At 46.1% G+C, this 72,089-nt stretch overlaps 1 protein-coding gene across 1 annotated transcript; it reads right to left on the reverse strand.

Moving 5' to 3' along the window:
- Positions 1–1,833: 1,833 nt before the first annotated feature.
- LOC311121611 (dynamin-1) lies at positions 1,834–47,445 on the reverse strand (the record flags this gene model as incomplete). Its single annotated transcript, XM_084196074.1, has 14 exons — positions 1,834–1,848; positions 2,389–2,440; positions 2,601–2,671; positions 4,038–4,124; positions 14,517–14,655; positions 16,105–16,172; positions 16,695–16,830; positions 17,059–17,201; positions 17,518–17,678; positions 18,616–18,714; positions 18,889–19,092; positions 20,371–20,520; positions 26,874–26,947; positions 47,285–47,445. Coding segments are annotated over 14 exons (1,560 nt in total), but the record flags the coding sequence as incomplete, so codon positions are not given.
- Positions 47,446–72,089: the final 24,644 nt, after the last annotated feature.

Here is a 72,089-nt window from a genome sequence, read left to right on the forward strand (position 1 = left end):
AGAGTAGAGTAGAGTAGTGTAGAGTAGAGTAGAGTAGAGTAGAGTAGAGTACAATAGAGTAGAGTATAGTAGAGTATAGTAGAGTATAGAGTAGTGTAGATTAGAGTAGAATAGTGTAGAGTAGAGTAGAGTAGTGTAGAGTAGAATGGAGTGGAATAGTGTAGAGTAGAGTAGAGTAGAGTAGAATAGTGTAGAGTAGAGTAGTGTAGAGTAGAGTAGAGTAGAGTAGAGTAGAGTAGAGTAGAGTAGAGTAGAGTAGAGTAGAGTAGAGTAGAATAGTGAGAGTAGAGTGGAATAGTGTAGAGTAGAGTAGAGTAGAGTAGAGTAGAGTAGAGTAGAGTAGAGTAGAGTAGAATGGAGTGGAATATTGTAGAGTAGAGTAGAGTAGAGTAGAGTAGAGTAGAGTAGAATAGTGTAGAGTAGAGTAGTGTAGAGTAGAGTAGAATAGTGTAGAGTAGTGTAGAGTAGAGTAGAATAGTGTAGAGTAGAGTAGTGTAGAGTAGAGTAGAATAGAGTAGAGTGGAATAGTGTAGAGTAGAGTAGAGTAGAATAGAGTAGAGTGGAATAGTGTAGAGTTGAATAGAGTAGAGTATAGTATATTATTGTTATTGTTTTTGTTTGGAGGAAATGAGCATCCAGCATCATGGTTAAAAAAAAGATATTGCCCGTACAATGATGTGCAATGATGTCCGAGGGGAAAAAAACATTGTTCGTTGTTTGAAGTAACGTCTTTGTTGTTGTAATATCGCAAACAGATAGTTTCACTGATATGGATTCCAGCTTTGAGATGAGAAACCAACAGCCTGCACCCCACTCTAAAGCTAAAGTCTCTATCTCTCTGAGAGCTGTTGTTATTGGAGAACACATGGTTGCCTTCTTTATCTGGTTCAAGCTAAGGCTAGGGGTTGACTGGCTACCCAAACTCCTTGCTCCGGCCAAACACTACGCCACGCCCACGGACCTAAGTTTCTTCTCCGCAGTGAGTCTGGATATGAGTACCTTCCCGACGATTTCTAGAACGCAAACACATTCTAGCCATTCTGATTGGTCCCAGAAACCGATGGGTTGGGCCAGAGCCAGAACACATCTCTAACCAATTTGATAATCTGATTGGTTAGAGATGATCTAACCGCTGATGGCTTTGTTTTGTACAACATCCCTCATTTTTACGTCACCACAAATGATTTCAAAGATGGCAGTCTCAGACTGAAGTATGTAGCGAACATAGAGAAGCGGAAGAGTTCAGTTTGAGTCGTCAGGCAAGGCTAGGGGGGCAACGAGCAATCACTCAGCCAAGGAAAATTAGGCTTGACTGTTAGGCAAAAGCTGTGAAATGTAACGTCTCCAAATGGTGTTGTTTCTATGGGCGAGAGAGACATCTACACATAAACATAAGGTGTGCATTACGTAACGGGAAGGCCTTTCTGGTCTCAACCCCTCTGTGTTCTGTCTATGTCTGGGGGGGGTGTACTGTGGGGTGTGCTCTTTTTTGTCGCACGCTGGTTTCTAATGGGAGATGAGCAGCGCTAGCTGGGTACTTTTCTATTGTTTTGGATGGGAGCACTGCCTGGAGGAGGGAGGCAGCTAAGGAAAGAAGCCAAGAGAGCTCCCTAGCCACCTGTCCATCTACAGTAATGAGAGGCTCTAACCACTCACACATTCTAACAAACCCACACACAGAATCCCACACACATACGGAAACACACACATTCTAACACGCACACTGTCACACACACATACTAACACACTCCCAAAGAAACACACAAGCACGCACGCGCACTAACACACTAACACGCACACACATACTAACACACACACACACTCTCTACTCACCATAATTTCATCCTGCTAAAGCAGAATAGTTGTAGCAATAGAGGTGAAGAAAAAAGACAACAGAAAGAGAAATCATTCAGAAGAAACAGAGAAAAACTGAAATAGAGTGGGAACACTACACAACTAATACACAGCACTACTAAAGAATAACAACGCCAAAGAACAATATACTGTAGAAGAGAACAAGTGGAGAAGTAGTTCAAACTCACTCAAAACTGTACTCACTTGGAACTATAATCTGGTTTGGGAACAGTTCAACAAAGACCTAGGACTAGGGTTGCAAAATTCGGCGGAACTTTCAATAAATTCCCTGGTTTCCCTGAAATCCTGGTTGGAGAATTCCTGATTTCCTGCTTATTTCCTCATGATTCAGAGAATCATCCAACCAGGATTTTGGGAAAAACAGGGAATTTATTGAACGTTAACCCGGAATGTTGGCACTCTACCTAGGACCTTGCATCTAGGGCCATTACAATGCTTTCTGAACAGCCCATCAGGGCACAAATCATAGTGAATATAAGACTATCTGTAGGTGCTGTCGTGTGCCTATAGTACCTTATTGCCAGTTTGCTTCTTCTGGGCCACCTGGCTGCTCCTCTGCTGAGCACTACAGGGGAAAATCATGGGTTAGATTGGTACACACACCTAAACAAAGGATTAATTAGTAAGAGTCTGTAGGTCAGGGTTCACAGACTGTACTGTGTCTATACTGGGTTATTTGTTCTAATCGACTGTATCAAGAGAGAGGTCAAGAGGGCGACACTCACTTGGCAAAGCCAATGAAGTCCTCATGGTTGGTGTTCATGTAGGCCAGCTCAATGTCAATCAGCAGCATCACCTAGATGGAGGGACACACATATGGAGTTATTAGAGTTAGGATTAGACATAAGAGTTTGGATTGGGAATATAGTCACTGGTGTAGCGGAAACCCCTGCAGGCTCCGGGGGCCCGTCATCTCACACCCATCTCTAAATTGTATTCCTTTTTTAAATAAATCATTTTGACAGCAACTCTCCTTTTTAATTTCCACATGTAGTAAGTGAAGTGTTTGTGTTGTCCATTCTACCTGTTAGTAGGTGAGTCAGACAGACAATATACACTGAGTGTACAAAACATTAAGAACGCCTGCTCTTTCCATGACATAGACTGACCAGGTGAATCCAGGTGAAAGCTATGATCACTTATTAATGTCAATTGTTAAATTCACTTCAATCAGTGTAGATGAAGGGGAGGAGACAGGTTAAAGAAAGATTTCGAAAACTTTAAACATGGATTGTGTATGTGTGCCATTCACAGGGTAAATGGGCAAGACAAAATATTTAAGTGCCTTTAAACGGGGTATGGTAGTAGGTGCCAAGTGCACTGGTTTGTGTCAAGAACTGCAACGCTGCTGGGTTTTTCCCACTCAACAGTTTCCCTTGTGTATCAAGAATGGTCCACCATCAAAGGACATCCAGCCAACTTGACACAACTATGGGAAGCATTGGTCAACATGGGCCAGCATCGCTGTGGAACACTTTCGACACCTTGTTGAGTCCATGCCCCGACAAATTAAGGTTGTTCTGAGGACAAAAGGGGGGGTGCAACTCAATATTAAAAAGGAGTTCCTAATCTTTGTTATACTCGGCTAAGGTAGGATATAGGCCTACAGGACAGTTGTATATTCTAAAATAATATATTGGTTACTGATTAGTTTGCTGTTTTTTACAATCCGCAAAGTTTGAATTTCCAACTTTAATTACTGAAAAGGTAAACGCATTATTGCCGCCAGTCAGTATTCTAAATAGCAGCATTGCGACACCGTAGGCCTATAACTTAGTGAAACATAAACCTTAGGCTTAACATGAGAAGATTATGACCAAATAAAAATAAACATGTATCCATTAAAGCAAAGCTATACTGTAGGCTTCTACAAGCACTAGCACCACATAATCTGATAGCCTATCAATAGGCAGCCACATAGACGTCACAATTTCATAACCAACGACAGCGATTGGTAGTCTATATTTTGTGAGTGGCTGACGCATTAGAATGTATTTATTTTTTGGGAGGGGGGCCGGGAGTCAATCTCCGATTTTGCGGGGATCCAGAGAAACTGCGCTACACCAGTGAAAATAGTGTGTGTGTGCGTGTGTGTGTGTGTGTGTGTGAGAGAGAGTGTACGTGTGCGTGTGCGTGTGTGTGCCTGTGTGTGTGAGTGTCACCTGGTCCTTGGTGCGACTCTCGCGGTCTCGGATGTGCTGGGTGACAATCTTCTCCATCTCCTCCCTCAGCATGGGGTACTGAGCCAGCTGTGGGTAAAGGACAGCACAGGGCACACCGTGTGGGTAGGGAGGCACAGTTCAGACACAGGCCAGACACAAAGCACAGCCAACACAGTCAACACAACCAAACACACACACACTGAAGCACTAATGGCACAAAAACATACAGTACATACACACACACACAACAAGAGTACAGACTCTGCCCTAGTCACAACAATGTAAGTTCATCAGTGTGGTCCAGTGTGGTCCTCTGTAGCTCAATTGGTAGAGCATGGCGCCTGTAACGCCAGGGTAGTGGGTTCGATCCCCGGGACCACCCATACGTAAAAATGTATACACACATGACTGTAAGTCGCTTTGGATAAAAGCGTCTGCTAAATGGCATATTATTATTATATTATATCAGTGTTAATATTGCCTCATCTTAGTGTGTCTATCTTTCCACAAGGGGTTAATCAAATTACAAGTAAATGAATAGTGCAAAGTCTGCATTACTGCCATAAAACACTAAACAGTCTTCTGCCCAACAAATAGTCTTCTCCCCAATAACACATTATTTTCCTGGCACACTACAGCCTTTTTCCATGTGGTTTTTGTAAACACACCAATACAGACATTGGTGTGCTTCCAATACAAAAGACACACAACAGAATCACAGAGTCTGGTGGGTGGGTGGGAGGAAAGCCAACTGAAATCACAGTGAAGGAAAATAAGCTGACGTCTGGCAAGTTACAACGCATCCTTTACCGTGGCTGTTCAAGGTTACGGGATCACGTTGGAATCAATGAGATCCTTCTCTTCTATTGTTTGATTGATCACTTCCTGGCATGGGCCCAAATACATAGTAGGTGACATTGAGCTCTTTAAGGCTTATTCATGTGTATAGACAGATAGCCATGTCATTGACGCCTATTATATGACAGCATTAGTGTCTTCCCTTCTGTACTGTCTTCTAACCACAAGTCCTGGTGACTTATAGTACACTGGTTCTTTGGCTATGATGACACCAACACAGGGCTATTTCACATACTGTCCTATCACGTTATGTCGGGCTATCACTAATACAGATGTAGGATCTTAATTTGATCACCCTGTTGCAACTTGTAGTGTATTTGAGGTTTAAAAAGGCTTCTGAAGTTTGTAATTTCAGACTTGATTTTCAAAAAAAATTATCAACCCCTAAGAAATGTCCATTAAGTATAATCCACATAATAACTCACATTTCCTGTTGCTGCAGGATTATTTTCCTGCTGTAGCACACTGGCTCAAATTAAGATCCTACATCTGTACTACTACTTTATGGCCAGGTGAATTACTAGGGCAGACATTAAATTGACCAATCAAAATAAGACCGATATTTTTTATTTAAGACCAATTAACCAATGTGTCATTGTAAAGAAGCATTGCAACTTTCACGTTCACAACATAGTCGCAGCACAGCCAGTTAGAAACGTTCTGTTTGACAGAGATGCATCGGGGCTCGAACACCCCCAGTAAAAAGTATATTGATATACAATAACTCATACAAACGGGGTATGGGCAGCATGCAGAAAGATGGTTACACACACGCATACACACACACATACACACAATACATGGGGAGCAGGGGGGAGGAAGAGGAGAGAGAGTGGATAAGGGCAGAAAGCCCTCTTGTGGATTTTCTCTCTTTCTTTGCAGACTGTTTTATGGTCTTGAAAAAATCCACAAGAGGGCTCTTTTTTATTTTTTCACACATTTGCTTGATGAATAAACAGGACAGTGAGAGGTTAGACACAACGAGATGTAGAAGACAATAAAGAGAGAAAGAGAGGGAGAGAGAGAAACAGAGAGAGAGATATGTTGTGGGTAGATCTGTTAGTTGAGATGCTGAGACACAACTGCTCCACCTGCAACAGCACTAGTTACTACAACAGATCAAATCATATCGACAGACACGGGGATGGAAGTGAGTAGAATCGACTAGAGGAACTCAATCAGATGACAGAATCTGAGACTGAGAGGAAGTCACAAAGATACAGTATTACTCACTGAGGAGAAAACACTGTTGCATGCTGGTTACGATGGAAACTTGGGACAAATAGTTCAATTGTCTATGTTGGCCAATCAAAAACAAAACAGAACGACAACGAATGTTTGAATAGAAATAGAATGACAGAAATCAAAATGGGAGTTGAAATATCATGATAAGACCATAGTAAGGATAGACCGATAGTCTGCTTGACAAATGTGTTGGATGCCACGTCCGAAAAAAGTGAGCAAAGAATGATCCATAGTCTCAGTCCTACTTTAATCATACTATCAATGTGAAAGAGATTCATATTGTTCACCAACTTTGCCCTGACTATATAACATATTCCTGAGTGGACAAAGAACACAGATAGTGAAGTGTGACAGAATGCTAACAGTATCACACATATAGAGAAGTTGACATTCATCAATGATAGTGTACATAGTTAGGTGTCTCCTACTGAAAATAAACAACATTCTGTGCCTTCAGAAAGTATTCACAACCATTTACTTTTCCCACATTTTGTGGTGTTACAAAGTGGGATTAAAATTGATTTAATTGTCATTTTTTGTCAACGGTCTACACAAAATACTATTTAATGTTAAAGTGGAAGATTATTATTATTGTAATGTACAGTAATTAATGTAAAATAAAAAACGAATATACAGTACATTCGGAAAGTATTCAGACCCCTTGACTTTTTCAAAATGTTGTTACATTACAGCCTTATTCTAAAACACAATACCCCATAATGACAAAGTGAAAACAGGTTTTTAGAAATTTGCTATGAGACTCGAAATTGAGCTCATGTGCATCCTGTTTCCATTGATCATCATTGAGATGTTTCCACAACTTGATTTGAGTCCACCTGTGGTAAATTCAATTGCTTGGACATGATTTGGAAAGGCACACACCTGTCTATATAAGGACCCACAGTTGACAGTGCATGTCAGAGCAAAAACCAAGCCATGAGGTTGAAGGAATTGTCCGTAGAGCTCCGAGACAGGATTGTGTCGAGGCACAGATCTGGGAAAGGGTACCAAAACATTTAGGCAGCATTGAAGGTCCCCAAGAACACAGTGGCCTCTATCATTCTTAAATGGAATAAGTTTGGAACTACCAAACTACCTCTTCCTAGAGCTGGCCGCCCGGCCAAACTGAGCAATCGGGGGAGAAGGGCCTTGGTCAGGGAGGTGACCAAGAACCCGATGGTCTCTCTGACAGAGCTCCAGAGTTTCTCTGTGGAGATGGGAGAACCTTCCAGAAGGACAACCATTTCTGCAGCACTCCACCAATCAGGCCTTTACGGTAGAGTGGCCAGACGGAAGCCACTCCTCAGTAAAAGGCACATGACAGCCTGCTTGGAGTTTGCCAAAAGGCACCTAAAGGACTCCTAGACCATGAGAAACAAGATTATCTGCTCTGATGAAACCAAGATTGAACTCTTTGGCCTGAATGCCAAGCGTCACATCTGGAGGAAACCTGGTACCATCCCTACAGTGAAGCATGGTGGTGGCAGCATCATGCTGTGGGGATGTTACTAACCCTACTAATCTCACTGCAACTCCCCTCCATGTCTCCGACCACTACTTTGCATCCTTTTCTCTCTCGCTCTCCTCCAACACTACTCACTCTGCCCCTACACAGATGGTAACGCGCCGCCGCAACCTTCGCTCTCTCTCTCCCACTACTCTCTCCTCTTCCATCCTATCATCTCTTCCCTCTGCTCAATCCTTCTCCCTCCAATCTCCTGATTCTGCCTCCTCAACCCTCCTCTCCTCCCTTTCTGCATCCTTTGACTCCCTGTGTCCCCTATCCTCCCGGCCGGCTAGGTCATCTCCTCCAGCTCCGTGGCTTGACGACTCATTGCGAGCTCACAGAACAGAGCTCCGGGCAGCTGAGCGGAAATGGAAGAAAACTAAACTCCCTGCCGACCTGGCATCTTTTCACTCTCTCCTCTCTACATTTTCTTCATCTGTTTCTGCTGCTAAGGCCACTTTCTACCACTCTAAATTCCAAGCATCTGCCTCTAACCCTAGGAAGCTCTGTGCCACATTCTCCTCACTGCTGAATCCTCCCCCCTCCTCCCTCTCTGTGGATGACTTCGTCAACCACTTTGAAAAGAAGGTTGACGACATCCGATCCTCGTTTGTTAAGTCTAATGACACTGCTGGTCCTGCTCACACTGCCCTACCCTATGCTTTGACTTCTTTCTCCCCTCTCTCTCCAGATAAAATCTTGCGACTAGTGACTGCAGGCTGCCCAACAACCTGCCCGCTTGACCCCATCCCCTCCTCTCTTCTCCAGACCATCTCCGGTGACCTTCTCCCCTACCTCACCTCGCTGATCAACTCATCCTTGACCGCTGGCCATGTCCCTTCCGTCTTCAAGAGAGCGAGAGTTGCACCCCTTCTCAAAAAACCAACACTCGATCCCACTGATGTCAACAACTACAGACCAGTATCCCTTCTTTCTTTTCTTTCCAAAACTATTGAGCGTGCCGTCTTTAGCCAACTCTCTTGCTATCTCTCTCAGAATGACCTGCTTGATCCAAACCAATCAGGTTTCAGGACTGGTCATTCAACTGAGACTGCTCTTCTCTGTGTCACGGAGGCTCTCCGCACTGCTAAAGCTAACTCTCTCTCCTGTGCTCTTGTCCTTCTAGACCTGTCTGCTGCCTTTGATACTGTGAACCATCAGATCCTCCTCTCCACCCTCTCCAAGCTGGGCATCTCCGGCGCGGCTCACTCCTGGATTGCGTCCTACCTGACCGGTCGCTCCTACCAAGTGGCGTGGCGAGAAGCTGTCTCCGCACCACGTGCTCTCACCACTGGTGTCCCCCAGGGCTCAGTTCTAGGCCCTCTCCTTTTCTCCCTATACACCAAGTCACTTGGCTCTGTCATATCCTCACATGGCCTCTCCTATCATTGCTACGCTGACGATACACAACTAATCTTCTCCTTTCCCCCCTTCTGATAACCAGGTGGCGAATCGCATCTCTGCATGTCTGGCCGACATATCAGTATGGATGACGGATCACCACCTCAAGCTGAACCCTGGCAAGACGGAGCTGCTCTTCCTCCCGGGGAAGGACTGCCCGTTCCATGATCTCGCCATCACGGTTGACAACTCCGTTGTGTCCTCCTCCCAGAGTGCGAAGAGCCTTGGCGTGACCCTGGACAACACCCTGTCGTTCTCCGCTAACATCAAGGCGGTGACCCGATCCTGCAGGTTCATGCTCTACAACATTCGGAGAGTACGACCCTGCCTTACACAGGAAGCGGCACAGGTCCTAATCCAGGCACTTGTCATCTCCCGTCTGGATTACTGCAACTCGCTGTTGGCTGGGCTCCCTGCCTGTGCCATTAAACCCCTACAACTCATCCAGAATGCCGCAGCCCGTCTGGTGTTCAACCTTCCCAAGTTCTCTCACGTCACCCCCCTCCTCCGCACACTCCACTGGCTTCCAGTTGAAGCTCGCATCCGTTACAAGACCATGGTGCTTGCCTATGGAGCAGTGAGGGGAACGGCACCTCCGTACCTTCAGGCTCTGATCAGTCCCTACACCCAAACGAGGGCATTGCGTTCATCCACCTCTCGCCTGCTGGCTCCCCTTCCTCTGCGGAAGCATAGTTCCCGCTCAGCCCAGTCAAAACTGTTCGCTGCTCTGGCACCCCAATGGTGGAACAAGCTCCCTCACGACGCCAGGACAGCGGAGTCACTCACCACCTTCCGGAGACATTTGAAACCCCACCTCTTTAAGGAATACCTGGGATAGGATGAAGTAATCCTTCTAGCCCCCCCCCCCAAAAAAAAAAAAAGATTGTTGTAAAGTGGTTAACCCACTGGCTATAGGGTGAATGCACCAATTTGTAAGTCGCTCTGGATAAGAGCGTCTGCTAAATGACTTAAATGTAAATGTAAATGTAAATGTTTTTCAGTGGCAGGGACTGGGAGACTAGTCAGGATCGAGGGAAAGATGAACGGAGCAAAGTACAGAGAGACCCTTGATGAAAACCTGCTCCAAAGCACTCAGGACCACAGACTGGGGCGAAGGTTCACTTTCCAACAGGACAACGACCCTAAGCACACAGCCAAGACAACGCAGGAGTGGCTTCGAGACAAGTCTCTCAATGTCCTTGAGTGGCCCAGCCAGAGCCCAGACTTGAACCCGATCGAACATCTCTGGAGAGACTTGAAAATAGCTGTGCAGCAACGTTCCCGATCCACCTGACAGAGCTTGAGAGGATCTGCAGAGAAGAATGGGAGAAACTACCTAAATACAGGTGTGCTAAGCTTGAATTGTCATAACCAAGAAGACTCGAGGCTGTAATCGCTGCCAAAGGCGCTTCAACAAAGTACTGAGTAAAGTCTGAATACTGATGTAAATATGTATTGTAAATGTGATATTTCACTGTTTTATTTTTAATACATTTGAAAAAATGTCTAAAAACCTGTTTTTGCTTTGTCATTATGGGGTATAGTGTGCAGATTGATGAGGGAAAAAAACAATTTAATCCATTTTAGAATAAGGCTGTAACGTAACAAAATGTGGAAAAAGTCAAGGGGTCTTCCTAATGCACTGTATCTTGATTAGATAAGCATTCAACCCTCTGAGTCAATACATGTTAGAATCAGCCTGGCAGCAATTGCAGCTGTGTCTTTCTGGGTAAATCTCTAAGAGCTTTGCACACCTGGATTGTACAATAGTTGCCCATTATTCTTTAAAAAATTATTCAAGCTCTGTCAAGTAAGTTGTTGATCATTGCTAGACAGCCATTTTCAAGTCTTGCCATAGATTTTCAAGCTGATTTAAGTCAAAACTGTAACTAGGCCACTCAAGAACATTCAATGTCGTCTTGGTAAGCAACTCCAGTGTATATTTGGCTTTGTTTTTTAGGTAATTGTCATGCTGAAAGGTTCATTTGTCTCCCAGTGTCTGTTGGAAAGCAGACTGAACCAAGTTTTCCTCAAGGATTTTGCCTGTACTTAGCTCTGCTCTGTTTATTTTTAGCCCCCCCAAAAAACTCCCTTGTCCTTGCCGATGACAAGCATACCCATAACATGATGCAGCCACCACCATGCTTGAAAATATGAAGAGTGGCACTCAGTGATGTGTTGTGTTGGATTTGCCCCAAACATAATGCTTTGTATTCAGGACAAAAAGTTCATTTTTGTATTACTTAAGTACCTTATTGCAAACAGGATGCATGTTTTGGAATATGTGTATTATATACAGGCTTATGTTTTTATTTTTACCCATCTACCAATAGATGCCCTTCTTTGTGAGGCATTGGAAAACCTCCCTGGTCTTTGTGGTTGAATCTGTGCTTGAAATTCACTGCTCGACTGAAGGACCTTACAGATAATTGTATGTGTGGGGTACAGAGATGGAGTAATTGTTGCACACAGAGTGAGTCCATGCAACTTTTTATGTGAATTGTTAAGCACATTTCTACTCCTGAACTTATTTAGGCTTGCCATAACAAAAGGGTTGAATACTTATTTACTCAAGACAATTCAGCTTTTCATTTTTAAGTAATTTGTAAACAATTCTAAAAACATAATTCCACTTTGACATTATGGGGTATTACGTGTAGATCAGTGACACACAATCTCAATTGAATCCATTTTAAATTCAGGCTGTAACACAACAAAAAGTAGAAAAAGTAAAGGGGTGTGAATACTTTCTGAAGGCACTGTATCTAGCTTACCATGACAATACATGTTTGAATCCTTTCATTTGTTGAAAGGACTCCTCTTTTGACCGCAAGTGACCACCATCTTTCTTTTGCATTTGCCAAGCTAACAAAGTCACTACACAGTAAATGAATGTCATTGTATATTGTCACTGATGGGTGAGTTGATTCTGCTTTAAAGGCCTCCTGTAGCTCAGTTGGTAGAGCATGGCGCTTGCAACGCCAGGGTTGTGGGTTCAATTCCCACGGGGGGGCCAGTATAAAAAATGTATGCACTCACTAACTGTAAGTCGCTCTGGATAAGAGTGTCTGCTAAATGACTAAAATGTAAAGTCAGACACAGTATTCATCATTTTTAGGATACCATCATTGCATAAATGGAATGGCATGTTTCAAGACAAAAAATATTTACATCTCCAATGGAGCTGGCTCGGAGCCAACATCTTGTCTTTTTCTTTGGCATTTGGAAACAAATATGTAAGAGGGGCAGGCAAATTTGCAGATAAACTTCAAACACTAATATCACACCACAACACCTCACACGGTACAATACAAAAACCGTGGACAGGAGGCGAGGGTGATCAAAATGCACAGAGAAGAGAACTGTGGAATAAGGAGTATGAACGAAGAGACAGACTGACAAAGACAAACTATGAAAGGATTTCCTAGCTGTGTGGCTTACTGTGCATTCTAAAACGGGAACGTATATGTCAAACTAAATCAATACAATCAGACACAGATAGGCCATGGCTATACGCATTTTTGTATCACTCAGCATCTGTCCTTATAAGCAGTACAACATATATACAGCATATATTCTCATAACTTCAAAGAACTATCAACTGGTTATCATGAAGAATTTATCAAATAGTTATTTTAGTTAAGTTGCCTCTTATTGACCAAACAGAAAGCATATAGCTACAACCATAACCACTATGCTCATCTAAGATAGATCAATGATTGTAATTGGCTCATTTGTTTCCTGTTTGTAGTCCAGCCATCGGTCTATCCCTACCTCTAAGAAAGACGCAAGTCTCACTCCGAACGTGGCTTGGTTCCTTGGTTACCTTGTCACTACACTTTCGTATGGTGGAGGTGAGTTCGCTCACTACCATATCTATACACTTCAGTGAGGGTTCCTTCAGCTTTTGGATCTGCTTTTTCACTATGGCTTCAAAGGCCAGGTCAGGAGTGAACAGGCCCGTCCTGTAGAGAGGAGGCGGTGACGGGACAAGAGAGAGAGAGAGAGAGAGAGAGAGAGAGAGAGAGAGAGAGAGAGACACAGAGAGAGAGAGAGAGAGAGAGAGAGAGAGAGAGAGAGAGAGAGAGAGAGAGAGAGAGAGAGAGAGAGAGAGAGAGAGAGAGAGAGAGAGAGAAAGAGAAACAAAATCCACAGGGATAGAGAGCAGGTCAAAGCAAAGAGAGAGAGAGAGTGACGAAAGAATAACACAAGAGGGCCACACAGAGAAGGAGAGAACGGATAAGGAGGAAAACAAGAGGGATGACAGGTTGAGAGACAGATGAAAAAGAGGGATGACAGGTTGAGAGACAGATGAAAAAGAGGGATGACAGGTTGAGAGACAGATGAAAAAGAGGGGATAGTGACAGGTCGGGGGAAGGTGGGTAAACAGTAAACAGGGAATAAAAGGCAAGTGAGACATTTGGTTTCCCTTGAAGCCATTCTAAAGAGGCCAGCGCTGAGGTCTATCTCTCCATCCATCCAGAGAGAGAGAGATAGAAAGGAGGAGAGAGAGAATACAGCCTGCACCACTCCACTGGCAAACAGCTCTGAGTTATGAGCCATGCCAGACCGCAGCTGTGCACCCAACACCCCAGACGACGCACCATGCTCATCCTCTCTACCTGACCCCAAATCTTCGCCCTCTTCTCCCTTTCCCCCTATCTCCATCTATCCCCCAGCTGACCACACAGAGCAGGGCCACAGCGTTTGTTATTCCACTGTCGCAGAGCCACTGTGGTCAGGCCGCGTTCCAAAACAGGGCCTGGTCACAGTGGAATTAAGACCACTGGTATTAAGACCACTGGGGCCCCTTTGGCTGAGTGTGGCCATAAAGGGCCCTCTAAAGCTGAACTTGGCCCTTGGTAAGCATCCAGACCTTCACGTTGTTATGGCTCCCATCTGCTGCAGGTGCACAGCTCACGGTCTCACAAGAAGGAAGTCTGGATGCTGAGGTCACCCAACATGGCTGACAGGGACAACAACTGAGTGACACTTTGATGTGACACTCAGGGCATCGAAAATGATGTCGCCACTGCTAAAATGAACTCAGTCACCTGTGACTTAACAGAATGTAAACATCTTGAGATGTGTTAATTTGACCATTAATTTGATTATTAATGTTAATTTGATCATATTCATCCTTACTCCTGTGTCTAAAGTTGCAACCCTTGATATGCAGCCACATAGCAGCAACTCGGCAGCATCCAGACCCCTTCTATACCCAGCACAGTTCTCTAACATGGCCATGCGACAGCCACTCTGCCCAGCCACCCCATCCAAAGTGGTAGGCAGGTAGTCCCTCACAATACCCCAACTACCCCAGTACACCCCCTACTATCCCAACCTGGGAAAACAGGGTCTGGAGAACGAGGCGGTGCGGCGATACGGTAACAGGGATGACATTGCAGAAGGTTTTGGTGGGAGGGAGGGGTGAAACCATAGTGTCGCTCTCCACCATGTGCGTTTACCTTCTGAGTACACTGCCTAACGGTATTGACTAGCTCAGAAATGACCATGTCCACACATTTCTGGCAGGGCTCTTTGATCTTGCCGATCTGCCTTTTCACTATGGTCTCAAAGGCCATGTCCGGGGTGAAGAGGCCAGTTCTGCCCGGTAGGGAGAAAACGAGCGACAGGTTCAAAAAAAGAGGGGAAAAGAGAAAGGAGGAGGAGGAGGGAGGAAGGGAGGTCGGGCAGAGAGAATAGTGTTAGTTGAAAATAAATTCCCCCTCCCGAACCCCTCCCACATGAAGTATAGCAAGATAAAGACAAATAACTACAACAGAGAGCTAAAAACCAGTGTTAAAAACCAGTGTTAAAAACCAGCCGTGGGATTCATTTTGTCTTGAGCGGATGGTCAGGGGGCCGGAACAGAATGACAAATAATTTGTAGACTGCAAATTGACCACAAGAAGCCCAAACCTCGCTTACATTTGTATACGATCACATACAGTATAACTCTCTTTTATGCGTGGGAATACTTTAGAACAGATTTCCAAAATTAAAATCACGTGGAGCTGATTTGCTGGTGCTTCTACAGTCTTTAATGTCTTTTTAATAATTATAACTTTTCTTTTTTTTGTTCAGTAAACTTTGGGGGGGGTGGAATAAAATCACCCGAGAAAATTCAGCCCGTGGGTCGCCAGTTGGGGAACCCTGCTATACAGTATATGAGTCATCCAGACGATGCCATGAATATTGGAATCCCTACACTACTACAACATAATGAATGTGTCTCAATTCTCTTGAATGGTTTCCTTTCACCATTCCCCCTCGTTCAGAACCACTGACCGGGTAGAGCTCACCCTCATTGTCAGCACAGGTTTGCAGCCATTTTGCTTTTAACTACTTCTTTTACAAAGGAAATGTGACAAGGAAATGCAGTCAAATAGCAATAGTGTTCCAAGCTCAAGCAAATTATGATTTTGTAGCTTTTCTGAGGGAAACTGTATACACTAGAGCAATAGTAATTGTTAATGGTTAAAGTTAGTTAGATTTTTTGGTAGTAGGTCACGAGGATCATGTGTTCTGCTACATAGCTCAAACCGTCCCCTATTCTTGAAGCCTTCCTTCTAGCTTCACTGTGGGAGGTTGAGTGGGAGGAAGTAACACAGATTTGACATTCAACAGGTTCACTTCCTGAATAGTGATGACATCACTGTCGGATTCTGATATATATCGCTGTAGGACCTAGGTAAAAGACAGGACGTTGTCATAGGACGGGGACAAAGTGAGCTAGGTCATACATGACTGGCATATCAGGCTAGGGTTTCAACAGACAGACAGTCATACCTACAAGATACAGACAGGTGGACGGGGCAAGGAGGGAGAGAAAGATACCATCCAACCATCACAGATCTAATCACAAATCCCTCCACTTCTGTTTCTGATGTCATCAGTATGCCACAGCATGCTGGGTGCGTGTCTGCGGTCGGTGTGTCTAGAGGTCTTTGTGATTAGATGGGTGAAGACGATTAGAGTTTGTCTGGTCTACAGCGGTGACCCAGGTGGGCGAGGACAAGGGGAGGGAGAGGGGGATGAGGAGGAAGGACGTGCCTGATGCCGTGGATGTTCTTAATGGCGTAGCTGATCTCCTTGCGAAGCTCCTTTTCGTTAAACTCCATCTGTACGGACACAGAAAGGACACACACGTTAAATAGTGAGCACACACACACCTCCGACACACAGTAGAAACCACAGAGATAGGGATCTAAGGTCCCTTGTATCCATTGAGTGGCTCTGAACATCAAACAGGAAATTCATCAAAGGAGCACATTTACAGCAACAAAAAACCTTCAGACTAAGTGCTAACACTGCTTAGTTATTCCATTCAGTCTGAAACCTCTGTAAATCATTTGATATGACACAGCTATACCATGAGCGTATGATGACAGACGGTCTGACTGTGCAATGTTTAATGACTGAGACTGTAGTCTGGCCCCAGCAGGCCCACATCCTTTGGCCAAGGCCAAACATAATGTTTTACTGTGGAGTGAGGGAGTGAGTGAGTGAATGAGTGAAGGAGGGATGTTTTCCTCATAAAGTCTCTGGGTTGTGGTCGATCCACAGCCCTGTCTGTCTCAAGAGTTAGAAGAGAGGCGCACCTGGTAAGAGACACACGCACACATACAGTACAGTACACACACCTTGACCAGCTCAAAGGGGAAGCGTTCGTGGAAGATGCGGTTGATCTTGGCTCCTCCTGACAGCTCTGCTGTGTCGATCTGGTCCCCAGAGCCCTCGATACGCTTCTCAAAGTCTACTGAAAACTGCTGCACCATCCTGGAGAGTAAAGGACACAGGGATCGGGAGTTAGTGTGTGTGTGTGTGTGTGTGTGTGTGTGTGTGTGTGTGTGTGTGTGTGTGTGTGTGTGTGTGTGTGTGTGTGTGTGTGTGTGTGTGTGTGTGTGTGTGTGTGTGTGTGTGTGTGTGTGTGTGTGTGACTTTGTGACTGTGTGACTGTGTGACTGTGTGTGTGTGCCATCGTGCGTACGTGTGTGTCCTACTTACTGCAGCAGGGCCTTGGTCTTGCGGGAGGGGTCGTCAGGTCTGAAGTTCTTGTACTCCTCCACCTCCTTCTCTATAGACAGCAGCTGGCTCTGCAGCTTGGCCCGCAGCCCCGGCAGAGTGTCCCGGATGTGATTGGTCAGTTGCTGCGGAGTGCAAGGTCATCAGTGTGGGTTATGACATGCAACGGAAGAGATTACAGTGATCAAGCATAATAGCTTACTACCTTTCTACTCCCTTATCTCCGGTGGGTATTATAAACTTGTCGAAAGCATCAAAATACATAATGTGGATTGCTCATCTGGTAGAAGACTTCTCTGAAGGCTATAAAAATGAACTGAAAAGATACATGTAGCTAAAATAATATTCCTACTATGCCCTTTGGTGATGATTGAGGGATTTGAACCACAGATCAGGACAGTATTAGTGTTCCCCGCCACACACACACAGAGGAGGACTGACCTGGTTGAGTGTTTTCTGTAGGTAGGGAGTGCCCATGCGTTCAGCCAGGTGTCTGTATCCAGGGTGGGTCAGGAAGAACTTCCTCTCTGCAGCCATGGCCGCTGTGATGTCCTTCTTCCCATCAATGTCCTTCTGACTCCTGTTCACCACACCAATGTAACCTGGGACAGGGAGAGAGGTCAGCTGATACTGGACACATCAGGATGCAAAGAGAGACACAGTGTTGTTTTGTGGAGAGAAAGAAAGAAAGAAAGTTTGTTAGGGTAATTTGTTATCTTTTTTGTGTGGGTGAGGTTTTTTTTCTTGTTTGTTTGCCTGTCTGGGTTTACCACAATGGGGTAGTGGGCTGAAGGAGGTGGGGAGTTCTCGGGGAGGTGTGGAGGATAATCTAGGCGACCATGAAGTTACCCACATCCCTATTGTGGGATGGTTATTTGTAACAACTGTCGATTGTGTTCCATGCCTACATTTCCTGCTATGATTGAAAACAAATAAAGAAAGGCAGCCACATGGGTAAGAGGGATCACATATCCCCATCTAGTTAAGTTTTCTCATGCATTTCTCTGTTAAACAGTATGTCTTGCTCTATAACCTTTTGGACTGAACGCCAGTAGCCTTGTAAATATGCTAGTGGTTTAACATGTGAGGCCTTCCGACACGAGAGAGTGATAGAAGCAGAGAAGGTAGAGACAAAGGACATGGAAAACGTTCAGAAGCACATGCCTGGATTCTAACCAAGCGCCAGTGGAAAAACGGCCCATCAGCGGATTGCATTAGGGTTTCCCACAAATATATTTTATTGCAAAGAAAATAACAGACGTTTTTTCCAGATGTGTCACTGAAATCAAGACATTGTTTTTGTCCGCCTTTCTCTCTCTCCCAGTCTCTTTTTCTTTCTTTCACTCTCCTCCTCTCTCTCTCTCTACCTCTCTCTCTCTCTCTCTCTCTCTCTCTCTCTCTCTCTCTCTCTCTTTCCATCACCCTCCTCCTGTCTACCTCTCTCTAGGCTGCTGCAGTGAGCGACACAACCAGATAACCACTAGAGGGAAGCACTGAGACAGGGTGCGTCTGTGTGTGTGCATGTGTGTGTAGTCTCACCTCTTCGCAGTGGGAGCAGCTTATTCTCCAGAATTTCTCTGGCATCAGTCCCCTCGTCCATCAGATCCAGCTTGGTGATCACACCAATGGTTCGCTGACCTGGTCACACACACACACTACATTAACAAAGTCCAGATCTGAGCAGTAGGTAGGTTCAATTGCATCCTTGTCTAACTGCTCTGTCACAATTTAATGATGAATGATACTGAGAGCACAGATGAAAGCCAGAAGGCCTACAGTTCCTGCCGTTAACCTCTTGTTAACCTCACCCACCCTGTGGGTCGACTTCTTTGGCAATCTTCAGGGCATCCGAGTTGGCCAGATCAGAGTTGGCTGGGGAGACAGCCAGAAGCAGACAGTTGTCCTTGGTCACAAACTGATACAACATGTCTCTGATCTGCTGCTCAATGTCCGCAGGCTGGTCCCCTACTGGGACCTTGGTCATCCCTGGCAAGTCCACCAGAGTCAGGTTCAGGACTAGGGGAGAGAGGGGGGAGAGAAGGGGCGAGAAGGGTGAAGGGAGAGAGGGGAGAGGGGAGAGAGGGGAGGACAGAGAGGAGAGAGGGTGAAAGGGAGAGAGAACAGAGAGGAGAGAGGGATGAAAGGGAGAGAGGGGAGAGGGGTGAAGGGAGAGAAGGGAGAGGGGAGAGAGGGGAGGACAGAGAGGAGAGAGGGGTGAAAGGGAGAGAGGGGAGAGGGGAGAGGGGTGAAGGGAGAGAAGGGAGAGGGGAGAGGGGAGAGGACAGAGAGGAGAGAGGGATGAAAGGGAGAGAGGGGAGAGTGGTGAAGGGAGAGAGGGGAGAGGGGAGAGAGGGGAGGACAGAGAGGAGAGAGGGGTGAAAGGGAGAGAGGAGAGAGGGGAGAGAGGGGAGGACAGAGAGGAGAGAGGGATGAAAGGGAGAGAGGGGAGAGGGGAGAGAGGAGAGGACAGAGAGGAGAGAGGGGTGAAAGGCAGAGAGGGGAGAGGGGTGAAGGGAGAGAGGGGAGAGGGGGGAGAGGGGAGAGAGGGGAGGACAGAGAGGAGAGAGGGGTGAAAGGCAGAGAGGGGTGAAGGGAGAGAGGGGAGAGGGGAGAGAGGGGAGGACAGAGAGGAGAGAGGGGTGAAAGGGAGAGAGGAGAGAGGGGAGAGAGGGGAGGACAGAGAGGAGAGAGGGGTGAAAGGGAGAGAGGAGAGAGGGGAGAGAGGAGAGGACAGAGAGGAGAGAGGGGTGAAAGGGAGAGAGGAGAGAGGGGGAGGGTAGAGGGGAGAGAGGTGAAAGGTAGAGTGGATAGAGGGGGAGGGTAGAGGGAAGGAGAGAGAGGAGAGGGGGAGAGAGGGGGTAAAGGTAGAGGGGAGAGGGGGGCAGGGGAGAGAGTGTGGAGAGGGAAGAGAGTGTGGAGAGCGAAGAGGGGGGAGAGGGGAGAGGGTGGAGAGGTGGAGATGGAGAGAGATTTGTAAATATGATATCAGATCTGATGAATGATACTAACCTTGAAAAGAAAAGACTATATAATATAATTAATACTAACTGATTGAGACTCACTATACAACAACCAACTTTGGGCCCTGGCTATACAATCAAACTTGGTTGCCAGTTTTGACCAATAGGGAATAGGGAAACTTGATTCACAAAATTCTGTGTATATAGAATTAAGATACTTGCATTCCATTTTATATAGTTAACTACTCTTTCCTACAATCAAAGTATTATGAGTGTCTCCATGGTAGTTCTGCCAAGTTGCCCATGTGCCAAGATGCCAGGTCTGTGTCCTCACCATGTGGGGAGTAGACCCTGAGGTTGATTGGCACCGGTGAGATTCCCTTATTCTGCCCAGTGATGCGATCCGTCTCCGCCTCGATCTCCCCACGAACCTCATCGAAGTCTGTGAACTTCTTTCCCTTACAGTGAAGGAACTCAGCATATTCTGCAGAAGAAGAGGGCGACAGAGAAGAGGAGAGGAAAGGAGAGGAGGAGGGAGGATAGCAAAATCATTCAAGAACAATGACAAAAACAGTACACCTTTTTTGGTAGTTTGAATTGAATTGAGCACAGTTGTTCTGTCATATCTTCACTTTTCATCATGCTCAGTTTGATAGAAAATGTAACACTAGATGGCACTATTGATGAAACTGTGAGACAGACCTTGCCATGATCCTAAAATAATAAGAAGCTCATTTTGTCCAATTGGGAATACAGGATATGAATAAGTCCTTAGATGTAAACACTGCTGCTACCAGGATCTCAAGTGACCAAGGTTGGTCTTGACGGTTGATAAGATTGGTGATTTGTTTTATTTATTTTGCAAAGGGATTATTTAGAATCTACCTCTCCGATGGTAGGCTATACATTACTCGAGCTTTAAGGACTGAACCAGGTTTTCCTCTAGGACAGTTTGGTCTTCATAAACCTTATAATATATTGAAATGTTGTACTATACAGTAAATGCACTACAGCTGCAAACTGGGTTTCAAAAAACATATAAAGCAACACCTCACGGCACAACGCCTCTCCCCCATGTGACCAAATGTTTGTGTGTATGTACGGACATGTATGTGTACCTGATAGATGCACACACTACACACACCCACATATCATTATTATTTATTTTTTATTGTGTACATTTGTGTCTTTCGTTTTATTTTAATGTTTTAAATTTATTTAAATTGTAAAGTATTTTTGCCTGTAAAGTTTTTTCCATTATGTGTCAGGTTATATATACAGTGGGGAGAACAAGTATTTGATACACTGCCAATTTTGCAGGTTTTCCTACTTACAAAGCATGTAGAGGTATGTAATTTTTATCTCACTTCAACTGTGAGAGACGGAATCTAAAACAAAAATCCAGAAAATCACATTGTATGATTTTTAAGTAATTAATTTGCATTTTATTGCATGACATAAGTATTTGATACATCAGAAAAGCAAAACTTAATATTTGGTACAGAAACCTTTGTTTGCAATTACAGAGATCATACGTTTCCTGTAGGTCTTGACCAGGTTTGCACACACTGCAGCAGGGATTTTGGCCCACTCCTCCATACAGACCTTCTCCAGATCCTTCAGGTTTCGGGGCTGTCGCTGGGCAATACGGACTTTCAGCTCCCTCCAAAGATGTTCTATTGGGTTCAGGTCTGGAGACTGGCTAGGCCACTCCAGGACCTTGAGATGCTTCTTACGGAGCCACTCCTTAGTTGCCCTGGCTGTGTGTTTCGGGTCGTTGTCATGCTGGAAGACCCAGCCACGACCCATCTTCAATGCTCTTACTGAGGGAAGGAGGTTGTTGGCCAAGATCTTGCGATACATGGCCCCATCCATCCTCCCCTCAATATGGTGCAGTCGTCCTGTCCCCTTTGCAGAAAAGCAACCCCAAAGAATGATGTTTTCACCTCCATGCTTCACGGTTGGGATGGTGTTCTTGGGGTTTTACTCATCCTTCTTCTTCCTCCAAATACGGCGAGTGGAGTTTAGACCAAAAAGCTATATTTTTGTCTCATCAGACCACATGACCTTCTCCCATTCCTCCTCTGGATCATCCAGATGGTCATTGGCAAACTTCAGACGGGCCTGGACATGCGCTGGCTTGAGCAGGGGGACCTTGCGTGCGCTGCAGGTTTTTAATCGTGTGTTACTAATGGTTTTCTTTGAGACTGTGGTCCCAGCTCTCTTCAGGTCATTGACCAGGTCCTGCCGTGTAGTTCTGGGCTGATCCCTCACCTTCCTCATGATCATTGATGCCCCACGATGTGAGATCTTGCATGGAGCCCCAGACCGAGGGTGATTGACCGTCATCTTGAACTTCTTCCATTTTCTAATAATTGCGCCAACAGTTGTTGCCTTCTCACCAAGCTGCTTGCCTATTGTCCTGTAGCCCATCCCAGCCTTGTGCAGGTCTACAATTTTATCCCTGATGTCCTTACACAGCTCTCTGGTCTTGGCCATTGTGGAGAGGTTGGAGTCTGTTTGATTGAGTGTGTCTTTTATACAGGTAACGAGTTCAAACAGGTGCAGTTAATACAGGTAATGAGTGGAGAACAGGAGGGCTTCTTAAAGAAAAACTAACAGGTCTGTGAGAGCCGGAATTCTTACTGGTTGGTAGGTGATCAAATACTTATTTCATGCAATACAATGGAAATTAATTACTTAAAAATCTCTAACAGTTGAAGTGTACCTATGATAACAATTTCAGACCTCTACATGCTTTGTAAGTAGGAAAACCTGCAGAATCGGCAGTGTATCAAATACTTGTTCTCCCCACTGTATATATATATACACTACCAGTCAAAAGTTATGACACACCTACTCATTCAAGGGTTTTTCTTTATTTTTACTATTTTTTACACTGTAGAATAATAGTGAAGACATCAAAACTATGAAATAACACATATGGAATCATGTAGTAAACAAAAAAAGTGTTAAACAAATCAAAATATATTTTATATTTGAGATTCTTCAAATAGCCACCCTTTGCCTTTATGACAGCTTTGCACACTCTTGGCATTCTCTCAACCAGCTTCACCTGGAATGGTTTTCCAACAGTGTTGAAGGAGTTCACACATTTGCTGAGCACTTGTTGGCTGCTTTTCCTTCAATCTGTGGTCCGACTCGTCCCAAACCATCTCAATTTGGTTGAGGTCGGGGGATTGTGGAGGCCAGGTCTTCTGATGCAGCACTCCATTACTCTTCTTATTGGTAAAATAGCCCTTACACAGCCTGGATGTGTGTTGGGTCATTGTCCTGTTGAAAAACAAATGATAGTCCCACTAAGCCCAAACCAGATGGGATGGCGTATCGCTGCAGAATGCTGTGGTAGCCATGCTGGTTAAGTATGCCTTGAATTCTAAATAAATCACAGACAGTGTCACCAGCAAAGCACCTCCACACCATAACACCTCCTCCTCCATGCTTTACGGTGGGAAATACACATGCGGAGATCATCCGTTCACCCACACCACGTCTCATAAAGCCACAGTGGTTGGAACCAAAAATCTCCAATTTGGACTCCAGACCAAAGGACAAATTTCCACCGGTCTAACGTCCATTGCTCGTGTTTCTTGGCCCAAGCAAGTCTCTTCTTATTATTGGTGTCCTTTAGTAGTGGTTTCTTTGCAGCAATTCGACCATGAAGGCCTGATTCACACAGTCTCCTCTGAACAGTTGATGTTGAGATGTGTCTGTTACTTGAGCTCTGTGAAGCATTTATTTGGGCTGCAATTTCTGAGGCTGGTAACTCTAATGAACTTATCCTCTGCAGCAGAGGTAACTCTGGGTCTTCCATTCCTGTGGCGGTCCTTATGAGAGCCAGTTTCATCATAGCGCTTGATGGTTTTTGCGACTGCACTTAAAGAAACTTTCAAAGTTCTTGAAATGTTCCATATTGACTGAACTTCATGTCTTAAAGTAATGATGGACTGTCGTTTCCCTTTGCTTATTTGAGCTGTTCTTGCCATAATATGGACTTGGTCTTTCACCAAATAGGGTTATCTTCTGTATACCTTGTCACAACGCAACTGATTGGCTCAAACGCATTAAGAAGGAAAGAAATTCCACAAATTAACTTTTAAGAAGGCACACCTGTTAATTGAAATGCATTCCAGGTGGCTACCTCATGAAGCTGGTTGAGAGAATGCCAATAGTGTGCAAAGCTGTCATCAAGGCAAAGGGTGGCTATTTGAAGAATCTCAAATATAAAATATATTTTGATTTGTTTAACACATTTTTGGTTACTACATGATTCCATATGTGTTATTTCATAGTTTTGATGTCTTCACTATTATTCTACAATGTAGAAAATATTAAAAATAAAGAAAAACCCTTGAATGAGTAGGTGTGTCCAAACTTTTGACTGGTAGTGTATATATATATATATATATATATATATATATATATATATATATACATTTTATACTGGCCCCCCGTGGGAATCGAACACACAACCCTGGTGTTGCAAGCGCCATGCTCTACCAACTGAGCTACACAGGGCCCTTGATGCAGCCACCACCAAAATATAAAGAGTGGTACTCACTGATGTGTTGTATTGGATTTTCGCCAAACATAACACTTTGTATTAGGACAGAAATATCATTTCTTTGCCACATATTTGGCAGTTTTACTTTAGTGCCTTATTGCAAACAGGATGTATGTTTTGGAATATTTGTATTCTGTACAGGCTTCCTTCTTTTCACTCTGTCATTTAGGTTAGTATTGTGGAGTAACTACAATGTTGTTGATCCATCCTCAGTTTTCTCCTATCACAGCCATTAAACTCTGTAACTGTTTTAAAGTCACCATTGGCCTCGTGGTGAAATCCCTGAGTGGTTTCCTTCCTCTACGGCAACTGAGTTAGGAAGGATGCCTGTATCTTTGTAGTGACTGGATGTATTGATACACCATCCAAAGGGTAATTAATAACTTTACCATGCGCAAAGAGATATTTAATCTCCGTTTTTTTTATTTTGACCCATCTACCAATAGGTGCCCTTCTTTGCGTGGCATTGGAAAACCTCCCTGGTCTTTGTGGTTGAATCTGTGTTTGAAATTCACTGCTCGACTAAGGGACCTTACAGATAATTGTGTGTGTGGGGTACAGAGATGAGGTAGTCATTCAAAAATCATGTTAAACACTATTATTGCACACAGAGTGAGTCCATGTAACTTGTTAAGCACATTTTTACTCCTGAACTTATTTAGGGTTGCCATAACAAAGGGGTTGAATACTTATTGACTCAAGACATTTCAGCTTTTCATTTTTTTTAAATACATTTGTAAACATTTCTAAAAACTTAATTCCACTTTGACATTATGGGTTATTGTGTGTAGGCCAATGACACCAAATCTCAATTTAATCCATTTTAAATTCAGGCTGTAGCACAACAAAATGTGGCAAAAGTCAATTGGTGTGAATACTTTCTGAAGGCACTGTAAGTAAATGGTGGTTTCTTCCCTGTCTTCTGTCTGGCGGTGGCGAGAATGATGAAGAACTATGTTGAGGCTTGTCTGAGGCTTGACCGTGTGTCTGCATTGATGTTCATAAAACTCCACGGACCCCCTCTCTACTCTAGCACAGTGGAACCCAGAATATATGTGACCACTTGGTTACAGCGACACCGTTCTCCCGAAGACACCGAAACCAGAGTGGCCACCGCAAAGCCCAAGGAGCCTGACCCTCTCTGGAAGTTGCTGTAGCCCTGCTTGGAATATTTAGCCTACATTCGCTATTGGTTGAGACGCTGGGCCCGTTCTAGCTTGGTATGCCAGGGTGGGCAATTGGAAATGTGAATTGGGCCAAGTTGGAGGTAATAATGCATTTAGGTTATAGTTTATTGAGCTGCATGAATACACCACACCAAAAGCTTGAGCATATGGCTGTTTTAAAACGAATGTACAGAGCTATCCTTCACTTTTCCTTCAGCACCACAAATTGGTTCAACCTCTTTAATATCATTGCGCGATCCTGGCGCTGTCCTTTCAGCACCACGAAGGGCGCTACAAATGCTTAAAATGGCATCTCATCAAGATCTGCTGCCTATGCCTAATAGTCATACTCATCACTTATTATTATTATTATTACTACTAAAAAATAGAAGATTATCACTTCTCACAATGGTGCTTGTTTATAAATCAATGTCTCGCAAGTTCACATAATGATTAATTTGCATTTTACATAACAGAACCAAATATAATACCATAACATAGTAGGCCTATAACTTTACTGTTACACCAAAAACACCTAATTTCTAATGAGATTTTAGGATGGTTAGTTGAAACTGAATAATAATTTTAAAATGATCATGCGTCAAAACTCAACAAGGCATGCCACTAGCCAGGATATATGCTTTGATTGAAACAAAATACAAGACTAATAATTTGTTAACAACATCTGCTCTAATTCACTCACGAAATAGTAATTCAAGAAGATCTAAATGCATATTCCCATGAACCTGATTGAGATCAATCAAATGATTGGCATAGAGATGCAGTTTGGACATTTCACCGGTAAAACGTGAATAATTATCATTCACATTTGAGAGTGGTGATGGCAGACGATGCAATTGGAGGATGCATTTTATGCATATTCCATAATGATAGGCTATTAATTTGGCTACATCTTACGGTACAAACTTTGACAGAGGAAATGATGATGTCATTAACAAAAACCAATTGCGATCCCTCACCTAAACAAATAGCACTACACCACTACTCTGGAGAGGAGGCTGGTGGAAGGGAGGGATGGGGAAGGCTTTACCTGTGGGACAGGGAGGGGAAGGGGGAAGAGTTTACCTGTGGGACAGTTGATCAGCTGGAGGACCAAGGGACGGCGGGTTACGATGCCAGAGCCACGGGGAAGAAAATCTCTGTAACACACAGAAGGAGAGAGAAGTGAGAAAAGAACCATGCTTATGGAAACACCTGGGCCCATATTCATTAAGCTTCTCAGAGTAGGAGTGCTGATCATGTCAAATTGATTAATCTAATTCATTACCTCATAGAAAGTGGGACTGTGAGACAAATTCAAGGTGAAAATGAACAAACTGTCACTGCAGTTCCAGTAAACGACTGTTGACTTAAAGTCTCTGCTGCTTTTCAGGACACACTTTCTGTTCCACCTGGCAGTCTTTGTCTGGGATGTGATGCTAATAGCTCTTTCTGAGAGTAGTCCACTTAAGAGCCTGTGTGCGTTGTAGACTCCCTCTCAAATCTTAGAATCAACTATTAAAGACTACCAGAACCCACTGGATTCTCCAATTACATTGAATGAACTACAGTACAACATACAAACCCTCCAACCCAAAAAGGCCTTTGGGATTGATGGTATCCTAAATGAAATGATAAAATATACAGACCACAAATTCCAATTGGCTATACTTAAACTCTTTAACATCATCCTCAGCTCTGGCATATTCCCCAATATTTGGAAACAAGGACTGATCACCCCAATCCACAAAAGTGGAGACAAATTTGACCCCAATAACTACCGTTGGATATGCGTCAACAGCAACCTAGGGAAAATCCTCTGCATTATCATTAACAGCAGACTCGTATATTTCCACAGCGAAAAAAATGTACTGAGCAAATGTCAAATTGTCTTTTTACCAAATTACCGTATGACAGACCACGTATTCACCCTGCACACCCTAATTGACAAACAAACAAACCAAAACAAAGGCAAAGTCTTCTCATGCTTTGTTGATTTCAAAAAAGCTTTAGACTCAATTTGGCATGAGGGCCTGCTATACAAATTGATGGAAAGTGGTGTTGGGGGAAAGACTTACGACATTATAAAATAATGTACTCAAACAACAAGTGTGCGGTTAAAATTGGCAAAAAACACACACATTTCTTTCCACAGGGCCGGGGGTGAGACAGGGATGCAGCTTAAGCCCCACCCTCTTCAACATATATATCAATGAATTGGCGAGGGTACTAGAACAGTCTGCAGCACCCTTCCTCACCCTACTAGAATCTGAAGTCAAATGTCTACTGTTTGCTGATGATCTGGTGCTTCTGTCCCCAACCAAGGAGGTCCTACAGCAGCACCTAGATCTTCTGCACAGATTCTGTCAGACCTGGGCCCTGACATTAAATCTCAGTAAGACAAAAATAATGGTGTTCCAAAAAAGGTCCAGTTGCCCTAGAGCACACAAAAAACGATACATACCTCGGCCTAAACATCAGCGCCACAGGTAACTTCCACAAAGCTGTGAACGATCTGAGAGACAAGGCAAGAAGGTTCTTCTATGCCATCAAAAGGAACATAAAATTCGACATACCAATTAGGCTCTGGCTAACAATACTTGAATCAGTTGTAGAACCCATTGCCCTTTATGGTTGTGAGGTCTAGGGTCCACTCACCAACCAATAATTCACAAAATGGGACAAACACCAAATTGAGACTCTGCATGCAGAATTCTGCAAAAATATCCTCTGTGTACAACGTAAAACACAAAATAATGCAGAGCAGAATTAGGCCGATACCCGCTAATTATCTAAATCCAGAAAAGAGCCGTTAAATTCTACAACCACCTAAAAGGAAGCGATTCCCAAACCTTCCATAACAAAGCCATCACCTACAGATAAATGAACCTGGAGAAGAGCCCCCTAAGCAAGCTGGTCCTGGGGCTCTGTTCACAAACACAAACAGACCCCACAGAGCCCCAGGACAGCAACACAATTAGACCCAACCAAATCATGAGAAAACAAAAAGAGAATTACTTGACACATTGGAAAGAATTAACAAAAAAACGGAGCAAACTACTGTAGAATGCTATTTGGCCCTAAACAGAGAGTACACCGTGGCAGAATACCTGACCACTGTGACTGACCCAAAATTAAGGAAATCTTTGACTATGTACAGACTCAGTGAGCATAGCCTGGCTATTGAGAAAGGCAGCCGCAGGTAGACCTGGCTCTCAAGAGAAGACAGGCTATGTGCACACTGCCCACAAAATGAGGTGGAAACTGAGCTGCACTTCCTAACCTCCTGCCAAATGTATGACCATATTAGAGACAGATATTTCCCTCAGATTACACAGACCCACAAAGAATTCGAAAACTAATCCAATTTTGATAATCTCTCATATCTATTGGGTGAAATACCACAGTGTGCAATCACAGCAGCAAGATGTGTGAGCTGTTGCCACAAGAAAAGGGCATCCAGTGAAGGAATATCACCATTGTAAATACAACCCATATTTATGTTTATTTATTTTCCCTTTTGTACTTTAACTATTTGCACATCATTACAACACTGCATATAGACATAATATGACATTTGAAATGTCTTTATTCTTTTGGAACTTTTGTGAGTGTAATGTTTACTGTTAATTTTTTATTGTTTATTTCACTTTTGTTTATTATCGATTTCACTTGCTTTGGCAATGTAAACATATGTTTCCCATGCCAATAAAGCCTTAAACTGAAATTGATTTGAATTGAATTTATATTAGTTTCTCTTCATCTGCCTCAGTAAGAGAGATAAAGAGAGAGAGAGAGAGAGAGAGAGAGAGTGAGAAAGACAGAGAGAGAGAGAGAGAGAGAGAGAGAGAGAGAGAGAGAGAGAGAGAGAGAGAGATGAGTATCTTCATCTGCCTCCAGCTATCTGCGAGACTGGGAACATGCAGATGGTATGGTATACAACGTGGTCCTGAAGTGGCTGTGTGTGTGTGTGTGTGTGTGTGTGTGTGTGTGTGTGTGTGTGTGTGTGTGTGTGTGTGTGTGTGTGTGTGTGTGTGTGTGTCAGAACACACAATGTGTGTTTTATTCTGAAGGACTCTGACGACACTGCATTACGTAATGTCAGCAGCTGCCATGGTGGCATTGTTTGTATGTATGCTTCTACATTACCAGCTGACCTGACACTAGTCTTAGCTAATTCACTAACAGATTTGGATCAACATCAAGGGTCTATTAGGGACATGCACTCAGATAGAATCTGATGGTGTCCTGCAAACCAAGAGTGTGTAGGCTACTACAGTGCATTTCACTACACCCGCAATAACATCTGTTGAATATGTATATGTGACCAATAAAATGTGATTTGATTTGAATAGTAGTAACGCCTGATCTCTTCATTGCATCATCACCATAGATTTTCACTTTACTATGCTTGCAGGTCAATAACAACCATGACTGAATATTGACGGACGAATAGTGAAGTATGCTCAGTGGGTTACTAAATGGACAATTAACATTGGTATTGTTATGAGGCTGCAGCTTATGAGAATATTTTCAGTTATGAATTATAATTGGCCAACTAAGAATGGTAGCCCTGCTAGCCACATAATGTGACTTCAATTGTGGATATTGCTATAATCAGAGCCACAATGCTAGCAGTTAATGAAGGCCCATTTGGCCGGGGAGGAAGATATTATGCTAATTGAACTGCAGTCTCGCAACAAATTATTCTATACGTTTTTATGCACAAATATGTTCCAGCCATTCTCCAAGGCAAACACACACAAACACATGCACACACATAAAAACACGCATGTACACACACACACACACACACACACACACACAAGCGTGCACACTTATAAACACACATGTGTACACATAAACACACGTATGCATGCAACACGTGAAAACATAAACACACATATGTATGCATGAATGCACGCCTACACACACCTAACCTATGTCATTACAATAATTTAATGATTAAATCCATTTCATATCACTATCTGAATAGAGATAAACAGACAAACCATTGGCAGCACTGTCTAGTCTGCAACAGTACTATTTCCTACTGTGTCAAATCAATTTCCTGCAACAGTACTATTTCCTACTGTGTAAAATCTATTTCCTGTCTACGCTCTCTCTCCTCTTGGGGTGTGAGCCTGGCTTTCTCTGCACCTTCCTCTCCTCTAGTAACATTTTGGCCCCATCACTGGGGCCAAGCTTCCTGCCATCCAGGACCTCTATACCAGTCGGTGTCAGAGGAAGGCCCTCAAAATTGTCAAAGACTCCAGCCACGCTAGTCATGGACTGTTCTCTCTAATACCGCACGGCAAGCGGTACCGGAGTGCCAAGTCTAGGTCCAAAAGACTTCTCAACAGCTTCTACCCCCAAGCCATAAGACTCCTGAACAGCTAATCATGGCTACCCAGACTATTTGCACTGCCCCCCGACCCCCACCCCATCTTTTTACGCTGCTGCTACTCTGTTAATTATTTATGCATAGTCACTTTAACTCTACCCACATGTACATATTACCTCAACTACCTCAACTAGCCGGTGCCCCCGCACATTGACTCTGCACCGGTACCCCCCTGTATATATAGCCTCCCTACTGTAATTTTATGTAACTGTAACTTTTTTGTTGTTGTTTTATTTTACTTTTTTATAAAAAAATTAATTCATTGTTGGTTAAGGGCTGTAAGTAAGCATTTCACTGTAATGTCTACACCTGTTGTATTCGGCGTATGTGGCCAATAAAATTTGATTTGATTTGATTTTGTAGGGGACAGATGGCCCAAACCGCAGGACTCCTCCTCTACCCCTTCTCCACTACGCCTTCCCCAAAAACGCCACCATATGGACCATCCAGATGGGCGGAGGTGGCACGAACCAACCAGACCCTGTCACACACCCCACACCACTCCATCTCCATCCCAAATGCCATTCATCACTGCTATTGCTGGGGGGGGGGTGGCTCAAGGCAAGGCATGGTTCCTGGGGTATCCACCACACACACACATACACACACCCGCGCACACATTCATACATATGCTACATACTTGCTAAATGGACTCAGTCGCACAAATTAGCAAAACACGGATGGATGCACACATGCACATACAGTACCCATGCACACAACATCATGTAGCAATGCTGAAAAGCATTCACCACATAAATAGCCTGTTATATGTGACTGCAGGGGAAAACGCAGTGAAGGAGTGAGAAAACAAAGTCTAATCAAATCAAATCAAATTTCATTTGTCACATACACGTGTTTAGCAGATGTTATTGCAGGTTTAGCGAAATGCTTGTGCTTCTAACTCCGACAGTGAAGTAATATCTAACAAGTAATATCTAACAATTTCACAACATATACCCAATACACACAAATCTACGTAAGGAATAGAATTAAGAATATATACATATATGGACGAGCAATGACAGAGCGGCATGGACTAAGATACAGTAGAATAGTATAGAATACAGTATATACATATGAGATGAGTAATGCAAGATATGTAAACATTATTAAAGTGACTAGTGTTCCATTTCTTAAAGTGGCCAGTGATTTCTAGTCTATGTCTATAGGCAGCAGCCTCTAATGTGCTAGTGATGGCTATTTTACAGTCTGATAGCCTTGAGATAGAAGCTGTCTCTCGGTCCCAGCTTTGATGCACCTGTACTGACCTCACCTTCTGGATGATAGCAGGGTGAACAGGCAGTGGCTCGGGTGGTTGATGTCCTTCATGATCTTTTTGGCCTTCCTGTGACATCGGGTGCTGTAGGTGTCCTGGAGGGCGGGTAGTTTGTCCCCGGTAATGCGTTGGGCAGACCGCACCACCCACTGGAGAGCCCTGTGGTTGCAGGCGGTGCAGTTGCCGTACCAGGTGGTGATACAGCCCGACAAGATGCTCTCAATTGTGCATCTGTAAAGGTTTGTGAGGGTTTTAGGTGCCAAGCCTGAGGTTGAAGAGGCTCTATTGCACCTTCTTCACCATACTGTCTGTGTGGGTGGACCATTTCAGTTTGTCAGTGATGTGTACGCCAAGGAACTTGAAGCTTTCCACCTTCTCCACTGTGGTCCCGTCGATGTGGATAAGGGAGTGCACCCCCTGCTGTTTCCTGAGGTACACTATCATCTCCTTTGTTTTGTTGACGTTGAGTGAGAGGTTATTTTCCTGGCACCACACTCCCAGAGCCCTCACCTCCTCCCTGTAGACTGTCTCGTCATTGTTGGTAATCAAGCCTACTACTGTTGTGTCATCTGCAAACTTGATGATTGAGTTGGAGGGGGCTGAGCACGCACCCTTGTGTTTCCCCAGTGTTGAGGATCAGCGAAGTGGAGATGTTGTTTCCTACCTTCACCACCTGGGGGCGACACATCAGGAAGTCCAGGACCCAGTTGCACAGAGCGGGGCTCAGAACCAGGGCCTCGAGCTTAATGATGAGCTTGGAGGTTACTATGGTGTTAAATGCTGAGCTATTGTCAATGAACAGCATTCTTACATAGGTATTCCTCGTGTCCAGATGGGATAGGGCAGTGTGCAGTGTGATGGCGATTGCATCGTCTATGGATCTATTGGGGTGGTAAGCATATTGAAGTGGGTCTAGGGTGACAGATAAGGTAGAGGTGATATGATCCTTGACTAGTCTCTGAAAGCACTTCATGATGACAGAGGTGAGTGCTACGGGGCGATAGTCATTTAGTTCAGTTACCTTCGCTTTCTTGGGTATAGGAACAATGGTGTGCATCTTGAAGCATGTGGGGACAGCAGGCAAGGCATGCCCCACCCCAGCCTGCACCTCTCCTCCACCCCAACCGCCTAATCCCACTGGGAGACTCAACCCCTCCCCCTGTCTGGTGATGGCACACAAACTTACCAGCCAGTGGCTGTCCACTATCAAAGCAAGGTCGACTATGAAGGCACTGAGGAGACAAAAATATCCACCCATAAGGAAACGGTATAAACAAACAGATATACAGTACTATATTGTGTCACACACTTGTACACACAAAACCACACACACACACACACACACAGACAGACACACACAGTCAATAGACCTGTCCAGCACTGGCAACCTGCCAGGAATCTGCAGCAGAGCATCATTGACTCATACACATTTACTGCACACACACACACACACACACTCCAAAGAATGCATGTATGCATGTGAATATACTGTGCCTTGCTTAGTGGAAACACTGAGAGGACGTTGTCATTGTCTGACATTCAGCTTCTTAGCCAGAGGCTTTGTGAGGAATAACAACAGAACCATGATGAGCTTTATTCCAATAACAGTCAGATAATTTCCTCTCCATTGGTTTCTCTTACACAGTCACTCTCATTGATCGACATAACAAGTTGACAGTAACATAACATATATTTATCTAAACTGACCTAGAGTCATATATTATATATATATACACATATTCAAAACACATGGTCCTGGTGGGACTTGAACCCACAACCTTAATGTTGCTAACACCATGCTCCAACACACGCCAGTGGAGCTCCTGCCAGTAATGATAATGTATTAGGCCTGGTCTAATAAATAAAATAAAATAAAATAAAATTTTATTTGTCACATGCTTCGTAAACAAAAGATGTAGACTAACAGTGAAACACTTACTTGGGGGCCATTCCCAAAAATGCATAATTGCACTCTTCAGCTTTAAATGTACAAACTACAGGCTGTAATCTAATCCTGATCAAAGGTGTGCAGCAATTACAGTCACGCTATGAATATGATAACTAGAAAAAGGAATTTCACTATCTCCAGGCCACAGTCTTAGTGGCTGAGATTGCTTGTTGTTGTCGACATGTACATCTCCAGATTACAGTCATTGTAGTGAAAGGGCCAATCAAACGGCTCGTTCTTGGCCGATGGCGGGTGCCCAGATTAAAGTAGGGGCGGGAGCCAATGAGAGGGCTTGTTGTTGGTGAGCTGTGTGTACACTCATAGATTAAATGTAATCCCTTTGAGCAGTGTAAAGGCAGCTAACCCAGCTCCACTCTCGCTCTCTCTTTCTTTCCTCTCACACTTTCCCTAGCCTCTTTCCCCCCATCTTCCACTTTCTTGCTTATTTTACCCTCTCTCACCAGAATCATTTCACAAGAAACAAATAATGATACAACTGCTTCTATCAGTGATCCTAAAAACAATAGTGTATACAAAGCATAGCCAACTGTAGAACTAGGCCCACCTTCCATCAATAATAGCCATGAAGTGCTTTGAAAGGCTGGTCATGGCTCACATCAACACCATTATCCCAGAAACCCTAGACCCACTCTAATTTGCATACCGCCCCAACAGATCCACAGATGATGCAATCTCTATTGCCCTCCACACTGCCCTTTCCCACCTGGACAAGAGGAACACCTACGTGAGAATGCTATTCATTGACTACAGCTCAGCGTTCAACACCATAGTGCCCTCAAAGCTCATCACTAAGCTAAGGATCCTGGGACTAAACACCTCCCTCTGCAAATGGATCCTGGACTTCCTGACGGGCCGCCCCCAGGTGGTAAGGGTAGGTAACAACACATCAGCCACGCTGATCCTCAACACGGGGGCCCCTCAGGGGTGCGTGCTCAGTCCCCTCCTGTACTCCATGTTCACCCATGACTGCATGGCCAGGCACGACTCCAACACCATCATTAAGTTTGCCGACGACACAACAGTGGTAGACCTGATCACCGACAACGATGAGACAGCCTATAGGGAGGAGGTCAGAGACCTGGCCGTGTGGTGCCAGGATAACAACCTCTCCCTCAACGTGACCAAGACAAAGGAGATGATTGTTGACTACAGGAAAAAAAAGAGGACTGAGCACGCCCCCATTCTCATTGACGGGGCTGTAGTGGAACAGGTTGAGAGCTTCAAGTTCCTTGGTGTCCACATCACCAATGAACTACCATGGTCCAAACACATCAAGACAGTTGTGAAGAGGGCACGACAAAGCCTATTCCCCCTCAGGAGACTGAAAAGATTTGGCATGGGTCCTCAGATCCTCAAAAGGTTATACAGCTGCACCATCGAGAGCATCCTGACTGGTTGCATCACCGCCTGGTATGGCAACTGCTCAGCCTCCGACCGCAAGGCACTACAGAGGGTAGTGCGTACGGCCCAGTATATCACTGGGGCCAAGCTTCCTGCCATCCAGGACCTCTATACCAGGCGGTGTCAGAGGAAGGCCCTCAAAATTGTCAAAGACTCCAGCCACCCTAGTCATAGACTGTTCTCTCTGCTACCGCGCATCATACGGTACCGGAGCTCCAAGTCTAGGTCCAAAAGGCTTCTCAACAGCTTCTACCCCCAAGCCATAAGACTCCTGAACAGCTAATCATGGCTACCTGGACTATTTGCACTGCCCCCCCACCCCCACCCCATCTTTTTACACTGCTGCTACTCTGTTAATTATTTATGCATAGTCACTTTAACTCTACCCACATGTACATATTACCTCAACTACCTCAACTGGCCGGTGCCCCTGCACCTTGACTCTGCACCGGTACCCCCCTGTATATAGCCTCCCTACTGTTATTTTATTTTACTTCTGCTCTTTTTTTCTCAACACTTTTTTGTTGTTGTTATTTTATTTTACTTTTTTATTAAAAAATAAATGCATTGTTGGTTAAGGGCTGTAAGTAAGTATTTCACGGTAATGTCTACACCTGTTGTATTCGGCGCATGTGGCAAATACATTTTGATTTGATTTGATTTAATAATAGGCCAACATAAATGAAACAAGACGATAAATAAAGTGACATACAGTAATACATCTCTCAAAGGGAAAACAATGATCATCAATAAATCACCAAATTAGACTACACTTCCCAGCAGTGCTAGCCAGTGAGTAGCCCATCATCTATTCGTGTCAGTCAGGCAGTAAAGGGCTATCTATCTACAGTATATCTTCCCTCTCACAGACTAGAAATAGGATTACAGAAAGAGAGTCGGGCCATACTACAGCCCATACTGTCCTTCTCGTGTTGGGGATACAGATAATCCCTTGCATTTTGCATTCTTCATATTATGTAATATACTGTAATTCCGCCCTGCAATAATAGTCTCTCCAATTGGACCAGTAGAGATGAATTTTTTGCCTCGTCAGCAAATGAGAGGAAGCCTACGCAGCAGAAGAGACTATTTTACATATTCTAGTCTGATGTGCTAAATGCTGCAAGCACCCGCACTCTAATAAAGGTGGGTTCTCAAACGGGGTTCTCCAGAGGAAAACAGTGCAATCCACTCTGCAGTAAGCACTTCTTTGACCTAGAACAGCTGCATCAGTAGAAATCGGTGGTGATCTGAGAAATAGATATTCATATAACTTTCAATTAGTAATTTATTTGGAAATCTGTTGACAAGGCTCATATTTCTAGAGCAATACTTCACCTTATTTCCATTATTCAGTCATTTATTATCTAAGCGATTATAAAACACAAAGGCTAGAGCTCACATGCTCATTCATGCTCATCCTAACCTAACCTTACAAAACGTACAAGTTTTGTTGCAAGGTCTTGAATCCCCCAGGTGACAGAGGTCACAGTGATAGTCTATGGCAGTATTCCCTGACTGAGTTGTTATTGTGGGTCTGCTGTACAGATGTAGGATCTTGATTTGATCCCCCTGTTGCAGGAGAACTTTAAAACTTGTAGTGTTTGAGGTTTAAAAAGGCTTCTGAAGTTTGTAATTTCCACTTTGAAATTTCAGACTTGATTTTCCCTTACTAAGAATGTATTAATCCCTACAAAAATGGCCATTAATTATAATCCACGTAATAATTTGCATTTCCTGTTCCTGCAGGATTATTTTCCTGCTGTAGCAAACTGGCTCAAATTAAGATCCTGCATCTGTAGTGTGACATTCCTCTGAAGAGCTCTCCTAGGTCCTGAAAGCAGCCTCAGAGGAAAGTACAGGCTCTGTACACCAAACAGCCAGCAACCAACCCGTGTTCATCTGATAGGGACAGATAAAAGAATAGGTTTATGACACCTCTCATCTTATACCCTGAAATCAGCCAATGGCTCCAGCATGCCAATCAGAGCCCAACAGTACATGATTGACAGATATGGGGCCCGGCCGCTTCCAGGAAATACACTGGGAGGCCATTTTGTGTCTGACATAAAATGTATTGCATTATAGTGTATTACATAAAGAAATATATGTTTTATTGTCACATACACCGGATAGGTGCAGTGAAATGTGTTGTTTTACAGGGTCAGCCATAGTAGTGTGGCGTCCCTGGAGCAAATTAGGGTTTAGTGCCTTGCTCAAGGGTACATCGACAGATTCTTCAACTTGTTGGCTATGCTGTGCCCTTACTGTAGTATAGGGATCAGGGACTGAGGACAAGAAAAGACACATGGGTTGTGCCATTGAAAGACATATGAGGGGAGGTCAAGGGAACGATATGAGGGTGGAGAGATGGACGCTTGTGGCTGATCACCACTGTTCTCTCTCATGGTGGGGGAGGTTCCCCTATAGAGGGCTAACCGAGGGTGACACATGACATGTGCATTACGTAGAGTGCTCAGAGTAGCAGAGAGAGAGAGAGGGTTAGATAGAGAACGTGAGAGAGTGTAAGCGGGAGACAGATAGAAAAACAGAGGGCAGAGAATCAAACCAAATCCAAAGGTATTTGTCACATGCGCAAATACAACAGGTGTAGACTTTAGCGTGAAATGCTTACTTAGGAGCCCTTTCCCAACAATGCAGAGCTAAAAAGTAAGAAAAATTACCAGATTTAAATGTTAAAAAAGAACACAATAAAATAACAATAGCATGCCTATATACAAGGAGTACCGGTATCGAGTCAACTTGCAGGGATACGAGGTAATTGAGGTAATATGTACATGTAGGTAGGGGTAAAAGTGGCGGCATTATGCATGTGTTTTGTGTGTGTGAGCGTATGTAGTGGGTGTGTGTGTGTGTGTGTGTGTGTGTGTGTGTGTGTGTGTGTGTGTGTGTGTGTGTGTGTGTGTGTGTGTGTGTGTGTGTGTGTGTGTGTGTGTGTGTGTGTGTGTGTGTGTGTGTGTATGTGTGTGTTGGAGTGTCAGTGTAGTCCAGTGAGTGTGCATAGAGCTGGTGCAAGATAGTCGATGCAAATAAAAAGGCAGTCAATCCAAATAGTATTTTTAATCCGTGATAGTTTGCAGGCACTGCCACATCCGTTGAGCATCAGAGCCGGTGTAGTAGGATTCGATCTTAGTCCTATATTGATGCTTTGCCTGTTTGTTGGTTCGCCGGAGGGCATAGCAGGATTTCTTATAAGTGTCCCGATTAGTGTCCCGCTCCTTGAAAGCGGCAGCTCTAGCATTCAGTGTACCTCCACTGTACTCATATCCTTCCATATCCTTGTCTATACATAATGCCCTAATCTATTCTACAATGCCCGGATATCTGCCCCGTTTATTCTCTGTACCCAACGCACTAGAAGACCAGTTTTTAAAGCCTTTAGCCGTATACTTATTCTATTCCTCCTCTGTTCCTCTGGTGATGTAGAGGTTAACCCAGGCCCTGTAGCCCCCAGTATCACTCCTACTCCCCAGGCGCTATCATTTGTTGACTTCTGTAACCGTAAAAGCCTTGGTTTCTTGCATGTTAACATCAGAAGCCTCCTCCCCAAGTTTGAGTTATTCACTGCGTTAGCACACTCTGCCAACCCTGATGTTCTAGCAGTGTCTGAATCCTGGCTTAGGAAGGCCACCAAAAATTCAGAAATGTCCATCCCGAACTACGCCATTTTCCGTCTAGATAGAACTGCCAAAGGGGGCAGAGTTGCAATCTACTGTAGAGATAGCCTGCAGAGCTCTATCATACTATCCAGGTTTGTGCCCAAACAGTTTGAGCTTCTACTTCTAAAAATCCACCTTTCCAGAAATAAGTCTCTCACTGTTGCCCATCTATCCTCAGAGTTCGTACTGCTTGGTGACCTAAACTGGGATATGCTTAACATAATCTAAACTAAATGCCCTCAATCTCACACAAATTATCAAGGAACCTACCAGGTACTACCCTAAATCCATTAACATGGGCACCCTCATAGATATCATCCTGACTAATTTACCCTCTAAATACACCTCCGCTGTCTTCAACCAGGATCTCAGCGATCACTGCCTCATTGCCTGCGTCCGTAATGGGTCCGCGGTCAAACGACCACACCTCATCACTGTCAAACGCTCCCTAAAACACTTCAGCGAGCAGACCTTTCTAATTGACCTGGCCCGGGTATCCTGGATGGATATTGACCTCATTCCGTCAGTAGAGGATGCCTGGATGTTCTTCAAAAGTGCTTTCCTCTCCATCTTAAATAAGCATGCCCCTGGTTCACCCCAGACTTGACTACCCTTGACCAGCACAAAAACATCCTGTGGCGTACTGCATTAGCATCGAACAGCCCCCGCGATATGCAACTTTTCAGGGAAGTCAGGAACCAATATACACAATCAGTTAGGAAAGCAAAGGCTAGCTTTTTCAAACAGAAATGTGCATCCTGTAGCACTAACTCCAAAAAGTTTTGGGACACTGTAAAGTCCATGGAGAATAAAAGCACCTCCTCCCAGCTACCCACTGCACTGAGGCTAGGAAACACTGTCACCACCGATAAATCTACGATAATCGAGAATTTCAATAAGCATTTAGCTACGGCTGGCCATGCTTTCCACCTGGCTACCTCTACCCCGGCCACCAGATCTGCACCCTCCGCTGTAACTTGCCCATGCTCTTAAACGCAAGTAAAACTAAATGCATGCTCTTCAATCAAACGCTGTTTGCACCCGCCCGCCCGACTAGAATCACTACTCTCGGTGGGTCTGACTTAGAATATATGGACAACTACAAATACCTAGGTGTCTGGTTAGACCGTAAACTCTCCTTCCAGACTCACATTAAGCATCTCCAATCCAAAGTTAAATCTAGAATCGGCTTCCTGTTTCGCAACAAAGCCTCCTTCACTCATGCTGCTAAACATGCCCTCGTAAAACTGACTATCCTACCGATCCTTGACTTCGGCGATGTCATTTACAAAATAGCTTCCAACACTCAACTCAGCAAATTGGATGTAGTCTATCACAGTGCCATCCGTTTTGTCACCAAAGAACCATATACTACCCACCATTGTGACCTGTACGCTCTCGTTGGCTGGCCCTCACTACATATTCGTTGCCAAACCCACTGGCTCTAGGTCATCTATAAATCACTTCTAGGCAAATCCCCTCCTTATCTTAGCTCATTGGTCACCATAGCAACACCCACCCGTAGTATGCGCTCCAGCAGGTATATCTCACTGGTCATCCCCAAAGCCAAATGAAATAAGATGGATTTCAGTTTTCCTGCATTCAAATCACCAGCCACTACCAGCACCCCCTCTGGGTGAACATTTTCTTGTTTGCTTATGGCCCTATACAGCTCGTTGAGTGCGGTCTTAGTGCCAGCATCGGTTTATGGTGGTAAGTAGACAGCAATGACAAATATAGATGAAAACTCTCTTGGTAAATAGTGTGGTGTACAGCTTATCATGAGGTATTCTAACTCAGGCGAGCCAAACCTTGAGACTTCCTTAATATTAGATATTGCGCACCAGCTGTTAACAAAGAGACCCCCCCCCCCCCGAGTTTGCCCGACACTGCCTTTATGTCCTGCCGATTGATAGAAAAAGCAGCTAGATTTATATGTCCTTGCTCAGACACGACTCGAAGAAACATAGGATATTGACGTTCTTCAGAGCACGTTGATAGAGAGAGAGAGAGAGTGTGTAGGGTTTTGACAACCTCCATTACCGACAATGCACTGTGTCGTTGACCCTGTGTCTATTACATTGTCATGTCTACTCCTGCTCCTCCCCTCCGGCATTCGACGTCGCCGGTTTACTAACCACCGGCCCTGGCAACCCATCACTACGCACACCTGCGCCTCATCATCAGGCACACCTGGACTCTATCACCTTCCTTGTTACTCCCCCATATATATAGCACTCTGTTGTTAATTCCCATCAGGCGTTATTGACTCTGTTTCCATGTCCCGACGCTACTCCTGTTTTTGTATTGTTTATTGTTCGTGTTCTATTAAACTCTCCAACTGCCCCTGCTTCCTGACTCCCAGCGTCAACGTTACACACATGAGTTGTTTCCCATAATTGTCCTTGTGTCCAAACCAAATAGTGAGTGCAATCAAGTAGGGAAGAGGCTCCCTTTGAGTAAGACAGTCAGCAAAGTTTATAGACTACAAAAGTAGGACAAATATCCAAGTCCTAACAGTGCCGTTTGCTTTTCATACATATAAATAACTGTCTGTTATGTGAGCATCTCACCAGCTGGCCAATTATTATGATCTCTGCAAACCAAAGGCTGTCACACCCACTAGAAATATCAACGCTGGGAGGCTTTGCTCTGGGCATAATGATGAGTTCTACAGTCATTATGAGATAAGCACAACTCATAACCAGACCTGTTGTGTGCTATTATCACAAATACATTGTTTCTCTTTTCTTGAATTCATTTTAGGAGAAATGTCTCCTGTATTTTCCACTAAGGTGTATGGAGAATTGTGATGTAGTTTAGGAAAGTTCAATCAGGAAGGCTGGTCTGAACGGCTTATCACTTTTAAGTTATCTAGTAAAAACAATATAATTCATATTGCTTCCTATCTTACCTCATCAGCATAGCAGGTATTTATATGGTAGTGTCATAATGTTACCTCATCAGCAAGGCGTCACGTCTCTCCTCCTCATTTACTATTAGCAAGCGTGTGGAATGTCATTCACCTACTAACTTCAGCCTAAGAGCATGGCACACTAAGGCAATTACACCACGCTTGCTGATGAACCTATGGGCTCACTCGTGCAATAATAACTTTCCTTTCTTTCAACCAATGTACATACATCTAGGGGAGTATTTACAGTGCCTTGACAAAGTATTCACACCCCTTGACTTTTTACACATTTTGTTGTTAAAAAGTGGGATTAAAATAGATCTACACAAAATACTCTGTAATGTCAAAGTGGAAGAGAAATTCCAACATTTGTAAAAGAAAAGATGTGAAAAAGAAGGACACTAATATAGAGTATCTTGATTAGATAAGCAGCGATAGACAACCATTTTCAGGTCTTGCCATAGATTTTCAAGCAGATTTAAGTCAAAACTGTAACTCGGCCACTTCACAGTCTTCTTGGTAAGGAACTCCAATGTAGATTTGGCCTTGTGTTTTAGGTTATTGTCCTGCTGAAAGGTGAATTCATCTCCCAGTGTCTAGTCGAAAGCAGACTGAACCAGGTTTTCCTCTAGGATTTTCCCTGTGCTTGGCTCCATTCCGTTTCTTTTTTATCCTGAAAAACTCCCCAGTCCTTCATGATTACAAGCATACCCATAACATGATGCAACCACCACTATGCTTGAAAATATGATTGAATTGGTGTCATAACAACTGTTTGATGAATCGTGTCATTTTACATCTGCCTGCAAGTCATCACATCGAGGAAATACATTGAGGAATGACGAATTCTAAATAGGAAATGTGAAAATGTGCCTCTACAGTATCTCTCAATGCAATATGAAACTCAGAAATGGGATCAGCAAAAAGCTAAGATTGTTGTCATGGCTGTGTAAAGTCAGTTGTTACCAACTCTCATCACTGTTTACATCCTACAGTGAGGGAAAAAAGTATTTGATCCCCTGCTGATTTTGTACATTTGCCCACTGACAAAGAAATGACCAGTCTATAATTTTAATGGTAGGTTTATTTGAATAGTGAGAGACAGAATAACAACAAAAAAATCCTGACAAACGCATGTCAAAAATGTTATAAATTGATTTGCATTTTAATGAGGGAAATAAGTATTTGACCCCCTCTCAATCAGAAAGATGTCTGGCTCCCATGTGTCTTTTATACAGGTAACGAGCTGAGATTAGGAGCACACTCTTAAAGGGAGTGCTCCTAATCTCAGCTTGTTACCTGTATAAAAGACACCTGTCCACAGAAGAAATCAATCAATCAGATTCCAAACTCTCCACCATGGCCAAGACCAAAGAGCTCTCCAAGGATATCAGGGACAAGATTGTAGACCTACACAAGGCTGGAATGGGCTACAAGACCATCGCCAAGCAGCTTGGTGAGAAGGTGACAACAGTTGGAACGATAATTCTCAAATGGAAGAAACAAAAAAGAACTGTCAATCTCCCTCTGCCTGGGGCTCCATGCAAGATCTCACCTCGTGGAGTTGCAATGATCATGAGAACGGTGAGGAATCAGCCCAGAACTACACGGGAGGATCTTGTCAATGATCTCAAGGCAGCTGGGACCATAGTCACCAAGAAAACAATTGGTAACACACTACGCTGTGAAGGACTGAAATCCTGCAGCGCCTGCAAGGTCCCCCTGCTCAAGAAAGCACATATACAGGCCCGTCTGAAGTTTGCCAATGAACATCTGAATGATTCAGAGTAGAACTTGGTGAAAGTGTTGTGGTCAGATGAGACCAAAATCGAGCTCTTTGGCATCAACTCAACTTGCCGTGTTTGGAGGAGGAGGAATGCTGCCTATGACCCCAAGAACATCATCCCCACCATCAAACATGGAGGTGGAAACATTATGCTTTGGGGGTGTTTTTCTGCTAAGGGGACAGGACAACTTCACTGCATCAAAGGGACGATGGACAGGGCCATGTACCGTCAAATCTTGGGTGAGAACCTCCTTCCCTCAGCCAGGACATTGAAAATGGGTGGTGGATGGGTATTCCAGCATGACAATGACCCAAAACACATGGCCAAGGCAACAAAGGAGTGGCTCAAGAAGAGGCACATTAAGGTCCTGGAGTGGCCTAGCCAGTCTCCAGACCTTAATCCCATAGAAAATCTGTGGAGGGAGCTGAAGGTTCGAGTTGCCAAACGTCAGGCTCGAAACCTTAATGACTTGGAGAAGATCTGCAAAGAGGAGTGGAACAAAATCCCTCCTGAGATGTGTGCAAACCTGGTGGCCAACTACAAGAAACGTCTGACCTCTGTGATTGTCAACAAGGGTTTTGCCACCAAGTACTAAGTCATGTTTTGCAGAGGGGTCAAATACTTATTTCCCTCATTAAAATGCAAATCAATTTATAAAAATTTTGCTGTGCGTTTTTCTGGATTTTTTTGTTGTTATTCTGTCTCTCACTGTTCAAATAAACCTACCATTAAAATTATAGACTGATCATGTCTTTGTCAGTGGGCAAACGTACAAAATCAGTAGGGGATCAAATACTTTTTCCCCTCACTGTATATCATGTAATTATTGTAATGTTATACCTCTTATGACAGAGATGTTAAGTAAAGTGTTTACACACTTTCATAAGACCCTGTGGGCTGAGACCCTGTGTCTCCCTCTTTCTCTAGCTCTCTCTCTTTCTCTCTCTCCATCTCTCTGCATTTACACACTTTTATAATAACTGTGGCCTGAGTCTCTCTATCTCGCTTTCTATCTCTGCTCTAATCTCTCAGTGTTTCTACAGTTCCCTGTAAAGCCAATGATGTCACCATGGGGTCAAGGGAGTGAGTGGACTGACAAAACATGGTCAGATGGTCTTCTAGTTCTTCAGGAAATGCCAGTGCCAATAAAATGGTCCTCTGTCTGTCCACACATCCAAACAGACATACAGTGTCTCTGTCTGCATCCATGCTATGAGCCACCTCCATGCTACACGCTGATAGATTCTATTAAAAGTCAAAAGGATAAACAGCAAGCAGCTTAATGAAGGCCAACAGATTAGAGTAGGGCCCCAGTAGAGAGAGAGCATTAAATTACTGTGAGAGGGAGAGTAGGATAGACAGTGAGAGAGTGGAAACACCACATGTGCATTGTGTATGTACAGTATGTTTGTATGTGTGTGTGTATGTATGTGTATGTGTGTGTGTGTATGTGTATGTGTGAGTAAACACAACAAGTGTATTGTGTGTGTGTGTGTGTGTGTGTGTGTGTGTGTGTGTGTGTGTGTGTGTGTGTGTGTGTGTGTGTGTGTGTGTGTGTGTGTGTGTGTGTGTGTGTGTGTGTGTGTGTGTGTGTGTGTGTTCATGCGTGGTGCATGAGTATGTGTGTGTGAACACAAAAGAAAACAGCAGGGAGGGGGTGCGGCAGTAGCGTGTGATCAGGAAGACCCGGGTGATGTCAGTGCAGCTGGTTAGGGAGAGAAGACTGCACGATGGTATATTCTGCTAGTCAGCAGGCAATTCATTGCGTCCAGACTGCAGTGAACATCTTAATAGGCACTTACAGTATAAACTTGTCAGGATGACAATGCTGCTGAGAACACGCATAATTAATATTGACCAGGACATCCAACTGTTCCCATTAACATTAAAAATAAATGTGTAGGCTGTGTGGTTTTGCATACTAAAGCAATGCATTGTATTGCGAAATTTCCAACAGCCAAGGGAGGCCTGACAATCAGTCAGTCACCTATCGTATCGCCCGGTGCTGAGCGGGTGCAGCAGCCTAGCAAAGTACTAACAGATGGATGTGGAGCCGAAGTCGAAGGGCTCAAAGCGACTCTCTCTCCCTTCTCCTTTACATGTATTTTCGCAAGGTCATACTGCAGTATAGCGGGGTTGTGTCCCCAGAGAAATGCGGTTTATCCACCATCAACACCGTGACAGTTGTGACAGGGACTATGACATAATTAGTGTTATGTATTCACTCATATCTCACATTAGGTGTACCCTAATCCGTAAATTACTGAAGGTCAGATACACATAATATCTCTCCTCTGTGGTCTGTGTTTAGTTTATGAACGACAAAATGGCAACCCTGTCTGAGAAACAACTACACATTAGGCTTTCTTGTTGGAATTGTGTGTTTAAAAGGTGCCTACACAGTACTGGGCCGTGGCCTCCAATGCGCTATGCGCCCTGAGCCTAAGGTTGAATAACCCACGAGAGGATGGGGGGAATTGCGTACCCTATTCAACCCCATTAAACAGGTATATTATGATGTCTTTAATCATAAGAACTGGAAACCTCCAATATGCAATTTGTAATATCAAAGGAAACGCACAAATGTTGGGGTATTATTTTAATATCTACTGTAGATTTGTACTACAACAAATATTAGAATAGCACCATAGAGCAAATACATAATTTATATTATTATTGTTTAAGCTTAAATACAATCGTTTTATAACAGGGAGCACTAACAACACAATCAAACGTCCATTTTGGTTAGCTATTCTATTCTGCCAATGCATATAATGCAGCAATTAGCACATGGAAGGTTTTATGTAACCAAATAATCTGTTTACAGTTATTAAGCGTGAAGATGAGGGACTGGTGATTCAAGGCAGCAATTTCAGCAACTCATCTTAATTTAATACATTCGATATAATTCTGAGGTTATCCAATGGATCTCAAAGGCTGTAAATCAAAGCATTGAGGGGGATGGGGATAGGGATGGGTCTGGGTAGGTGTGCAAGAACCATTGCAGCCTAGGAGGCTTTGATAATGGAGGGATGCATTTGCGTACAGAAACACAAAACCACTTACTTCCCAACGAAGTTCTCCAACACCGAGCTTTTCCCTGCACTCTGCCCGCCGACCACAGCAATTTGAGGCAGATCCAACTGGGAATTTTGACCGATGGCCGAGAAGGCATCTTGCATTTTATTCACAAGAGGAATAAGGTCTTCCATCCCCCGGTTCCCCATGATTGCAAGGGAATCGGTCGCTCCTTCTCAGTAGAATCAAATGAGGGAAAGCGTTCTCTCTCGGAACCGAGCGCTTGTCCCCCCTTTATCGCCCTTCCGTTTTGAGGGTGTTTCAACGTTTGGAATCGGTCTTCTATTTAAATTTTACTTGCACCCTCATTGATTACGCTTCCCCGGTGTCCCCTCTACACAGAACGCTTCTCCACTCCTCACTCTCCTCTACAGCTATATTCAACTCTACCACGCAGCACGGAGGGATGATCTCTTATCAGAATACGCTAGGGGATCCTTGCACTGACGCGCATGCACCACTCCTTGATCTATCTCAACAGAATTGCGCCCTAGGCTTTGTGTGCTCTCTCTTACCGCTATGCTGTAAGAAATAGAAAATACAGGCTATGTAAACAATGTATTTATAAATAGGCTATATTGATACATATTGATACTTTGCTACATCATAGATTAATTATGTTATGCCCATGATGATTATGTTTTGTAGGCTTTGCGTGCGTGGCAGTGTTGATCTGTCCATGGTGCTGAAATTGTTAAACGACGTCATCTGTTCTTCAGCCTGCTAGGGGAAAGAGGGCGACATGCGCTATAGACAGTCACAGTGCGCACACCGAGATATTATAAGAGGTGCGCATCCCTGTAAAATACCGGGAGCAGGTGCAGTGTCACCTCCATTCCGCCAGCAAGAATAAGCAATACCTCCCATGAATAAGTGATCTCGGCGATTTCCGTTCAAAATAAAAGTCCCGCAATAAAGACGGGGGAAAAAATACAAATGGTCAGAATTCGTAAACATTTTTTGGGAAATGTTAGCAGACTTTGAATTTTGTTTAACAATATGAAAAAAGGAAAATAGTTAATAGCCATAAAAGCACAAATAATATAATGACAATATTGTTAACAGCAATAAGAGTAATGATTAGGCCCTACTAGACAGTAATTATGGTAACAACAGTAGGCCTAATTAAATTCACAAAACATTATTTATAATGCTGCTATTAATAATAATAATAATAATAATAATAATAATAATAATATACTTATAATAATGAACTTTAGAAAACACTTTTATATCCCATTGTTCTGTCCCGTTGTTCTGTCATTCAGACTTATTCAATACTTGCATATTAGATAGATTCGTTTTATTTACACAAATACATATGCCACAATGGGTGCCATAATGGAGCACTTTCGCAGGTTACAATAAAATGGAATTGCGGTGCAGTTTACATAAGATATAAGAAAAATAATATGATTAAACAGTCCATCAGCCAGACCTCCAGATTTGGGCTGTCAGGTTAACTTGGGCCGACGATGTCTCACAGTGATTTTTTTAAAGGTCTATGTCCCTAGAGTTGGAAAATGTGTGATAGCAGTGCAGCAATGGTAGCTTTCTTTGTTATCACTCTTTCATCCCTCCATCCCATTCATTTTTCCCATAGGGATTTTCATATAGAGATCCTATTAAATTACCAGAGGGACTATGACATAAACCCTCAATTAAGTGATTACGCCCGAGAAGCCGGTGTTTGAAGGATATATTGGCACGGTGTTGTTAGGCCCGAGACGAAGTACTTATCCCTTGCTTGCTAGCTAGCCAACTACGGCTAACTTACAGTCATGTCAAACAGTGCCGACAGAATAAAACAGTAGCTTCATTTCATTTGTTTAAGCTGTTTTCTAGTGACATTTATTTGGATACATCCATAACAATGAGCTAATGAGGCGCGATTTCGCCTGGCATAGAAACTGTCCTCTCTCGTCAGGACACTGTTGTTCAGAGGAGCTAGCCAACAACACAGCTAACACAATCACTTCAAACAGAAGCTGGAAAGACTGCAAACTAGCTGCAGTTCGTTTCGTTTTACCTCTTTTCAATTGACATTTGTTTGTATATATCCATAAAAATTATGCCAGCTGATTCATGATTTCGACTGGCTGAGAAACGCTGCCTGCCTGTCGACCACCTACCCCTACACCAGGGGTGTCAAACGTCCGGCCCGCGGGCTGGATCAGGCCCGCAAACGGGTTTAATCCGGCCCGCAAGATGATTTTGTAAAGTATAAAAATGCGCTGCAATTTTTCAATAAAATAAACTGCTGTTCCAATTGAGTCCACTGGATGGCGCAATAGCAATTGTGTTAAGCAAGCAAACTGTTTATACCGGGGCAGAGCAAGTAGGTCAAGCAAGTGCTGCCAGTCCGGATGAGCTACTTTGTTTTGCCCGCGATATTTATTACGGCTTCTACTATTAACATTATGTGCTTTGGCACCCTCATTGCCCCAATATGTCTCTGTCAAAAAAGAGAAAAGTGGACGCAGAGTGCAGAGTGTTCCAAGAAAAATGGTCATCCTCCTATTTATTCACGGAATTGAATGGGAAAGCTGTATGTTTGGTGTGTTGACAGCATGTTGCAGTGCTGAAAGAATATAACCTTCGTCGCCACTATGTGAGTCTTCATGCGGACAAATATGACAACTTTCAAGGACAGCGGAGAAGAGAGAAGGTGAATGAACTGTTGGCGGGTCTGAAGAAACAGCAGTCTGTGTTTACTCACAGCCGAGACATCAGTGACGCTGCAGTGAAAGCTAGCTACCTCATTGCTAATGAAATCGCAGTGGCTTCAAAATCCTTTAGTGAGGGTGAATTTGTAAAAACTTGCATGATGAAGGCAGCGGAGATTGTGTGCCCTGAAAAGCGCCAGGCTTTTGCAAATATTAGCCTGACAAGAAACACAGTTGCAGACAGGATTTCCGATCTTTCAGTGGATTTGGACAGCCAGTTGAAGCAAAAAGTAAAGTCATTTATTGCGTTTTCGGTTGCAATTGATGAAAGCACGGACATTACAGATGTTGCACAACTGGCCATTTTCATCCGCGGAGTTGATGACACATTGACCATCACCGAGGAGTTTGTGGAGTTGGTGCCGATGACAGATACAACGACAGCAGCTGATATTTTCACCGCACTCGTCGGCGCGCTGGACAGGGTCGGAGTGGACTGGTCCCGCGCTGTCAGCCTGGCTACAGATGGTGCGCCCTCAATGATCGGGAAAAAAGCAGGCGTTGTGACAAAGTTCAGAGAGAAAGTGCAATCTGCAAATGGAGGATGTGATTTTTGGACTTTTCACTGTATTTTGCACCAGGAGGCTTTGTGTTGCAAGTCATTAAAGATGGATAACGTCATGAAGGTGGTCATCCAAACTGTTCATTTCATCTGATCCAGAAGCCTGAATCACCGTCAGTTTGACAGCCTTCTCAGAGAGAAAGACCACATCTATGGCCTGCCATACCACACTGAGGTAAGATGGTTAAGCCGAGGTGCTGTGCTGAGGCGTTTCTTTGATTTACGAGAAGAAATTGAACAGTTCATGGAAGAAAAGGGCAAACCAGTGTTAGAATTTCATTCCGCAGAATGGATGCAGGACCTTGCATTTATGGTGGATGTTACAGAGCACCTGAATAACTTGAACAAACAGCTGCAAGGGCGCAACAAAGTTGTCACGCAGTATTATGACAGCATACGTTCTTTCAAGTTGTAGCTGTCATTGTGGGAGACGCAACTCGCCGGTGGTGATGCAGCTCACTTCCCCTGTCTGAAAAATTTGTGCGCGACCCAACATGTGACAGACATGAAGCGGTTCAAAGATAAAATAACGGGACTGTTACGGGAGTTTGAGCAACGCTTTCAGATTTTTGGTGAACGGGAGAAAGACTTCAATGTTTTTTGCTCGCCATTCACCGTGAATCCCTCTGATCTGCCCGTCAGCATCCAACTTGAAATAATAGACTTGCAGTGTGACTCGGATTTGAAGGGCAAATTTGCCGCAGCTGGCTTGGACACATTTTATCAGAATCTCTTGCCAGGTTACCCCAACTTGACAACCCTCGCTGCAAAACTGTTGTGTATGTTTGGAACCACATATCTTTGTGAGCAAGTTTTCTCTGTAATGAGCATAAATAAAACAAAGCTGCGCTCAAGGCTCACGCACAAGCACTTGAATCACATCCTGAAGTTGGCTGCCACTCAGGATGTGACGACTGATATTGATGCGCTGGTGAAAGCTAAAAGATGCCAGGTATCAGGAGTCAAATAAACTATGCAACCCCACTTAAAGTGCTGCATGAGACACCCTGATATAGTTCTGTGATCTGTGATATACTTCTGTGAATCACTGAGGCATTGTGTGTTTGTGTGTTCTTTGTCCTCAGAATTTTCAAATAACTTGAGGTGTTTTATGATTAATAGTGATGTTGTGCTTTTGGACACACTGTCCTCAGGCTCCAGCTTTATGTTTATATGTTTTTATGTTGATGTTGTTTTTAATTGATGTTATTTTATTTATATATTTAACCTATTCTTGACTCTGTGGTTCTTGCACTTGTTTGGGGAACAGGATTTCATTCTTTTTATCTACATTTCTGCCTGAGAAATGACACCCTGATATAGTTCTGTGATCTGTGAAACAGTTCTGTGAATCACTGAGGCATTGTGTGTTTTGTGTGTTCTTTTTCTTTAGAATTTTCAAATAAACTTGAGGTGTTTTATGATTAATAGTGATGTTGTGCTTGTACTATTTTGGACACACTGTCCTCAGGCTCCAGCTTTATGTTTTATGTTAATCGTATTAAAACAATGAAAACAATCTGAAGTTGTTGTTTTTAAGTTATATATACCATGATTTTACCGGTCCGGCCCACTTGGGAATAGATTTTCCTCCATGTGGCCCCTGAGCTAAAATGAGTTTGACACCCCTGCCCTACACATTCATTACTATTGGACAGCTGGAGTTCGAATGTTAATATTGAAACAATGTTGCAAATGTCGGAGAGACAGACAGCAAGGTTTATACAACTATCCGCTGTTGAAAACTAAATGTTAGTCTAAAAGAAATGTGAGATAATGTCTAGATGCTTTTTATAGTGGAGATCAAGTTTATAAAGTATGAAAAATGTATGCTCTCACTAACTGTAAGTCGCTCTGGATAAGAGCGTCTGCTAAATGACTAAAATGTAAATGTAATAAAGTGCCTGGCTGGGCTGATGAGACAGTGGATTGCGCAGTCAGATGGAACAGAGTAAATAGGCATTTTAGCGTCATAGATTTAGCCGGTGGTAATTTCTGGAATGCGGTTTAAACCAATCAGCATTCAGGATTAGATCCACCCATTGTCTAAAGTTCCATAATGGGGCGAAATGGCAGCCATCTTGGTCAGAGAGAAATCCCCAAAAAAGTGTAATTGGAATGAATGGCAGTAGAAGCATAATCCTGATTTTACTTATGCAGGAAAATAAAAGCAAGGCATGTGATCTACCAGAAATTCTGAAATGGAATTATAGTCAATATAAAATAGTCATATAATTATAAATACAGTTTATACAGGTTTTATACCCATTTTCTGTGTAAATATCCTCTAAAATACAGTATATGTAAACAGACCATAAATGTCTCACATTTTGTTTTCTTGGAAAGCTGTTTGTGCTATTATATGATATGATATGATACAATATATATATTGCATACCGCCCCAACAGATCCACAGATGATGCAATCTCTATCGCACTCCACACTGCCCTTTCCCACCTGGACAAGAGGAACACCTACGTGAGAATGCTATTCATTGACTACAGCTCAGCATTCAACACCATAGTGCCCTCTAAGCTCATCACTAAACTAAGGATCCTGGGACTAAACACCTCCCTCTGCAACTGGATCCTGGACTTCCTGACGGGCCGCCCCCAGGTGGTAAGGGTAGGTAACAACACATCTGCCACACTGATCCTCAGCACGGGGGCCCCTCAGGGGTGCGTGCTCAGTCCCCTCCTGTACTCTCTGTTCACCCATGACTGCATGGCCAGGCACGACTCCAACACCATCATTAAGTTTGCCGACGACACAACAGTGGTAGGCCTGATCACCGACAACGATGAGACAGCCTATAGGGAGGAGGTCAGAGATCTGGCCGTGTGGTGCCAGGACAACAACCTCTCCCTCAACGTGACCAAGACAAAGGAGATGATTGTGGACTACAGGAAAAAAAAGAGGACTGAGCACGCCCCCATTCTCATCGACGGGGCTGTAGTGGAACAGGTTGAGAGCTTCAAGTTCCTTGGTGTCCACATCACCAACGAACTATCATGGTCCAAACACACCAAGACAGTCGTGAAGAGGGCACGACAAAGCCTATTCCCCCTCAGGAGACTAAAAAGATTTGGCATGGGTCCTCAGATCCTCAAAAAATTCTACAGCTGCACCATCGAGAGCATCCTGACTGGTTGCATCACCGCCTGGTATGGCAACTGCTTGGCCTCTGACCGCAAGGCACTACAGAGGGTAGTGCGTACGGCCCAGTACATCACTGGGGCAAAGCTCCCTGCCATCCAGGACCTCTATACCAGGCGGTGTCAGAGGAAGGCCCTCAAAATTGTCAAAGACTCCAGCCACCCTAGTCATAGACTGTTCTCTCGGCTACCGCACGGCAAGCGGTACCGGAGTGCCAAGTCTAGGTCCAAAAGACTTCTCAACAGCTTCTACCCCCAAGCCATAAGACTCCTGAACAGCTAATCATGGCTACCCGGACTATTTGCACTGCCCCCCCACCCCATCCTTTTTACGCTGCTGCTACTCTGTTAAGTATTTATGCATAGTCACTTTAACTCTACCCACATGTACATATTACCTCAACTACCTCAACTAGCCGGTGCCCCCGCACATTGACTCTGCAACGGTACCCCCCTGTATATATAGCCTCCCTACTGTCACTTTATTTTACTGTATATATAGCCTCCCTACTGTCACTTTATTTTACTTCTGCTCTTTTTTTCTCAACACTTTTTTTGTTGTTGTTTTATTCTTACTTTTTTTGTTTAAAATAAATGCACTGTTGGTTAAGGGCTGTAAGTAAGCATTTCACTGCAATGTCTGCACCTGTTGTATTCGGCGCATGTGACCAATACAATTTGATTTGATTTGATTTGATTTGATATCAGAATTTGTTGCATTTACAACTTGTTTAAGTCCTATCGTCAACTGATTTGAGCCAGGCTTTGGATTGACTACATTGTTTGAATGGAATGTTGGCATATTGGCAGTTAATTTGAAACATTTATGGAATCATTCCTCTAAAACTGTCTGGGTAGCTAACCAACATACAGTGCAGATACATTCTTCACATTCATTGTTTTACACAATATCTTATCACAGCACTGGCAAACCATGGTTGACCAACCTCCTGATCAACATGGCTGACCTTTGAACAAGGTGAATTCCTAATTCTATGGATTTTATCCCATTTGTGGAATGATCAGGTCAACAGAACTTTGACCTTTGACCTAGGGTACATATCAGAATTACCTGTATATGTCACGACATCCGCCGAGGCTGCCTCCCCTCCTTGTTCGGGCAGGCTTCAGCGTTTGTCGTCACCGGCTTACTAGCCACTGCCGCTCCATTATTCATCATTACATTTGTCTTGTCTTGTCAATTACACACACCTGGTTCTTATCCCCTCATTAGTCTGTGTATAAGTGTTCCCTCTGCCCCCCTTGTCCTTGTGGGTGATTGTTTGTTTGTGAGAGTAGTGTAGCTCGGTGGAGCTACTCGTACCTTGTATTGCCAGGGTAGATTTCCCCCTGTGCCTGTTTCGTCTGTCGCTATCCAGCGCTATTGGTGTTTATGACGGAATAAACTCTGATTTCGGTGATTACCCTCCTGCGCCTGACTCCTTCTATCACACTCATCACAGAATCACCCACCCGCTATGGCGTCAGCGGGAGAAGAGCGTATGCCTGGAGTCGTGGCACAGGTCCAGGAGCATTCCACGATGCTGGCCAGCTTGGGGGAAGCGATGGATCGGGTTCTTCAGGTCGTCCAACGCCTGGAGAGGAGATTACCCAATCTGTCGAGACCAGCTGGCCAACCGGATCCAGCCACCTACACCCCAGCACCCGGAGGGATCCAGATATCCCAACCACAGGCGTTCGACGAGACGGCGGCGCTCTGCCAAGGATTCCTCCTCCAACTGGAACTTTACTTCTCCAGCATCAGGCCGGCGCCATCGGAGCGGGAGAAGGTGTCCGTCCTCGTTTCCTGCCTCTCGGGGAAAGCCCTGGAGTGGGCCAACGCGGTTTGGAACGAAGGAGGAGCCACGTTGGAGGACTACGGGGAGTTCGCTCGCCTCTTTCGGGCGGTCTTCAATCACCCGCCCGAGGGTCAAGAGGCGGGTGAGCGGCTGCTCCACTTGAGGCAGGGGACGAGGACCGTGCAGGACTTCATGTTGGAGTTTCGGACTCTGGCAGCGGGGTCCGGGTGGAACGAGCGGGCCCTGATCGACTATTTCCGGTGCCATCTGCGGGAGGACGTCCGACGGGAGCTAACCTGCTGGGACACCATGTTGTCTTTCACAAAACTGGTGGACATGGCCATCCGTTTGGACAACCTGCTGGCAGCCAGAGGACGTCCTGGTAGGGGTCTGCCCGTTTCCACCCCGGATGACTAGGATTCTGAGCAGATGGAGCTGGGTGGAGCTGCCATCCGAGAGAGCGGAGGACGACAGCGACAGTGCCACTCTGGTGGCACGAAGGGACAGTACACCACACGTCGTAGTCAAAGCACTTTTGGGCCTGGAGGTGGCAGGCAGGGCACTCATGCATCACCCCAGGTATCAAACACCCACACTTGTTCAGAGCCCTCTGCTGCGCACTGTACCCTACCTATCCACTTTCCCGATCACATGGTAGTTCCCCAGTGTAAGGCGCTAGTCGATTCAGGCACAGCTGGGAACTTTATGGACAGGGCATTCTCACGCCGTCAAGGCATTTCATTGGTTCCCCTATCCATTCCACTCCCCATCAGAGCACTTGAAAGTTGACCATTAGGGTCCGGGTTTGTAAAGGAAGTCACTGTACCAGTCACCATGATCACCCAGGAGACTCATTGTGAGCAGGTTACTTTTTCGATTATTGAGTCTCCTGCTTTCCCTGTGGTATTAGGTATCCCTTGGCTAGCACTCCACAACTCCACCTTCTCATGGCCGCAGAGGGTTCTCACGGGGTGGTCGAGAGAGTGTCAGTGTAGGTGTCTAGGTGTTTCCATTGGTGCAACCACAGTGGAAAGTCCAGAAGGTACCTCCACCGTGCGCATTCCCCCCCGAATACCTCGATTTGGCGCACATGTTTTCTAAGATGCGTGTGACTAAATTACCACCTCATCGGGCGGGGGATTGCGCGATAAACCTTCGGGTAGACGCTGTACCTCCCAGGAGTCATGTGTACCCCCTGTCGCAGGCTGAAACGGAGGCTATGGAAACATACGTCACCGAGTCCCTGGGCCAGGGGTATATACGTCCCTCCACTTCACCTGCCTCCTCGAGGATATCCCTCACCAGGACCCAGCACCGTTCCTCCAGACCGTACCCCTCCCACTCCACGAGGTACTGAAGGCCCCCCACCCGACGCCTCGAATCCAGGATGGAACAGACAGAGAACGCCGGGGCCCCCTCGATGTCCAGAGGAGGTGGAGGAACCTCCCGTACCTCAGATTCCTGGAGCGGACCAACCACCACCAGCCTGAGGAGAGACACATGAAACGAGGGGTTAATATGGTAATCAGGGGGACGTAATAACCTATAAGTGACCGCGTTGATTCTCCTCAGGACTTTGAACGGCCCCACAAACCGCGGACCCAGCTTCCGGCAGGGCAGGCGAAGGGGCAGGTTTTGGGTCGAGAGCCAGACCCGGTCCCCCGGTGCATACACCGGGGCCTCACTGCGGTGGCGGTCGGCGCTCGCCTTCTGTCGCCTGATGGCCCGTTGCAGGTGCACATGGGCAGCGTCCCAGGTCTCCTCCGAGTGCCGAAACCATTCATCCACCGCAGGTGCCTCGATCTGGCTCTGATGCCACGGTGCCAGGACCGGCTGATACCCTAGTACACACTGAAATGGAGACATGTTAGTGGAGGAGTGGCGGAGGGAGTTTTGGGCCATCTCTGCCCAGGGGATGAAAGCCGCCCACTCCCCCGGCCGGTCCTGGCAATAGGACCGCAGAAACCTACCCACATCCTGGTTAACTCTCTCCACCTGCCCATTACTCTCGGGGTGAAAACCTGAGGTCAGGCTGACTGAGACCCCCAGACGTTCCATGAACGCCCTCCAGACCCTCGATGTGAACTGGGGACCCCGATCAGACACTATTTCCTCAGGCACCCCGTAGTGCCGGAAGACGTGAGTAAACAGAGCCTCCGCAGTCTGTAGGGCCGTAGGGAGACCGGGCAAAGGAAGGAGACGGCAGGACTTAGAAAACCGATCCACAATGACCAGGATTGTGGTGTTACCTTGTGACGGAGGAAGATCCGTCACGAAGTCCACCGATAGGTGTGACCACGGCCGTTGTGGAACGGGTAGGGGTTGTAATTTCCCTCTGGGCAGGTATCTAGGTGCCTTGCACTGGGCGCACACCGAGCAGGAGGAAACATAAACCCTCACGTCCTTAGCTAAAGTGAGCCACCAGTACTTCCCACTAAGACAGCGCACTGCCACTGGGTGGGAGTGGGCTCCGTACGTAACGCCCACTTGATGTCCGCGTCAACCTCCCATACCACCGGTGCCACCAGGCAAGAAGCCGGTATGGGAGTGGGATCCGTGGACCGCTCCTCTGAGTCATACATCCGGGACAGAGTGTCTGCCTTAGCGTTCTGGGAACCTGGTCTGTAGGATAGGGTGAAAACAAAACGGGTGAAAAACATGGCCCACCTTGCCTGGCGAGGGTTCAGTCTCCTTGCCGCCCGGATGTACTCCAGATTGCGGTGGACAGTCCAAATGAGGAAAGGGTGTTTAGCCCCCTCAAGCCAATGTCTCCACGCCTTCAGAGCCTTGACAACAGCTAATAGCTCCCGGTCCCCCACATAATAGTTTCGCTCCACCGGGCTGAGCTTCTTCGAAAAGAAAGCACAGGGGCGGAGCTTTGGTGGCGTACCCGAGCGCTGAGACAGCACAGCTCCTATCCCAGCCTCGGACGCGTCCACCTCTACTATGAATGCTAAGGAGGGATCCGGATGAGCCAGCACGGGAGCCGAGGTAAACAGAGCCTTCAGGTGACCAAAAGCCCTGTCCGCCCCAGCTGACCACTGCAGTCGCACCGGTCCCCCCTTCAGCAAGGAGGTAATGGGAGCCGCTACCTGACCAAAGCCCCGGATAAACCTCCGGTATTAGTTGGCAAACTCTAAGAACCGCTGCACTTCCTTTACCGTGGTTGGAGTCGGCCAATTACGCACGGCTGAAATGCGGTCATTCTCCATCTCCACCCCTGACGCGGATAGGCGGTACCCTAGGAAGGAGACGGACTGTTGGAAGAACAGACATTTCTCAGCCTTGATGTACAGGTCATGCTCCAACAGTCGACCAAGCACCTTGCGCACCCGGGACACATGCTTGGCGCGTGTAGCGGAGTATATGAGAATGTCATCTATATACACCACTACACCCTGCCCGTGCAGGTCCCTGAAGATCTCGTCTACAAAGGATTGGAAGACTGATGGAGCATTAATCAACCCGTATGGCATGACGAGGTACTCATAGTGCCCAGAGGTGGTACTAAATGCCGTCTTCCACTCATCCCCCTCCTGGATACGCACCAGGTTGTACGCGCTCCTGAGATCCAGTTTTGTGAAGAAGCGCGCCCCGTGCAATGACTCGGTCACACTGGCTATGAGAGGCAATGGGTAACTGTACTTCACCTTGATCTGATTTATCCCCTGATAGTCAATGCACGGGCGTAAACCTCCATCCTTCTTCTTCACAAAAAAGAAACTCGAAGAGGCAGGTGAAGTGGAAGGCCGAATGTATCCCTGTCCCAGAGATTCTGAGACATATATTTCCATAGCCGCCGTCTCCTCCTGTGACAGAGGATACACGTGACTCCTGGGAAGTGCTGCGTCTACCTGGAGATTTATCGCACAATCCCCCCGTCGATGGGGGTGGTAATTGAGTCGCCTTCTTTTTACAGAAGGCGAGAGCCAAATTGGCATATTCGGGGGGAATGAGCATGGGGGAGACCTGGTTTGGACTTTCCACCGAAGTTGTACCTACGGAAACACCTACACACCTCCCTGAGCACTGACATGACCATCCCATGAGAGCCCTCTGTTGCCACGAAATAGTGGGGTCATGATGGGCCAACCAGGGAAGCCCCAACACCACAGGAAACGCAGGAGAATCGATCAGGAAGAGACTAATACTCTCCTCATGACCCTCCTGCGTTATCATACATAGTGGAGCTGTGACCTCCCTAATCAGGCCCGATCCTAAAGGACGACTATCTAAGGCATGTACAGGAAAGGGCACATCAACAGGAACAATAGGGATCCCTAATCTAAGTGCAAATGCACGGTCTACTAGCGCCTTATGCTGGGAATGCGGGGAAAACTCTGGAAACTTTATACAGACATACATGTGCGCAACAGGGAGCTCTGGGTGAATCGGGTGGCTACTCACCTGGGATGATCCACCAGTGCCCTGCCTGCTGCCTCGACTCCCTGGGGAACCTCCCCAGCACTGACCAGCAGTGTGCCCTCTGCTGCCACACTTGGTGCAGGAAACGGCCCCCCCTCCGGTCACCCTTAGAGCAGCACCTCCGAGCTCCATAGGGGTAGGGTCGGAGGTGCTGGGGGATGGAATTGATGGACCCTGCTCCGGACGTCTGCGGGTGGCCAACAGATTATCCAGCCGGATGGATAAATCCACCAGCTGGTCAAGTGTAAGGGTGGTGTCCCTGCAGGCCAGCTCCCGACGAACGTCCTCCCGTAGACTACACCGGTAATGGTCGATCAGGGCCCTCTCATTCCCTCCCGCGCTGGCAGCCAGGGTCCTGAAGTCCAGAGCGAAGTCCTGTGCGCTCCTCTTCCCCTGTCTGAGATGGAACAAGCGTTCCCCCGCCGCTCTCCCCTCAGGTGGATGATCAAAGACCGCCCGGAAACGGCGGGTGAAATCCTCGTAGCGAACCAACGTAGCGTCTATCCCTCCCCATTCGGCGTTGCCCCACTCCAGCGCTTTCCCCGACAAACAGGAGATGAGGGCGGACACACTCTCGTAACCCGAGGGAGCCGGGTGGACGGTCGCCAGGTAGAGCTCCACCTGGAGCAGGAACCCCCCTGGCAGCCGTCCCATCATAGGCCTTTGGGAGCGAGAGCCGAATCCCACTGGGTCCAGGTGATGGAGGGGTGGACAGCGGTGTGGGTTGAGGTGAAGTTGATGGGGTTGTGGGAAAACCCTCTCTCTCCCATCGCTCCATGGCGTGCAGCACGAGATCCATGGCTGTGCCCAGATTGTGGAGTATCGTCGTGTGCTGCTGGACGCGCTCCTCCACCGGTAACGGAGGACTGGGTGCACCTGCTGACTCCATATGTGGTGCGTGATTCTGTCAGGTGTCAGTGTGCAGCGGTAGGACGGAGTCAGGCGCAGGACACAGAACTGAGTAATAGACTAACTTTACTCGAAAAACAACAAATCTAATTTCCACGCAGGGAAATACATCAGCTCACAGCAGTATAAACACCAAACAAAGAACATTCACGCACAACACCATGAGGGAACCAGAGGGTTAAATAGGGAAACAAATTAACGTGATGGGAACCAGGTGTGTACAATACAGACAAAACAAATGGAAAACAGAAACGTAGATCGGTGGCAGCTAGAAAGCCGGTGACGACGACCGCCGATAGCCGCCCGCACAAGGAGAGGCACCAACTTCGGCGGAAGTCATGACACCAAAGTTACATTCCAAAAACATAGCTGCCCTCAGGGTTTCCTTTATAACGCCATTTTACAGGTAATTCTGATATGTACCTGTCGTGGAAATTGTACACAGGGACACTCAAAGTCAATCTTAAATGAATAATTATTTATTATCAGCTGTCACGGTTTTGGCCGAGGCTGCTCCTCCTCCTTGCTCGGGCAGGCTTCGGCGGTCGTCGTCTCCGGAGTACTAGCTGCCACCGTTGTATGTTTTCCTGTCGTTTGGTGCAGTGCTGTTTGCCAGACTCTCTTTGTATACCGTCGCACTATTGTTCGTGCGCAGTTCGGTTTGGGAGTGTTTTACGCACTGTGGCGTATGTTTCGCCTCCGGGTTGTTTGACCCGTGTTGTTATTTTTGGATTTACTAGTAAAGTCTGGATTGACTTAGCTCCTGTGTCCTGCTATTGATCCGCACCACATCCGCATCAGAGTTCGTGACAGAATTACACACCACAAGATGGAATCAGCAGGAGCAGCAGCACCTGGGTCGCTTGAGGAGCATATCCACGGCCAGGATGACCAGATCCGACAACTGGGGACTGCTCTGCAGGACGTCATCAACACCCTGCACCGTTTGGAGTCCAGAGGGGTACCCACACCTCCACCTACCTTACCACCACCATCGGTCGGTCCGCCCGTCCCAGGCCCGGAACCCAGTGGGATTCGGCTCTCACTCCCGAGGGCGTATGACGGTACAGCTGCCGGGTGTCAGGGGTTCCTCCTGCAGGTGGAGCTCTACCTGGCCACTGTACACCCGGTGCCCTCGGGACACGAGAGCGTTTCCGCCCTCATCTCCTGTCTCACGGGCAAGGCGTTGGAATGGGCCAACGGCGAGTGGAGGAGGATAGACGCCACCACCATCTCCTACGCGGAGTTCTCCCGTCGCTTCAAGGCCGTGTTCGACCATCCACCAGAGGGCAAAGCGGCGGGGGAGCGTCTATTCTACCTCCGACAGGGGAAGAGGAGCGCACAGGCGTTCGCACTGGAGTTCCGGACTCTAGCGGCAGATGCAGGGTGGAATGAACGGGCCCTCATCGATCATTTTCGATGTAGCCTACGGGCGGACGTTCAACGTGAGTTGGCCTGCAGGGACACCAATTTCACCTTCGACCAGTTGGTCGACATGTCCATCCGTCTGGACACCCTGCTGGCCACCCGTGGACGTTCCGAGTGGGGTCCGTCCATTCCATCCTCCAGCACCTCCGAGCCGAGTCCCATGGAGCTCGGGGGTGCTGGCGCTAGAGAAAGGAGGAGAAGGAGCCCGAGGGGGGCTGTCCCCTGCACCAACTGCGGCCGTAGAGGGCACACTGCGGCCAGGTGCTGGGGAGGGTCTCCAGGAGGAGGGGACGACAGGCCACGCACTGGGGAGACTTCCCAGGTGAGTAGACGCCCCACTTACCCAGAGCTCTCTGTTGTGCACTTTTGTATACCTGTTAGTTTTCCACAGGTTGCACCTCATTCCCAGCATAAGGCGCTAGTAGATTCAGGCGCAGCTGGGAATTTTGTTGACCGGAAGTTTTGTTTAGAGTTAGGGATTCCCCTCCTGCCTGTCGACGATCCTTTTCCCGTTCATGCGTTAGATAGCCGCCCGTTGGGGTCGGGGTTGATTAGGGAAGTCACAGCGCCACTTAGGATGTGTGCGCAGGGGGGTCATGAGGAGACTATTCAGCTATATCTGATCGACTCCCCTGCGTACCCGGTGGTGCTGGGAATTCCCTGGTTAAGTACCCATAACCCTGCCATTCGTGGCAACAGAGAGCTCTTAAGGAGTGGTCTGCTCAGTGTGAGGGGCGATGTCTGGGTGTTTCCGTGGGGGCGACCTCGATGGAAAGTCCAAACCAAGTGCCCGCATTGCACATTCCACCTGAATATGGGGATTTGGCACTTGTGTTCAGTAAGGCGAGGGTGACGCGGTTGCCTCCTCATAGACAGGGGGATTGTGCGATAGACCTCCAGGCAGGAGCAGCGCTCCCACGGAGCCACGTGTATCCTTTGTCTCAAGAGGAGAGAAAGGCTATGGAGACTTACATAGCCGAATCTTTGAGACAGGGATACATACGGCCCTCCACTTCCCCTGCGTCCTCGAGCTTCTTTTTTGTGAAGAAAAAAGATGGAGGGTTGCGCCCGTGCATTGATTACCGTGGTATCAATCAGATTACTGTGAAATGCAGTTATCCACTCCCTCTGATTGCGACCATGACGGAGTCATTGCACGGAGCGCGGTTTTTCACAAAACTGGATCTCAGGAGCGCGTATAATTTGGTGCGCATTAGGGAGGGCGACGAATGGAAAACAGCATTTAGTACCACTTCGGGTCATTACGAATATCTCGTCATGCCATATGGGTTGATGAATGCTCCGTCAGTTTTCCAATCCTTCGTGGATGAGATCTTCCGAGATATGCAGGGGCAAGGGGTGGTCGTGTACATTGATGACATTCTAGTGTACTCATCTACCCGAGCCGAGCATGTAGCCCTGGTGCGTCGTGTATTGAGGAGGCTGTTGGAGCACGACCTGTATGTCAAGGCAGAGAAATTTCTGTTTTTCCAGGAGTCGGTCTCCTTTTTGGGTTATCGGTTGTCCGCGTCAGGGGTGAAGATGGAGGTGGACCGTGTGTCAGCCGTGCGTAATTGGCAAACCCCAACCACTGTTAAAGAAGTGCAGCAGTTCTTGGGCTTTGCGAATTACTACCGGAGGTTTATCCGGGGTTTTGGACAGGTGGCAGCTCCCATAACGTCTCTGCTGAAAGGGGGTCCGGTGCGCCTGCAGTGGTCGGCTGAGGCGGACAGGGCTTTTGGGAGACTGAAGGACCTGTTTACTTCGGCTCCGGTGCTGGCGCATCCGGATCCCGCCTTACCCTTTCAGGTTGAGGTGGACGCGTCTGAGGCCGGTATAGGGGCCGTTCTCTCTCAACGGTCCGGCACGCCACCTAAACTCCGCCCCTGTGCTTTTTACTCTAAGAAGCTCAGCCCGGCGGAGCGAAATTATGACGTGGGGGACAGAGAGCTGTTAGCTGTGGTACAGGCCCTTAAGGTGTGGAGGCATTGGCTTGAGGGGGCTCAACACCCTTTTCTCATTTTGACTGACCATCGGAACCTGGAGTACATCAGGGCAGCTAGGAGACTGAACCCTCGCCAGGCTCGTTGGAACATGTTTCTAGCCAGGTTCGTATTTAAAATCACGTACATCCCTGGGTCCCAGAACAGGAAGGCAGACGCTCTGTCCCGGTGGTATGACACAGAGGAGAGGTCCGTTGAGCCCACCCCCATACTACCGGCGTCTTGTCTAGTGGCACCGGTTGTGTGGGAGGTCGATGCTGAAATCGAGCGGGCGTTGCGTGCCGACCCTAGCCCTCCACAGTGTCCTGTGGGTCGGACGTACGTTCCGCTCGAGGTTCGGGATCGACTCATTTACTGGGCTCACACGTCACCCTCCTCTGGACATCCAGGTATTGGCCGGACAGTGCATTGTCTTAGTACTAAGTACTGGTGGCCAACGTTAGCCAGGGATGTGAGGGTTTATGTCTCCTCCTGCTCGGTGTGCGCCCAGTGTAAGGCGCCCAGACATTTGCCCAGGGGTAAATTACAACCTCTGCCCGTTCCACAACGACCCTGGTCCCACCTCTCGGTGGATTTTGTGACAGACCTTCCCCCTTCTCAGGGGAATACCACCATCCTGGTCGTTGTGGACCGGTTCTCTAAGGCCTGTCGCCTCCTCCCTATGTCGGGTCTTCCTACTGCCCTACAGACCGCTGAGGCACTATTTACCCACGTCTTCCGGCATTACGGGGTACCCGAGGATATAGTGTCTGATCGAGGCCCCCAGTTTACCTCCCGAGTCTGGAGAGCGTTCATGGAGCGTTTGGGGGTCTCGGTGAGCCTTACCTCGGGGTACCACCCGGAGAGCAATGGGCAGGTAGAACGAGTGAACCAGGATGTGGGTAGGTTTCTGAGGTCGTATTGCCAGGACCGGCCGGAGGAGTGGGCTAGGTATATTCCCTGGGCGGAGATGGCCCAAAACTCTCTCCGCCACTCCTCCACCAACCTAACCCCCTTCCAATGTGTATTAGGGTACCAGCCGGTTCTGGCACCATGGCAGCAGAGCCAGATCGAGGCCCCTGCGGTGGATGAGTGGGTGAGGCGCTCGGAGGAGACGTGGAACGCTGCACACGTCCATCTGCAGCGGGCCATCCGTCGACACAAGGCGAGCGCCGATCTCCACCGCAGTGAGGGGCCGGTGTACGCACCTGGAGATCGAGTCTGGCTCTCGACCAGAAACCTGCCCCTCCGCCTGCCCTGCCGGAAGCTGGGTCGGCGGTTTGTGGGGCCTTTTAAAGTCCTGAGAAGATTGAACGAGGTGTGTTATAAGTTACAACTGCCTATTGATTATAAGAATATTAACCCCTCGTTCCATGTGTCTCTTCTCAGGCCGGTGGTAGCTGGTCCACTCCAGGAAGGTGAGATAGGAGAGACTCCCCCGCCCCCACTGGACATCGAGGGGGCTCCGGCGTACACCGTTCGGTCCATCTTGGACTCGAGACGTCGGATGGGGGGTCTCCAATATCTAGTGGAGTGGGAGGGGTACGGCCCGGAGGAACGGTGCTGGGTGCCGCGGAGGGACATCCTAGACCCGTCTCTCCTGTCGGAGTTCCACCGGGGGCACCCCGCGTGCCCTGCTCCGCGTCCTCCTGGTCGTCCCCGAGGCCGGGGTCGGCGCACGGCTGGAGCCGCGCGTCAAGGGGGGGGTACTGTCACGGTTTCGGCCGAGGCTGCTCCTCCTCCTTGCTCGGGCAGGCTTCGGCGGTCGTCGTCTCCGGAGTACTAGCTGCCACCGTTGTATGTTTTCCTGTCGTTTGGTGCAGTGCTGTTTGCCAGACTCTCTTTGTATACCGTCGCACTATTGTTCGTGCGCAGTTCGGTTTGGGAGTGTTTTACGCACTGTGGCGTATGTTTCGCCTCCGGGTTGTTTGACCCGTGTTGTTATTTTTGGATTTACTAGTAAAGTCTGGATTGACTTAGCTCCTGTGTCCTGCTATTGATTCGCACCACATCCGCATCAGAGTTCGTGACATCAGCATGCTGTAGAGGTTCCAACCAACTCAATGCACCAAGTACACATGTCGATCAGGAGCTCTAACGGGGAAGTCCCATTAGTTCTCTTATATACTGCTTACACAGAAAGTAATATTTGCATGATTTAGCTTATTAATTATTCATAATTAATTATTCATTCATGTTTGCTTCATTCATGTGACCGACCAATACTGGGTCATGCATGTGACAGACCAATACCTCACGAGGCTTCTTCTCTAAGCTGAGACCTTGAAACTGAGATATAGTTCTCAAAACAAGGGTCTGGGCATGCTGCCAGATTGCCGATACTGATAGTGAGGATTAGTTCAATCAGTCACTTGCATGAACACAGAAATTGGTTATTAGAAAAGCACAAACATTTAAAAAAATCATCACATACCCTAGAGGTCAAAGGTCAAAGTTCTGTTGACCTGAACATTCCGAAAATGTGTCTGATGGATTGTTGTGAATATAAGCTTTCCAATGATATATGATTAAAGGGTACAAGTGAGCAATAACTTGTTGTATACTGACATTGTTTGTCAATGAATGGGATGAAAGGATGAAAGAAAGAGTGATAACACAGAAAGCTACCATTGCTGCACTGCTATCACACATTTTCCAACTCTAGGGACATGATCCTTCAAAAAAATCAGCATGAGACATAGTCGGCCCAAGTGAGCCCGACCGACCCCTCTAGCTCATGGATTAACCTCTTAAGGATCGGACCCTTTTTTTACATTTTCGCCTAAAATGACATACCCAAATCTAACTGCCTGTAGCTCAGGACCTGAAGCAAGGATATGCATATTCTAGATACCATTTGAAAGGAAACACTTTGAAGTTTGTAGAAATGTGAAATTAATGTAGGAGAATATAACACATTAGATCTGGTAAAAGATAATCCAAACCAAAAAACATACGTTTTCTTTTTTTCTTTGAAATGCAAGAGAAAGGCCATAATATCATATAGGAGTTTGGACGCAATTTAGATTTTGGCCACCAGATGGCAGTAGTGTGTGTGCAAAGTTTCAGTAATACTGGAATATTTTGTATAAAGTCTGCCCAAATGTGCCGAATTGGTCAATTTATACATTTTCAAGTACATAACTATAGAGAACATACAAAAATGATATGGTAATACAAAATATAAGTTTATACACCCCCAGGAATGTCATACATGATGGATAATTAGCTTATACACTAACTTTCACATATTTAGATGGCCGGGCGGGGTGGGTGTGGAGCCAGAGACACCAAGGGTTCAAACTGTAGAACCCAGTTCCTACATTTGAACACAAAAATGGATTTTATCAAACAAAAGTATGCTACATTTGATCTCTGGGATGCTTAAGATGACAAATCAGAGCAAGATTACTGAATGTAAGTACATTATTTTCCTTCAGAGGTGAATGTATCAAACCAGTTGCCGTGATACGTTTTTTGTTGTTGTGCACTCTCCTCAATCATTAGTATGGTATTGTTTCACTGTAATATCTACTGTAAATTGGACAGTGCAGTTAGATTAACAAGAATGTAAGCTTTCTGCCCATATAAGACATGTCTATGTCCTGGAATGTTTGCTGTTACTTACAACAGTCATGCTAATCACATTAGCGCATGTTAGCTCAACCGTCCCATATATGGGACACCGATCCCGTATTAAAAAGAGAAATGCATTTACAAGAACATTTCACTTTGAACAACTACCCCATCTACTGTCTGTTAAAACCCCTAACTAATGATGGAATTTGGCTTTTTTGTAGGTTTCAGTGTTACATTGAACATACATATTGCACCGTACACAATTTCCTGTACATTATGTCCCAGTAAAAGGGGGGTCCATTCTACTCAGGAGCACTTCTACCTCTGTGGCACTTTAAAGGTCTCTACAGACGGGCCGCGGTAAGCAGCGATTTTCTCACCGTGTCCGTTTACCATGACCAATCAGCTATATATGCTGTACGTCGTGTCACAGTAAAAGGGGATTCCATTCTACTCCGGAGCACTTCTACTTTCCAAATCCACAGATTTACACCCCAAGCAGTGTAGCTGCTCATTCTGCGGCCCTTAAAGAGTGGCCAATAAGACTCCTTTCCTGCAGTGAAATGACCTAGTGGCTACATGGGTGGAATGTTATTTTCATAATTTCATCATTAATAAATGTTTGTTTTTTTAACACACAAAATCTGGTGTTTTTGTGAAACGGTTTTGTTATATTTCAGTCTTCTGTGTTGTATATAAATTGTAATATTGAGATGCAAACTCAAAATTGAATACATTTCAACTCTATATCTGAAATAGCCCACGTTAATATATGTAGCTTAAGAAACAAGTTTTTAATGAAATCAATAATTTGCTAGTAACAAATGACATTCATATTCTGACAATCTCTGAAACTCACTTAGATAATACCTTTGATGATACAGTGGTTGCAATACATGGTTATAACATCTACAGAAATTACAGAAATGCCAAAGGTGGAGGTGTTGCCGTTTTTATTCAGAACCACATTCCTGTAAAGCTTAGAGAGGATCTCATGTTAAATACTGTTGAAGTAATATGGCTACAGGTTCATCTGCATCACCTAAAGCCCATTCTGGTGGGAAGCTGCTATAGATCACCAAGTGCTAACAGTCAATATCTGGATAACATGTGAAATGCTTGATGATGTATGTGATATCAACAGAGAGGTATATTTTCTGGGTGATTTAAATATTGACTGGCTTTCATCAAGCTGCCCACTCAAGAAAAAGCTTCACACTGTAACTAGCGCCTGCAACCTGGTTCAGGTTATCAGTCAACCTACCAGGGTAGTTACAAACAGCACAGGAATGAAATCATCAACATGTATTGATCACATCTTTACTAATGCTGCAGAAATTTCCTTTGTAGCAGTATCCAAATCCATCGGATGTAGTGATCACAATATAGTAACCATAGCTATGAAAACCAGAGTTCCAAAGGCTGGGCCTAATATAGTGTACAGTCGTGGTCAAAAGTGTTAAGAATGACACAAGTATTGGTCTTCACAAAGTTTGCTGCTTCAGTGTTTTTAGATATTTTTGTCAGATGTTACTGTCACGATCGTTATAGGAACCGGACCAAGGCACAGCGTGATAGACGTACATCTTTTAATGAGTACTTTACACTAACAACAAAACGATACGTGAAGTCTAAAGGTTCACCAACACAAACCTATACAGAACAAGATCCCACAAACTAACTAGTGCCAACAGGCTGCCTAAGTATGGTGCCCAATCAGAGACAACGAGAATCAGCTGCCCCTGATTGGGAACCACCCTGGCCAACATAGAAAACACGAACTAGAACACAACATAGAAAATCACACATAGAAAATCCACACCCTGGCTCAACATATAAGAGTCCCCAGAGCCAGGGCGTGACAGTACCCCCCCCCCCCCCCAAAGGCGCGGACTGCGACCGCGCCAACCAAACACAACAGGAGAGGGGCCGGGTGGGCATTCCGCCTCGGTGACCACCACTCTCTCGCTACCCCCCCGTAGCGCCCCTGGTCTGGCCCCGCTGGCCGGAGCTGGACTGGACACCGGTGGAGCGGATTGCTCTTGCTCCGGAGTGGAGCAGCTGACCGGTGCCGGACCAGGCACCGGTGGAACAGGCACGGGCCGTGCCGGACTGACGACGCGCAACACTGGCTTGGTGCGGGGAGCAGGAACGGGCCGGACCGGGCTGACGACGCCCACCACTGGCTTGGTGCGGGGAGCAGGAACGGGCCGGACCGGGCTGACGACGTGCACCACTGGCTTGGTGCGGGGAGCAGGAACAGGCCGAACCGGGCTGACGACGCGCACCACTGGCTTGGTGCGGGGAGCAGGAACAGGCCGAACCGGGCTGGCGACGCGCACCACTGGCTTGGTGCGGGGAGCAGGAACGGGCCGGACCGGGCTGACGACGCGCACCACTGGCTTGGTGCTGGGAGCAGGAACAGGCCGGACCAGGCTGGCGACGCACACCACAGGCTTGGTGCGAGAGGCAGGAACAGGCCGGACCGGGCTGGCGACGCGCACCACTGGCTTGGTGCGGGGAGCAGGAACAGGCCGGACCGGGCTGGCGACGCGCACCACAGGCTTGGTGCGAGGGACAGGGACAGGCCGGACCGGGCTGGCGACGCGCACCACTGGCTTGGTGCGGGGAGCAGGAACAGGCCGGACCGGACTGGCGACGTGCACCCCTGGCTTGGTGCGGGGAGCAGGAACGGGCCGGACCGGGCTGACGAGACGGACTGGAGCGAAGAGCTGACACAACCCGTCCTGGCTGAATGCCTATTTCTACACACTCTGTGTGAGGCATCAGCACAGGACGTACAGGGCTGTGCACTCGTACTGGCACTACAGCACGTGGCACTGGCGCAGGATATCCGGGACCGAGGAGGGGTACTGGAGGCCACGAGCGTTGAGCCGGCACACTCCGTCCTGGCTGCATGCCCACCTTAGCACGACACGTGCGTGGTGCTAGCACAGGACGTACAGGACTGTGCCAGACCACTCGCGGCACAGTACGCAGCTCCGCATAACTCGGAACCTGCCCAGTCTCACGCTGCCTAGCCTGAGTATGGGGAGTTGGCTCTGCTCTACCTCTAGGCTCCGCCAACCTCCCTTCCAGCTCCCCAAACCTGGTGGCCTCCTCTCCTAATCCGCCGATACGTTCTGTAGCTGCCTCCAGCATCCCCGTCGTCCATGCCGTGTGCCCCCCCCAAAAAATTTTTTGGGGTTGCCTCTCGCCTGTCCGACAACGGCCCGGTTGGCGCCGCTTCTCCTCTCCTGCCTGGGCATCCTCCCTCATCGCCCTCCGGTAGCGGACGGCCTCCTCCTCTGTGATTCTCCCCCAACCGAGAAGGACATCTACCAGAGTAACCTCCTGTTCCATACCCGGCGTTTGCTCCTGCACACGCTGCTTGGTCCTATTTTGGTGGGATCTTCTGTCACGATCGTTATAGGAACCGGACCAAGGCGCAGCGTGATAGGCGTACATATTTTAATGAGTACTTTACACTAACAACAAAACGATACGTGAAGTCTAAAGGTTCACCAACACAAACCTATACAGAACAAGATCCCACAAACTAACTAGTGCCAACAGGCTGCCTAAGTATGGTGCCCAATCAGAGACAACGAGAATCAGCTGCCCCTGATTGGGAACCACCCTGGCCAACATAGAAAACACGAACTAGAACACAACATAGAAAATCACACATAGAAAATCCACACCCTGGCTCAACATATAAGAGTCCCCAGAGCCAGGGCGTGACAGTTACTATGGTATACTGAAGTATAATTACAAGCATTCCATAAGTGTCAAAGGCTTTTATTGACTATTACATTAAGTTTATGCAAATAGTCAATATTTGCAGTGTTGACCCTTCTTTTTCAAGACCTCTGCAATCCGCCCTGGCATGCTGTCAATTAACTTCTGGGCCACATCCTGACTGATGGCAGCCCATTCTTGTATAATCAATGCTTGGAGTTTCTCAGAATTTGTGTGTTTTTGTTTGTCCACCCGCCTCTTGAGGATCGACCACAAGTTCTCAATGGGATTAAGGTCTGGGGAGTTTCCTGGCCATGGACCCAAAATGTTGATGTTTTGTTCCTCGAGCCACTTAGTTATCACTTTTGCCTTATGGCAAGGTGTTCCATCATGCTGGAAAAGGCATTGTTCATCACCAAACTGTTCTTGGATGGTTGGGAGAAGTTGCTCTCGGAGGATGTGTTGGTACCATTCTTTATTCATGGCT

This window comes from Coregonus lavaretus (genome assembly GCF_964263955.1).
Source record: "Coregonus lavaretus genome assembly, contig: HAP1_SCAFFOLD_2418, whole genome shotgun sequence".
Taxonomy (NCBI): Eukaryota; Metazoa; Chordata; class Actinopteri; order Salmoniformes; family Salmonidae; genus Coregonus; species Coregonus lavaretus.